The following is a 72,089-nucleotide window of genomic DNA, read 5'->3' as shown; positions in this document are numbered from 1 at the left end:
ATTGGAGGATGTGCCGGTAATAAATGAGTATCTCGATGTTTTTCCTGATGAATTAGTGTCATTGTCTCTCGAGAGAAAAATAGAATTTAAGATTGATTTAGTATCTGAAACTACACATATTTCGAAAACTCCTTATCGGATGGCACCTGCTGAATTTATGAAATTGAAACTGTAACTGTAGGATCTGTTAGAGCGAAAATTTATACAAGAAAGTGAATCACCTTGGGGCACTCCAGTGCTCTTTGTTAAGAAGAAAGACAGGAGTTTGCGATTGTGCATTGATTATTAAGGTTTAAATGCAGTGACCGTTAAGAACAAATATCTTTTACCCCACATTGATGAGTTATTTGACTAATTGCAAGGGGTGTGGTATTCTCTAAATTGAATCTTAGACAAGAATATTATTAATTAAAAATTAAGAAGAAAGATATGCCAAAAACTACTTTTAACACTCGATATGGGCATTATGAGTTTGTAGTGATACCTGTTGGATTAACTAATACTCCGGCAGCATTTATGTATTTAATGCATTAGGTATTTAAACCTTACTTGGACCAATTTATCGTGGTATTCATTGTTGATATCTTGATTTATTCAAAAACTAAAGAGGAATATGAGTGACATTTGAGAATGGTATTGCAAATCCTAAGAGAGTATCAATTGTTCACCAAATTTAGTAAGTATGAGTTTTGGTTGGAAAAAGTATCATTTCTAAATCATATAATTTCAAAAGATGAACTCACTGTGGATCCAACCAAAGTAGAACCTGTTGCCAAGTGAAAACAGTCAGAAAATCCTACTGAGATTCGTAGTTTCTTCGGTCTAGTGGGATATTACCGTCAATTTATAAAGGATTTTTCAAGAATTGCAGGGTCTCTAACAGATTTGACGAAGAAGCAGGGTAAATTTATTTGGGACACTAGGTGTGAAACCAGTTTTCAAGAATTTAAGAAGCGATTAACTATGGGACCAATGTTAGCTCTACCGAATGAGAAGAATAGTTATACAGTATATACAGCTGCTTCGAGAGAAGGTTTGGGGTGTGTTTTAATGCAAAATAGAAACGTAATTGTCTATATCTCTCAGAAGTTAAAACCTCATGAGTAAAATTATTCGACCCATAATTTAGAACTCGCAGCTATTGTGTTTGTTTTGAAAAAATGGCGGCATTACTTGTATGGGATAATTTTTGAGATGTATACGGACCATAAAAGTTTTAAATATCTATTCTCTCAAAAAAAAATTAAACTTGATGCAGTGTCGGTGGATGGAGTTTTTAGAAGATTATGAATATACTATTAATTTTCATCCTGGAAAGGCCAACGTAGTAGTTGATGCCCTAAATCGAAAGGCTCAACTAGCAAGTTTAATGATAAAAGAATGGAACCTATTAGAGGATGTTAGTGAATGGAATCCTCATCTCGAGCAACAGAAATTTATGTTTGAAAATATTATGGTGAAATCGATATTATTGGACAGTATTAAAGAGACTCAAAAGAAATAACCAACAGTCCTAAGATGGCTAGAAAAGGTACAAAAAAAGGAACTACCTGGTTTCAATCTATGTCCTGATGGAATCTTAAGATTTCGAAATCGAATTATGATGTTAAGAGATAAAAAATTGAAAAGGGAGATTTTAGAAGAGACTCATATTCTAGGTATACTGTGCATCCTAGTAGTGGCAAGATGTACTGAAATCTTAAAGGATTATATTGGTGAGATAACATGAAATCAGAGATTGTCCGATTTATTCAAACATATCTTATTCGCCAACAAGTAAAAGTCGAGTTTCAAAAATCGTCAAGATTGCTACAGCTTTTAGAAATACCTGAGTGGAAGTGGGAGCACATTACGATGAATTTTGTGTCAGGTTTGCCGCGAACTCACGGAGTTCATGATGCGATTTGGGTGATAATGGACCGATTCACTAAGTCAGCACATTTCTTGTCAGTTAATATGAAGTATTTTTTGGAGAAACTTGTCAAACTCTATGTGGATGAGATTGTAAGATTGTATGGGGTACCAGTTTTGTATAGTGTCTGGTAGAAATCATCGATTTGTATCTTAATTCTGTCAAAAGTTACAAGAGGCTTTAGGGACTAAACTGAATTTTAGTGCAGCCTATCATCCTCAAACCGATGGACGGTCAGAGAAAATCATTCAAACCATTATTGATATGTTAAGATCATGTATCGTGAATTTTGGAGGAAGTTAGGGCCAATACATAACATTGGTTGAGTTTATTTATAACAATAGTTATCACATTATTATTCAGATGACACCATACGAAGCGCTTTATGAACGAAAATGCCATATACCAATTTACTGGAAAAAATTATGAGAGAGAAAAATTTTGGATCCGGCAGCAATATCATGGATTGAAGAAGCATATGACAAGATAAAGTTAATCCGTCAAAGATTTCAAACAACCCAAAGTCGACAAAAGAATTATACTAACCATCGAAGAAAAGATTTGAAATTTGAATTGAAGACAAGGTATTTCTTAAGATCACTCCTTTAAAAGGAAGTATTAAGGTAGGAAAAGGAAAGAAATTAAAATCGAGATATATAGAGCCTTTCACCATTCTCCAATGGGTAGGAAAAGTGGCATATCGATTGGAGTTACCAGCAAGTTTGTCCTGAATTCACAATATTTTTTATGTGTCCTTACTTAAAAAATGTCACCCAGATCCGACTCATATACTGCAGCCAGAAGATATTGAGTTTGATGAGTCTCTAACCTATGGAGAGCAACTTGTTCGACTTCTAGATCGGAAGGTGAAAGACTTGAGGAATAAGCAAATTTCGTTGGTTAAGATTCTGTGGAAATATCATGAAATAGAAGAAGCAATCTGGGAGTTAGAAATGGACATGCAAGAGAAATACGCCGAGTTATTTACGAGTAAAGATATGAATTTCGAAATCGAAATTCTTTTAAAGAGAAGAGAGTGTGAGGACTCGAAAATTATTTTATATTTTTCTTATTTTTTTATCTTATTTTTGAATAAGCTAATTTATATTTTCTTTTGGTTTAATTCACTTGCTTTGATTTCTTAGATACTTTAATGATTGAGTCAAGATTTTATTTTATTTCCTTCTATAATTTGGTGTATGTTAAGTTTCGTAGTGTATTATGGTAGTGTGACCAACTAGTGGGGTGTATGCAATAAATTTGATATACAAGGATGAGTGTTAGGCAAGAGGGATTATATGTGATTAGAAGTGTTAAAAGTGTATTAGAGAAAGCAAGATAGATTAGTGATTAGAAACACAAGAGAGACAAAAAGATAGAAATGAAATTATATGCCGCCAAGTGTCACACCTCTATGCATTCTTGACCAAGACTTTTCTTTGTGTTTATCTTTCATTTTTCACCCAAAAAAACCTTTCATTTTCTTGCTCATTTGGCCGACTAAGAGAGAGAAAAAAGAGAGGAAAACCACTTCAAATGTCATCTTGATCTTTACTTGATTTAGTAAGGAAATCAACAAAAAATTCAAATCTAATCTATGAAATGTTGCAACAAGGGAGGAAGTAACTTGTGGTGAAGTGATTTGAGAAGAAAAGCTCTTGTTTGCTAGGGTTTGAGATATTATATTAAGAATTTCTCTTCTTCCTCTTATCTTGCAATTTAATCCATGTATGAGGCGATTTTGTGGAAGATTTCATGGCTTTACTACGGTAGCTTGTAATTTCCAGATTTAGTAGTAAATTTCCACCTTTGCTATGTTATTTCCAACCTTGGGATGCCATTTCCAACTTTGTTATGTCCTTTTTAGCTTTGACAAGAGAATTTTCAGCTTTGATATGAACTTTTAGCTTCAATATAGGATTTTCCAGCTTTCATTTGTAATTTTCAGTTTTAGGGTTCAAATTTCCAGTTTTGATGTAGTGGTGTGTAAGCTATGTATATGCCAAATTTTGATATCTTTTGTGGCCCAACATGTTGCCTTGATTGATGTCGAATTGCCGTGAAACTAGGATTGGAATTTGGAGGGTTAACTTGAAGAAACTAGGGGATATGCTGCTGAATTTTCTCTCTAGTTGGTCATGTAAGCAAGAGTGAGGATTGATATGTGAATTTGGGATGGTTTGCACTTACTTTATTTGAAGTTGCTTGAATCCACTTTGGTTGTGACATACAAGCTGTATTTTTGCGAAAAACATGCGTTTTACAAGGAGGGAAGTAATGGTTACTTCAAACATGTTTTCTAGTTGCTTGTGTCTGATTTTAAACTTGAAGGTTTTGATCGTTGTTCTTCCAAAAGTCGTGCATATACCTCACATAAGTTTTTGCTGAGTTTCATGAGTTCCATTTGCATGATTTTTCCTTTGACATTTACAAGCAAAGGTTGTGTATGTTGAAACCCTGTTTGATTACATTTTGCTATACGATATTTAATCACAGATTTCGAGAGTGACCAAGGAGTTAGGTCTGAGCTTGACATTGATAAATAGTGAACCATTGGTAAGTGTTTCACCTGTATATTGCGACTTGTTCCTTGATTGTAGTGTATACTTACTTGCTTATGCTCTTTTGTCTTGAATGAGTGGTTGTATGATCTTGACTTACTATTAGCAGGGTAAGTGTGTGCTTTATCAACTTGCCCCAAACTTGACACTGTTTACATGTGAAATGATATACGTGTGCTTGACTTGAACATCGGTTGGGCATGTTTTCCACCGGTTATATGACGTGCTTGGGACCACAAACCTCATCGGTTAGTTGGTCAAATCGAACCAGTAAGGGTTTGGTCGAGGTGATCGATGAACCATGGGTCCTGTATCTTGCTATTGGCTCTTGTATACTCGAGTATTACCCTACTTATTACTTATTTGGAGTGCGGGCTCGGTAAAAGGGAATGATCGGTGGACGGAGACTGGCATGAAGTGGTGTACTGCTAAATCTTGATATTGTATTTCAAGGTTGATGGAGTGTCAACAGTTGCGAATCAAGCGGCCAATGCGAGAGAAACTGTATCCTTCCACTTGAAAGTGCTACTTGTTCCTTGCTTGCCTGCTATTGATTTGCCTAATTACTGTTTTTTAACTTGCTTTGAGATTGTTACTTTGTTTACATGTTTCTTGGAACCTCACTAAGATTTGGCTCACCCTATTAGTTTGTTTTCCTTACAGGGGGTGCGAGAGTAAGGGCGTGTGATTGGAAGAAGGCAGCGATTTTGTCTAAACCCTTTGATTTTTGTAGTAGTACTAGTGTTCTTCTAGAGTTAGCATCTTAGGTTGAGCTTGAATCCTTTGTTACATTTTGGATCTGTATGGATATTCGCAATAATCAAATGTATATATGTTAAATTTGACTATTGCTGCTCCTCTTGCTCTTGAAATTATGATTCGTATTTCTAAAGATTGTGAGTGAGTTCTGACGAGAGTTAGGCAGATGGTCCGCTAAACCCAAGAGTATGCCTCTACGGAGAGGTGAGGTCGTCACATAGCCACTTAAAGCCAATATAAATGAGTAATCTTCACTTAGCAAACACAGCAATTTGTAGGTTTAACCCCAGTATAACTTTCAAAAGGGCAAAGTTGTTGTGAGGACTCGCAAAATTTACTTATTTAATCTCCTATTTCTAGCTTATTTAATTATTTATTTGGCCTTTTACCCCGAATATTATTTTCTAAGCTCTTGAGACCTAATTACATGGAAATATAGTTTCATTATATTTTTAAAGTGACTTGTTTCAAAAATTAATTTTTGAAAGTTCGTTTAGTGAAAATAGTGAACACGTCTTTGGAAATCTTGACCGATTGAGAGTACAATAAGTTTGGAATATTGGAGACATGTACAATGGACCTAAATTAGGTATTTTAATGTTTAAATACTCAAGTGATAGTTATTAGTACTATCGTTATAAGAATTTCTCGGAAGTTTCGCGTTATTGCGCTTAAATTGGAGATACGCGTTTTCACACGCGCGATTTAAATTGAGGAACGTTAGACCCTTATTTTGGGACAATTGAGAGTGAATAATATTTATATGAATATAAGTGCATTAGAGGTTTAGTGCACTAGTGAAACAAACTCGAGAGGAATCGAGCACGAAACGCGGGAAAAAGAGTTGACCTTTGAATCAATGAGAGCCACACATTTTAGTTTCACATGGGAGCATCACACTAGATTAAAACCCTCCATATACTTACCTCAATTGCTGCCTCTTTTGCTTCCATTCCAGCCGTGCAACATCAAGATAGAAAAGGACCAAGTTTACTTCACCAAATCCTACTCAATCTTCATCCGATTCACACCAAACTTAAACCACCCTTAGCTTAACACTTGAGGAGTATTTTGAGCTGCAAAAGAGAGCTGAAAAGCCATGGTTTTCTGGAGCAAAGAGTGGCCAAAATTTCTGCCTTCATCATCTAATCAAGTAGGTGTTAATCCAACACTTAAATCTTGCTTTATGAAGATCATCTTACATGTATAAGGTAGTATTTGCATTTGGGTAGCTTGTTTATGGTGTAAAATGAAATGGGTGGGCTCTATGAACTCCCACCCTTGTCTCGATGGCTGATGTGATGATTGATGATGAATTTAATGTTGGTTTAGTGCTCAAAATGGTAGATTAATGGTGTATTATTAGTATGAACTTCAAGAGATGCATGGGGTAAAAGTTCCGATTCTGCCCCTACTTTGAACGTACCTATTCCTGCAGAATTTTGGAGATCTAATGGCTTGTATATGATGTTTATATGTTGAATAGATGGTGTACAAAATTTCATTGAAAAATATTGAGGTTTGGTTGGTCAAATGAGTTGATTTCCAAAGTTAGCAAAACTGGAAAATGAATCCCGTATTGCCCAGGCAGTCATTTTGTATCGGCCATAACTCTTTGCTCTGATGTCGAAATTAAGTGCCGTTTGTGGAATTGGAAACTAGACATTTCCAGCTTTCCATTGGTACCAATTTCACGTTCTGGTTCCACTTGAGTGAATCACACCATTCGATTGAAAATCACTGTCCTGTTTCGTTTCTCTCCAGGAGACAGGACAGGACTTGTATCTTGATGCTCAAAAACGAGCTGTTTGTGGACAGAATTTGAAATTGGTTTCTTCTAAGAAAATTCATATTTATGAGAGAGCTTTCCAACGCCATCAACCACACCCAATTCAAAGATGAATTGAGTGAGTTGTGGCCAAAGTTCGAAAACTGCTACAGTGATAGAATTTTCCACTTGGACAGATTTGTAACTAACAATGATTTGGGACTTGTTGTTTTGGAAACTTTGATGTCCAACATCTACCAAACTTTATATTAGATGTTCCTTGGACTTTGTTTCACAAATAAACCAGATTTGGGTTGGTTGCTTTGGACAAAATGTTTAAAAAGGAAAGAAGAGCTAGAAGACAGTTTTACCTTGGGAAATTTCTTGAACTTTGATGGTTTAGTTAACTACCTTCCCGTGTGAATTTTCAAATAAAATTTGATAGAAGAGTAATCCTCATATGGAGGTTTAATTGTGCAAAATTTGGTAATATTCTAAGACCATTTTGATATGCAAATGATGTCACAAAATTCGCTCATCGAATCTGGAAAACTTTTCATTTTCTCTTAGCCAAATGGTCAAATCTGATTTGGAGAGTTTTATTTCGAAAATTTGGATGTCAATGGTCTTTAAATTGCTCAGTGGATGTTATGAACTCTTGGTTTCAATAATGGAGAGATTTGGAACTGATTTCATGGTACAAAAAGTTTGTAAACAAAAGAAAAGTGAGAAGGTAGTTTAGCCTTGCAAATCTTCATAAACTTTGGTTGTTTTAATGACTGCCTTACCGTGAGAGTTTTTGTATGAAACTTGGTAGAAATGTTGTTCACACATGGAAGATTTAGTGTACCAAGTTTGATGTATTTCCAATGCCAACTCGATGACCAAATGATACTTCGAATCTAGTCTTCAAACCTGGAAAATAGCCCAACAGTCTTAACTTTTTCAGCAACTTGGAGCTACTATATCTTGATGCTCAAAACTCCGTTTCTCGTTCCGCTTGTTTTGTTTTAAATGTTGATTGTAACTCTAATTGAGTTACAAATTTCGGAGGCTGATTTACAACGTGTGAATTTTACCGAATTTTCAAAGTTGCCCAAAAACCAATCTTGAAACTGTCTTGGTATTCTAAAGCAATAACTTTGAGCCAACTTTTGAATGTCATCCATTTGGAATCATGGAAAAGTATATTCTAAGAACTTTTAGTACTTTTGAAAAGGTTTCCAATGGTATTAAGTTTTCCAATTTTGGATCTATATAATGCAAGATATGATTTTTCTAAAATCGATACCCAAAGCTGAAATTTGTCAAATTCTTAGAAAATAAGATTTTTGAAACTTGCCTTCTTTTCTCGATATCGATTGAACATTTTGAACTCGATTTCATGATAAATGCTAGTCTTTCTCTTTAGAGTTTAAAACTTCACTCTTGAGCCTCGATTATGAATAATTAAGACCCAATTCATGAATTCTCTTTAGATTGTACAACCTTCTTTGATAAGTAGGGGTTCTAAGTGATAGTGTATAATAGTTGATGGTTAATTGCTCAGGCGCTCAAGAAGACCTTCAAGAGAAACTCGAAGTGGACGCCCAAATGCTTGTTTGAGAACTACTCGCTTGTTTTGACTAGGTGAGTGTTCCATATAGGAATACGTAATTGAATAAGTCTAGGACATGCTTATTTCATGATTATTAAGTGTTAAGTGCTATGTGTTGAGTATCTACCATACTCATGCCTATTTAAGAAATGTATACTTGCATTGTATATCTACATGAATTGGTTAAATGATTAACCATATCAAATGACCATATGAACTCGATACATGCTTAATTTGCTAGATTGCTTGCTTAGCCTACTCGGTTTTAAAAAAAATGGAGTCGAGTGTGTACTTTATCGCACTCGTTCTCTTTTGAGATGAATAACTTATGCTTGGAAATGATCGAATAACATGACTTAGTATGCTAAGGTTGCATACGTCGTTGGAGTGAATCTCCTCGACTCTCACATGCTAAAAATGGGATAACGGCCAATGATGGCCTATTCATATGACAAATGCCTGTCAATTAACCGTCACTACTTAACCATTAACCGTTAACCGTTAACCGTGAACCGTGAACCGTTAACAGTGAACCGTTTACCAACCGACATTACTACCTGATTACTTGACTATTTGCTCACATGATTTCCAATCTACATGACTATTCGATATCCGTGAATTACATGCTCTCATGAAATCAACTTGTATTGCTTACGTGCTTATGTGCTAAGTATCCACTTGATTACTTGATTATCATGAATCACATGTTACATGAAGCTGTCCATTATTGTTAGGCGAGTGTGTACTTTATCTCACTCGACCTACCCAAATGATGAATTTTACCTTTTGTCGAATTACTTGGTTACCTGTGCATGTTGTAAGCTTTAAGCTGAACTGGGCCCTGCTCATGGTTATTAACCTACTCGAGCAAGGACTGGGCTCGGTCGGGTAGGTTGGAACCTTGGGAAACCGTTTCGGTATATTCGAGTATTACCACTGGAGGGATAAGGTGATGGCCAGTCAAACCGAGGGGATCTGGAAGTCATAAGATGCAGATGACCGACAGAATTTCACTGGAACACCGTATCCTTCAATGTGTGTTTATTTTACATAATGATAACCGTTTTATGAAAACGTGCCATACCTGTGATATGCTCAAATTACCTGTACAATGATTATTGTCTCATGATAACACGCCATTATGTAACCTTGAACCATACATATGATATGCTCAACTTACTTGATTTTTTTTTTGAACTGTTAGAGTGTCTTGGAACCTCACTGGGCTGTGTAGCTCATACCACGTTGTGAATTTCTTTTTCAGGGTTAGAGACCAAGGGTGCTCGTGAGTAGTACTAGATTGTTCTCTTTTGAAGACTTTAAGTTATATTATAACGGATGGCTATTGGAACCTTTTCCGTTGGGTTATATTTAAGTTTGAAAGCTACATAATTGTAAGTGTGAGATATTTGAAGTACTTTAGTTATGTATGGAAATTATTTGAAGTATTCCTAGTCTTGAATTGTGGATTGTACCGAGTCCTGGCGAGAGTTGGGCAGGCGTCCCGCGGATACCCTTTGGTTCGCCTTAGGGAGAAGTGGGGGCGTCACAGTTTTCTTATTCAAATCAAAGGGCAAATCACGTGCATGGTAAATCAATGTCTCGCAAAATATGGAGTAAAAGTATGTCGATTATAATCAAAAGTTTGGAAGAAAACTGGTCAAGACTTTCGATGTTCAAAGTTGAAAATTTCTAACTATAAACTGGTTTGGAGAAAACTCATTTCCTTTCGCTTAAACTTTTTTGTTTTGGCTCAAAACCAACACACATGTGAAGATCAAAGTCTTGGCAAGTATCTTGAACAAAAAGATGGCAAAACTAACATACAAATTCTAGCAATAAAGCTGAAATTTCCAACTATCAAACGTTTTGTGTTACATCATTTTTCTCCTCTTAAATCACCTTGTTTTGGTTCAAATCCAACCTATATGTGAAAATCAAGTGTTTCTCAAGTAATTTGAGCAAAGGTAGATCAAAACCGGCCCAAACCTAAAACTCAAAAGCTCCAAATCAACATACATGTAAAGATCAAAATATTAGCAAGTATCTTGAGCAAAATATGTCAAAATCATCCCACTTCCAACTCAAACAAGAATTTCCAGCAACTTGTACTTAAATTCCTTTCCTCTCATTTCAAAGTTTCAACCTTATTTCCATGGAAAAAATACAATAAATCATGACTAGCATAGCATGTGTCATATCGTATATTCTTGGCAAGAAAAACCATAAAAATCACAAATATCTAATTTGAACCTAGGCTATGCACTTCATGTATCAAAGCTGAAAAATTCACAACATAACTTGAAAAACATGCAAGCCTCCATAAAATCCTTCATTTTCATCAAAATTGCACATATATAAAGCTCTAGACTAAGTTAAATAGATTATACACCAAAATTGGAAATTATAACATAACTTGACAAAATCATGAAATCTTCCATAAAGATCCGTCCTTTAGTTTCTATAACATCATATCTTAAATAAACTCAAAGATAAGGGAAGAAAGCTAAGGTTTCTAGTCAAGTTCACCTCTTTACCTCTAAACCCAAGGATGGCAAGCAAATCAAGAAAGATGCAAGACTTTCTTGCTCCAAGAACTCCTCCAATAGCTTCCTTCCAAGCTTAACTCAAGGATTTATGGAGTAGATTAGGGTTTCTTTCTTGTTTTCTCACTAAATAGGCAAGAATCAAGGCTTGAAATTTGGTGTTTTTCTCCTTCTTTGTTCTCCTCAAAATTTCGTCCAGCCATACTCCCAAGGAAGAAGAAAGTTTTGTAATGAAATGAAACTTGGTTATAAGAAAAATTACTCTTGATCTTGGTCAAGATTGAAGGGATGATTGACAAGTGGCCAAAAAACAAGTAATGTCTATCTTAATTTTCCAAATATCTCTCTTTCTCCCAATTATATCTTGACACCTTTTTCCAACAATCCTTTTTTGCACAAAACTCGCTCTAATCCACCAAATTTATTACACATACCTCACTAGTTGATCACATTAACATAATGCACTATGAAATTCAACATGCACTAAATTAAATAAGGTAAAAGAATAAAAATCATGACTTAACTATTAAATCAACCAAAAATTCAAGGTAAATAGATTAAAATACAAAATATAAAAATAATTTTTAGGAATACAAAATATATAAAAATAATTTTCGGGTCCTCACATTATATGAGATAAAGATGTTCCAAAATCCTTTTTTTTATATTATACGAAACTTTTTTACGAATAACACCAAGAATCGATGACTTCAATTGTATAACCATAATGATACTTGGTGAATATACATTTCTTTTTTAGTTACCCGAATAGTGCACGACTAAATTATTATGTTCTATGCATTTTTTTGGGTGGTGAAACACTATGTATTTAACATGATATGGTCCTATAACATCAAAGTGTTTTTCTTCACTGCTTGCATATATAAAATCATTGTATTTTTTTGGCCTTTTGACATCTTTTCTTTCAATTAGATTTTGTATTTCTTTTTTTTTTGGGTACCTCTTAGAATTGAATATCCTTACATTAATTTTTTTTTCTAGAATTTATCCTTACTTAAAGTGCAGAAACTAAAAAAATCTTTGGAGGTTTGGAAGATCTATTTTAATTTTCTCCAAATTTCTGTTACATTTAACTAAAATGTAGCTTAACTTGTTATGAAGAATCTTAGAATTCTTAACGCTAAGATAACACATTAGAGACAAGCTTTCAAGAGCAGGACATATATTGATTAACTTGAGCAGAAATTCATCTCCAATAAGAGCATTTTTCATGGAAAGAATTCTTAAGAAATGGAGGTTCAAAACTTTGTAGGAGTATCCAAAGTTGATGCCTACCAATCTAATGATTTCATAGATGAACCATAAGAAAAGATTGCGTACATACAATGTCTTCCAACAACAGGGATGTTTTCTATTTGAAAACCTTTGGTCAAGAGCTTGCACATGACCCTTGGTTACTTCATCAAGAACTTTGTCTATGAGTTAGTAGATTTCACCATTACTAGGAAATGTCATTAGAAGACTATGTTTTAAAAAATGAACTATTTGGCATTACACCAAGCATAACTGCAAGCCTTCCACAAACTTTTCTCTAGATGGATAATTACTTTCATTAAGATCAATGATAGGAAATGTGATGAAAAGCCTATTTATTCTTTGGATAAAAGTAACATCCTTGAAATGTCTTCTATAGTAAGCAATGACATTGTATGGTGATTTAGGTGATATCGTAGAGAGCTTAATCCATCAAAACTCATCTCATCTTTCTCATCTTTTGTCTCTTAATTCCTATTATCTTGGGTTTAAAATTGCTAAGATTCATCATAACAAGTTAAGTTACTTTTTGATTTAGTGTAATAGACATTTGAAGGCAATTGAAATAGATCTGCCAAACCTCCAACAATTCTTCTAGAGTAAGCCTTTTGTTTTTTCTAATTCTTCTAAAGTTGTTTGTTTTTTTTATCAACTATATTTATCCTTGAAAAAGATAAGGCTAATTTTGATATATAACTTTATTTGAATTAATACTATACAAATTCGTGCATGACTTGTGGATGTAGGTTTCAAATGGATGTAGTTTATAATTATGATTACAAAAACTAGTGAAGATGATGACGAATGTGAAGTGCTTTTAGGAAATTCTTAGAAAAACTGTATTTTATTATTTCTTGTCTTTCATGCCTATTAAAAGTTAATATTCTAGTAGTAAATTTTAAAATATTATATTTAATGTTTATTAGATCGATGAATACATTGAATGTTCAAATAATTTGAGAAAATATGTACTTAAGCCTCTTGGAATTGAATCTCCTTGCATAATGTGGGATAACTGATCATAGCCGCAGTATCTAAATTGAGAGTAACAAGTTTTTTTATTTTCTCCACTCCTTCAAGAGTCCAGATGTTGAAAATCATATACATAAGTGTGATTGCATCTCTTGACATAGATATGTTGTAGAAGTCTTTGTGCAAAGATCAAGTAATTTCGATCCAAACTTTGTTTGCCAAGAAGTTAACTATGTCCCCACCCCCTCCTCCATCACCACCAAGATCTCCAAGGCGATTACATAATTTTGATCCATCTTTAGTCCTCAAATAGACAACTAAAATCAAAGCACTAACAGTTCTACTCGGCTGACCAAATTGCCAAAATCATCATTCTAATTGTCAACAAAAAAAAGTGATGCACCTCAAAAAATAAAGCAAAAACATTAAATATTAGCAAGTTCCATAATCTTAACTCTGAACATGTTTCTATCTTGGTTCTCATTGAAGTTTTGGAACATTCTAAACTAAATATTGAGCATGTAAATTAGGTAATACTCTCATGAATGAAACCAACCTTGAATTAAGAGTGTGAATGATATCAATTATGTCAATATGATGTGAGAATCCATGGCAATAAAGGTACTATTTCACAACCCAGTGCTATATTAGATGAGCACAATATTTTTATGAAGCACAAAATTACAAGTTTGATACTTCCGACCTTAATCGGATCGATATAATTTCAAAGAGTCAAAAGGGCTTTTGAAAGAAGCCTTGAAGCACATAACAAATTCCATTTTTTGAGGTCCTGATTGTTCACGGATTTTGCACAAGTCATAGGAATAAAGATCATTATATATATATATTTGACAAAGGAAAGAAGTCTAATTACAATAATAATAGCAGTTGTTTTATTCAAATTGTAGACGTTGCTATGAAACCTAAGTTAGGGACATTTTTTAAAACAATTTTCTTTATGTGGTTGTTGTAATTAGCAAGAAAACATAATAGGTGAAGAATATTTTCTTCATTATTTGAAATTTCAAGTTCTTTACACTTATGAAATGCTAACCTTGTAGGATAAGCCAAAATTCAATTCAATATAAATATCTGAAAGATGAATATAGAACAAAAGATTGCTTATTGTTCTCGAAAGTCAATGGAATCCGATGGGAGAATTAGAAAAGCCATAGAGGAGAGCTTGAGAAAAGCCTTGAAAATTCTTAATTAGCATGTTATGATTCACATATGAATAATATAGGGGGTTCCATTACGATGTTTATCAACAACATATTAGTGTTATAGATAGAAAAGAGAGATCTAACCTTATGTTACTGTGTTTAAACATACCACTAAGATAACTCTAACCTAAATAATTGACCCTATACCTTACCTTACCTATCAAACCAAATAATTGACTAAAACACACCTAAGCTGAAATTATAGTGGAAATTACTAGTTTTCATTTGATATGGTTTTCACAAGATAGAAATTAATTATTAGCAACTCAAATTAGAAAATATTTCTAACATACCTTTGAAGAATAATCTTCTTCATTTGATATGTTTGGGCAATGCTAAACTTATGAACACTCTATTTACAAGAATACAGGCTCTTGGCAAGGAATTCACTTTTTCTTAGTCATGCAAGAGGTCCATTTACGGGTTGAGTTTTGTAATATGGAATTAAGATCTCTTAATTTGGATCCTAATCTTGAAATTGTATTGAACTATTTAAGATAGCATAACTTCTTTTTGAGAAATATAAATCTTATAGATTTAAGATGGTACATTAATGCAGTTAATGTTCAACATGGAGACCCTGAAGTTCTGGATCTTGATATTAAAAAATTACTAGTGCTCAATGCACACCTAATATGCATAATCAAAAATACATAATATTTATTGTCACATATTTTAAATAAAATTTTTATTACTGACGTAAACTTTAATCTTTTAAATATTTTTCATAAAATGATTTTATATTAATAGTTATAATATTTAGGGGTAGTTATGTTGAAAACATCCTTATACTATATAAGATTGAGTTTTGGTGAAAGAGGGGGTTGCATTTCAACCGCATAGGCAGGGACTTTTTGGGAATGTAAAATATTCTGTAGTGTTTTACAAGCTATAGGTACAAGTGAGGGTAGCTTGTGGTTAGGTATATTAACCGAAATACCCTTATTTATAGACATTTAAAACTTTATGTTGTTTAAACATCTAGGTATTTATGGTATGTGCAATTAATCTGCAACCATTTGTTGCTTTTGGTACAACACACATAAGCCTGTGGGTTTGTGAAATTACTTAAATGGCCTTCACACATCATAAGTGCGGTCATTACGAAAAGAAAGAGTCATGACCATAAATACAGCAATTGAATCACACGGTCATTACTGAAATGGCCTTCACACGTCATAAGTGTGTCGTTTGACTAATGATCATTGAACTTGGAAATCACTTGTATAGGGAGCCCACAAGTGAAAGGGAATAAGAAAGGCCAACCTTGCTCAACCGTCACCATGGTTAGAGCTCAGGTGTGGAAGCACCTCCTTTCAGACCTCCTTCTCTATCATTTATACCTGAATTTAATGGCCAGAAACGTGGGCCTACTAATGGCTCCTGAGTTTCGGGGATTGGGTTTCTCTTGCAACCTTTGTCTGAAACAGAATGCCGCATCGTTTCCCTTCTCACCCAAGCTTATGGCCGAAACACTCCATTTCTTTCTCATTATAGCCTCAATTAAATAGCCAGACGTTGGTAAGTTAATGCCCAACGGCGGCGTCGGTTATGATTGTTTCCATGCCTCCTTTTCACCTTCTTCAGTTTCAACTTTTTCATATTCTGGGATTGGGATATTTTTTTATGCCCTTATACTGCATAAATCCTAGGCATGGAAACAATCACCGCCCACTGAAGCAGGAAGTTGCGGAGGGCCCGACAGACAATCTTTACGAGGGTCATTAACTTATCCTCTGCTTCATTTTGGTCCCATGGTTTCTTCATTCTGCTACAGCTTGTCCTTAATCACCTTTCATTGGTAAGTTAATGACTCACTCACTTGAAGACCGACCGAATGTGGACATTAGTAGCGTGTAGTCCTTCACCACAGTACTCCCTCAGCTTACTTGCTTCCTTAAGCCAAAAGCACCAAGAGTAGCTACTCCGACAAGAAAAGGCATCAACATCCCTGCGTTGCCTCCACTTTCAACTTCAGCAGTCAAAGTAGTTGAAGCAGGAAGTTGCGAAGGCCCCTCGATCATGTATGTTCTACACTCATCATGTAGATGCTGAAGTTGGGACCAAAATAAAGAAACCACCTAGAAGCAACGCATCTGACTGCTGTCTATTACAGCATCTGCATGAGTTTACTACTATTCGTATCACTAAATAAGTAGACATACATGATGTCTTATCTATCTCGTAGTTTTTACCTGAAACAATTTCATAAATATTTGTCCGTACACCTTTGGGAACTTGCTGCATCTAATTATTTGTCTTCGGGAACTTCCTGACTCTAATATTGGAAGACTCTTATGTTGTTTTTCTTATAATCATACCTGCTTCTAATTATTTATCGCAACGTACTATTCTCACAATATATTATTATTTGTCCAACCAAAAAATCTTCTTCAACCATAGGCACCAAACACCCGCGCGATGCGCGGGTACTCCTCCCCTAGTACAACATATAAGATGTTTATATAAGAGGATTCTCGGGTTTGTGGCTCGGAAAAGTATAGTTAATTCGAAAAATGATCATCGCAATTTAGGGTTCAATAAATGTGAGTGTGTGTAGTTACACAGTAATTTATGTGTGATTTTGGTATTTTAACAAGTGCTCAATAGACATTTATTTAAAAAAAATTCTTGATCGAACTGTATGAATCATGAAGTATAATTAATTCGAAAAATCATCGCAATTCAGGGTTCAATAAATGTGAGTGTGTGTAGTTACACAGTAATTTATGTGTGATTTTGATATTTTAACAAGTGCTTAATAGACATTTATTAAAAAAAAATTCTCGATCGAACTGTATAAATCATGAAAGAATGTCAAAATCCAATGGAATCATAGAGAGTTTCTTATTTTTAACGTTTGGTTAAGTTTAACTTCCTAAATTTTGATAATTATTGCCAACAAAAATAAGAATTTTAAAAATATGTTGTCCGTTAATATCCTGTACATAAATTATTCAAGACATAGTTTCACAGATATCCCTTTAGGTTTATGATAATTTCACATAGGTCCATTCAAGTTTTTAAACTTACAATTAAATCCCTTATGTTCAGATTTCCTTGCCATCTATGGTTCATGTCAATTAAATATTAGCTTTCAATAGGCACATGCTAAATTTTGTTTCAAAATTTACTCTCGCCGTGCTATAAAAAATTTGTAAATTCATTTTGTATCTTTTTCATGCCTTTTTTAAATATATAATTAAATTTTATTTTTTTTGCTCAAAGGATGCTAGGAGTTGAATTATGATTATAGCATGATTTCAAGCATTTAGTTCAAAGGCCTTGCATTCTCACTTATGAATCCATTGAGCAGTTAAGTGTATAGTAGTAAAAAGATATATTTTGCTCACAAGTTAGTTCATATGCATCCAAAAATAAATTATAAAAAATTGTGCTCTTTCATGAGTTAGTGATTCAATTGCACCTTTTTAACAAAATATTTCGTAAATAGGGATTCGAGTGCAGGCTTACTTTAGAGATCATCAAGGGTAAATATGGAAATAAAATTCGGGATTTCCCTTGAAAATCAATATCTAATAGACGTGGGTTCAATGTCTAGTAGAAGCGGGCTGAATATGTTGAGAAAACCTAAAATTATACAATGCAAGTCTAATTTTTGAAAGGATTTTTCTAAAAAGTGCCCCAGGGAACCTACTTCAACTTAAGTGTTATTTTGAGCAAGTAAAAGCACTTGTTAAGACGCTTAAATTACACCTAACTTACCTTATGAATACACATGCTCGTATTATTTGTCTCTCCTGCATTTAGGTCATGTTTGATAATCCAATTCAACACTTAAATATAATGAATTCAGATCTTAATATGTTTAGATACATTTGATAATTGGCACTGAATTTTTTAGACAAAACTTACTTCCCAAAATAAGTGATAAACTATTCACTTATCATTGAATGTGATATACACTCAAATGTATTTGATTTAATACTTAATAATTCAATAACTTAATGGATTCAGATTTAGTTTTCAAACTTCAGTTTTATCAATTGCACCCTTAGATACTTTTCTAAATTAGTTTAACTCTTATCAAAAAATTAATACCTGAACATATAGGACACTCGTTAGATAAATCCATTTCAAAAACTTGAGGAGAATTATTGAATTTTTCATAAACCTCAAGAATGGTTTGTGAAAATTTTCCGGTTATAATCTTGTCGCAACTACCTGAAATAGCTAAAAGGTAAAGTTAAAAAAGCATGTCCAATAGATCCCATTCTCATCCATGGCAACATGAAAATATCAATTCTAGTATACTTAAATAGTTAAATATAAAAATAGTCATGGGTAGTTATAGGTAGTCAAAGTTTTTATAAGGTAAAAAGAGGAGGTTCATAAAGTGACCATAAATGTTAACCCTAATGCAATGTTTTAAAACCCAGGCCTGATCGCCTGGTCGAACCGGTTGAACTATTGACCAGCCTTCTTTTCCGGTCTGGGTTTGTTTAAAAAACCAGTTTGTATCAATTTTCATTTAAACTAGTTGAGCTGTTGACCCGGAACGGTTTTGCGAGAACTAGCCGGTTCAATATCCAACCTTAATTAAGTCAACAATTTTGAATTTGGTCAACGAATCTCATTAATGGCATTCCAAATTTAATATTTTACCAATTACCCATGCATAGTTATCTCCAATTAATTAGACAATAACAATTATTGCCTTATTTTACTAATTTCTCTCTCTTCTTTAGAATTACATATTAGCTCTTGTTTAACATTTATAACATATAATTGACTATATTAGTTTTTTTAAATCTTGAAAGCATTTCATTTTTTGGTTAATGCCTTTTAAGTGTTTCAATTTTTATAATATAAATTAGAAAATTAAAATTATATGAAATAATACTATTTAAAATCCTTTTAACTTATAAAAGCTATTTTTGAGTTTTAAACAAATAATACTACTTAGAATAATAGAATGAGAATTGAAGTGAATACATTTAATAATATGGCTTAAGTTTCCACAGATATTTGTTTGTTTTTTTAGATGTTTAATATTTATTAATAATATTTATAACATCATGGGTTAATAACGGTCAGCCCAACAGTTGAACTAGTGACCCTTGAGCTATTCGTTTTTCTAAGTCAATGAACGGTCTGGATTTCAAAACATTGCCCCAATGTTAACCCTAAACCTTTCCTTTGGTTTTATATATAGTATAGAAGCCGTGTTTTGAAACTCGGACTGAGCCAACAGGTTCAACCGGTTGAACTAGGAATAAGGTAGGCATCCGGTCCGAGTTGTCTTAAAAAACCGTGAAACAAAAACTCGGTCAAAAAACCGAAAGAATCGCTTCGACCCGAGTTTTTTTCCATCTTTTCCCTTTTTACCTTTTTTGTTTTCCTTTTTGATTCTTTCTTTTAACAACTTTCAAATCTTTTCACATATCCTACCATAAATCTCTCTCAAACAACTCAAATGGAAGATCTAAGTTAAAAAAGGAATAAAACATAAAAAAAAAAAGAAAGTAAAAATTCACCTAGAAATTTTTTATCAATTTTATGATTTGACCCCTAGAGTACTAGGAAACTATTATTACACCTAGAAACATTTTAGAACATGTAGCTATAGCCCTAAATTCTTGTATTACTTTTCAAATAAGCCCTCCAATTTGGTTCTAAACTTGTTGAATATGCATTAAATTGTAAATTGCTACTTAATTAAACTACCTTATTTGTATTTTCTTGAAAAGTATCTTAGAAATATCAAACATACATTACACCTACATTTCTTAGTATTAATATGTTTTTAGAATTTTACATAATACATTAATTTTTAAAATTAAATATATTTACGACATCATAATGACGTCATCCCGTTCTTGGATGGGTTCGACTCCGGTCGAATCCATTGACCCCTGACCCCAAATCTTGACTGAGTCGATGGCCAGTCTGAGTTTCAAAACATTGTATAGAAGTATAGATATCTAAACCCTAATCCTACTCGTTGAAAAATTCAATTGAATTTGACTAATTTTGTTAAGACCCTCAAATTTGTAAGGGTGATAAATGTAATTCTGAAAACCTAATTGGAGCCACGTGGAATCGGCACAATTCTCAGCGGAAGTTTGTGAAAATACGACTCCCGCCTTCTATTTCAAAACCCCATATCGGCGACCCCTACGGTTCTAGGTTCTAAACCCTACCGCCGGCGAGTTAGAAAAGGAAAAGGAGAATCGAAATGGAAAATTTCAGTGAAATTTCAAAAATTCAGGGGTCAAGGCACCTGAATTTGAAGAAATCGTTCAAGCTCGGATTACGTTCTCTCCTCACAGCTTGCTCCAAAGAGGTCATTTCTAATTTTTTCCAACCAAAACTGCATAAATCAATTTCTTTTTTCTATTTGAGTAATTAATTTCGGTTCTAGTTTTAAATTGGAATACTTCCAGGAATTCTGCAAAGCTTTTCCGAAGTTTACCGACCCCGAGAAAGACCGCCTCCATCGCCTATTCATTGAGGTATTCTCTCACGCCTAAATTGCTTCTTTTTTTATATATGAATTTTCTAATAAAAAGTTCAAAATCGAGGTAAATTTGCTTAGTTTAATTTCTTTTAAGTCGTTTGGTACTTGAAAGTATTTATTTCTTGGATTTATTTTTGAATTGTGTAAATATTTGAAGTAACTCTTATTTCTGCAATTTCTGTAATTTTTGTTTTCAGGTTATTTCTTCTTTACATGGAAATATAGAGGTATGCGATTTTGACAGTTTTATGAGTTTCTTTTTCTTTTATCATTTTTCTACCTCACCAAGGTTAACGGATTGAGCCCAGGAAAAGTTAGAGCAAAATGAATTGCTGTTACACTATCAAAGATTAATAGTTGCTCATAAAAGTATCTGGTCCTATTTCATCTTGGTTCGTACAAAATGTGGTTGATTTTCAATACGATCAGTTTCAAAAGAGTAGATGGAGAATGATAATGTTAGGGAACTGTATAGCTGGTCAATATATTAATGACAATCCAAAAGAAGAAATGGTTGTCAAATGCTTAAGCTTATTGAAGTTGTTTGCTTGCAAAAATTCTCGGTTCGTTCAACTTAAATTCCTAGTACATAGCTAGATATTGAAGTGTATTCTGTGTGAGTGCTTCCAACTTTTAAAGTCCAAGTGTTTGACAAAATGTATTGGTCACGTCAAACGAAGTGTTCTTTGAGGTTGTGCTCCATTATCTGATGTTGTCAAACCAATAAGACATTTGCTGTTGTGTTGGCTGCTTTTATGAAGGGAAGAGTTAGTCATGCTATGTCTTAGTTACAAGTGCTTGAAAGGCGTCAATAAGCTACAATTTGGAAGTAGATGCTGATGATTGCAAGCTTATTTTTCTTTGTATTAATTCCTAAGGCTTTTGCTGCTTCTAATAGTCTCGTTTTAATTTTCTTTTTTGCACCTGAGCTTTGGAGTAGACTGATATGTAGCCTATTCATAGCCACAGTTTGTCTTTTGATCTGCAAAAAGTACATAGCGTTCTGTATGGCAACCTACTGTTAGCATTTCTTTTATTTGTGAAAGCTTTATGAGTTGCATTTCCTCAAGTTTTTCTAGTATGCAAGAAATATTCTTGAGCGCATCTTAGAATTTAATCATCCAGAATTCACCCCATTCTTCACTTTTCTTTAGTTGATCGTGTGACAAGAAGTTCATAAGCTTAATCTTATTTCATGATGCTAATAGTAGGTTTCACTAGGCTGGACTGGGCGCCGAACTAGATTTGCTAGGTCATATGTCTTAGTGAACTAATAATTTTGGTACATAAGGTGCAAAGGAAACTGTCTTAGAACCTGAGTGTATTTCATCTCATGTTCAAAAATGGATCTGCTCTACCAACTCACATTCAAGCTCTCATTCCAATAGTAGTTGGTTGATGATTTAATTAAACACAGTCTGTGACTTTGTTATTTATATATCATTTTAAGGTTGTTGCAGAGTTTTGTAATGGGTAAAATTGGAAGCATTTCTGAATATCTACTAACTAGTTACAGTAAAAAATGTGTTGGAATGGGTAAGTGGTATTATGTTATCATTTCTGGGTATATATCTATACATTAAGAATAGACAACTGGGTGCTATCAACTGAACATGGTTATAAAGTGCATTCAGTTCTACGATGGAAATAGCAAATTAATCAATTATATAGGTCTGAACTTGCAAATAGACATCAGTCTTTAGGACTTTTAATTGTAAAGACAATCAAGTCTTGTGCACATTAAACTTCACTGAATGACTTTGGATGTTCCCCCTTAACTTCATTTTGCTTCTAGCCTTTTGTTTTCTATTATATTGTTATAAAATCTTTAGTCAAGCTAGTTCCCCCTTAAAATAGTTTTATGTGAGTCAATTATGTGAAACATATTTTTTTTCTTTTCAAGATGGTATAGTATGGTAGCATTATAGTTCCTGAAGAAGTTTTGTGCTATATCAGATTTTCTTCAAATGTGGTACATGTCGCACTATGCACATTGGCCACATTTGCACTATGATATGCTAAGGGCGTCTAACAGTTTATCTTTTACCGTATGTAAAGAGACAAGATGATTTTAGAGAATTTCGATTTTCAATCCAAACTAAGCTGTTGGGGATTTTATATTGATGGCAGAAAGTGAAGACTGCAAAATGTTGTACTCCACCCATTTCATTTCTCTTCCTATTCTATTGGCTGTGGCTGATATTGATAATTTATCAAAGAAGGACTTAGCAATCAAATGATAGAATAATTTACAGGAATTTATTTTTCTCCCATACCTATTATGTTGGATAATGAATAGTGTTTTCATTAATAGCATTCAAATAGCTGGGCAACCAGTTGGCTGCACTTAATTTTAGTCTACAATTTGAAGATTTAGAAAATGAATCAGTAAAAAACGTATGACTGGATCAGCTCCAAGAGAAACTGAATTGTGTTGGGCTGATTCTGGACCGATTCTGCAAGATCACCCTATAGAAATTGAAATAAGTAATATAAGAAGACTGCGCGTGTGCATTGTTCTGGACCTGTGGTATAATGACTCCACCGAATCCCTTAAGCCTTAAGCCATTCCCACACAGACCAGGGTGGGTGTTTAGTGACTCCTACCCCTAGTATAAGGAGAACATAAAATGGTTGCACGCTTCGTCAAGTGAGAGAGAGAGGATCTTATGCAGAACAGATCACCGGCTCCGAAGGCTCATTTAGGTGCCTAGGGTCTCTTTGGCTCCATGGGTTTCGAAGGCTGCTAGAAAGCTCTCCCAGAGCTTCCATAACTAGCTATATCCCACCTTCCTTGACTGCTCTAGACTGCTTGGCTTGCTCTTGTGCCATCCTTTTGTGGGTTTTAAGGAACCAGCCCAAACAACAGTAACAGGCTTTGAAAGCGGATTGACTCTGCATATACCTCAAAGAAAGGCTTTCTCTGCAGGGGTCATGGGAAGAAACCTTCTGTGATCCCTTGATTCTTGCCAGTCATATAGATGGGGAAAGAGAATCCTCTGAGACTCCGTGAAACTCTGAGTAGTAATATAGCACACCTTCTGCATTTGCCAAGTGTTTTATTTGTCCTCTCTTTCACTTTCTTTCTTTTAGATGCGTTATGCAAGTCATTTAGAACATTTAAGTTGGCAATTTTGGAGAAAACACATATATAGTTGTTTCATGAGTAGGATATGTATTTGCTCTGTTTGCATTTTTCTAGTACTTAGACTTGCACCATCTTTGGTTGCAATTTTCTGTTATTTCTCGGATTATATCCAAAGGTGCTTCTGTTAGATGTTTCCTCATTACTACATCAAATTTGCCAGAGATGTCTTGATGAGAATGTGGATCACCAAGCACTTCTGCAGCTTTGTATCTGGTTTTGATATCTAAACTCGTATCATTTGAGCTGTCTTCCTGCCATGGTTTCAATATCTTGTTTTTTTCATACATTAGGAAAGAGAAAGGAAAGGATCATGTTCTAACTGTTCTCTGTTTCAATGATGCAGGATCAGGTCGAGTCATTGTGTCTTGAAACACAGGTATTCTTTGATTATGGTTTCATCATATGGACCTGTGCCCTCATAGTAAATGTGCACAAACAGAAGTTTATTTAGTCTTAATCTAACTCAAAAAGGTGGTAAGAAAATAGAATGGTATAATTGTAATAAGAAAATTAAAGCATTAAGATGTTTCGGATGAAAATTACTATGACATATTTGAGCTTCATAGCGTGACTGTCAATTCTAGGAAGAGGCAGGCTGTAACTAGTTTCTAGACACTCAAAATCAGACTACCATTCATCCTAACTTCATTTTGCTATTATTATCCTTAACTACTGGTTCGATTCAATGTGGGAAGACAGCGTCGTCGCTGTATGAGGGTATCTAAAACCATGGACTTACCCTTGTCTCCTGGGAAGAGGAAGCATTTATTATGAGCCATGGCTAGTACATTACTCTGGTGATTAGTTTCTCCAAAACTGTAAATTGTTATGTCATAAACAACTCCTCTCTCTCTCTCTCTCTCTCTCTCTTCCTAATTCCAACTCTATTCCTCCAATATGTATCCTACACATTAAGAGGACAGAATCTGACAACATCTTCAAATTTGGATACATTTTCTTTTCCAGTTTGTAGCTTGATAGTAGGCAATTTGTAAAAATTTTATCTGCTTGTCTCTTATGATTAAGTTCTTTAATTGTGTTCTTGACATCTTTTGTTAGACTTCAACTTGTTTTCGAAGTATCTATGTAGTGATTGTCAATTTCTGGTTCATACCATTTGCTTGCAGGCAGGAACCATACTTGATACTGTTGAGCAGCATGTAGAAGAACAACAATTGGACCTGTTATTTGCTGAGAAGTAAGCTTTCAATAGAATAATAATTCTTGCATCAGCTTTGTTGTTTCTATAACATTATGTTAATAAGTTGGGTGCAGCATGCAAGAGAACTGTAATGGGTAAGAGAGGGTATTTGATATGCAGGCACTGAGAAAACATAGATGCCTAAATGGTAGCCATTGCATGCTTTGAATGCCATAGTCAAATAAAATGTGCATTTGAAAATACAAGCATGCAGTAAGAAAGAGAGTGTGCATGGGACGAGACAGTCAGGGGGGCCTTGCCTGTGTGTATTAGTTACCATTCTTCTTGATGATTTTGGATGCATTCTAGCAAGTGATTCGGTTCCTGACTGTACGTCTTGATTACTTGGATAAAGTATGGAGTAGTTTATGATAAAAAGATACTAGTGGGTTTGTTTGGATAGGAGTTTATTTGGATGATTTATTTGAGATAATTACTGTAGCACTTTTTGTGATGTGATGTATGTGAGATAAAAAGGTGATTGAAATTTGTGAAGCAAATTATTTTATCTGAAATTATCTCAATCCAAACAAAGCCACTTTGTTCTAATGTTAAAGAAGGGAGAATTGAGTGGAATAAGAGAATCAGTGAGGGTGTTCTCCCAGTAAGCAGCCTGATGGATAAGTGGAGCTTTATTCCAGTCTAATATGCTGACTTGAAACACACGTCAGAAATTCAAGACATGAGCAACCTAACAGATAACTTGAGGTTTGGGCCATTCTAACGTATAGTGGTTAGCAATTCAAGAGATGAGCAAGTCAGAAATTCAAGACATAAAAGTACACCCTTGTTCTATATTGTAATGCTCTGTAAACATGACTCTTTTCAGGGAGCATAGCATTCTGCTTTACGGTTGTTTTAACGTAAGAAAATTGTTATTTTTGTCTATTGATGCCAATGTTTCTTGTCTTTAGAGCTCTTGCTGTTTCAAAGTGGATCTCTTGTGGCTACTAAGTTTCTTTTGTGTATACTAATTTCTAGATTCTACATCACTAAATATAGATAAAGGGTGTGTTGGTGACTATGAGCTTGAATAGACTATATGTTTTAAAGATGAAAATTGTAGTTTTTCCTTGAATTAAATTTAAAACTTCTGCATTTGGCTTTCTTGCCTATCTTGCAAAAGATATTCTTATCTTGGCTAAGTAGAATGCATGACAAAATGCAGGAGTAATATTGGAGCAATTAGACCATCTTTGTTAGAGGTAAAGAAGAATGAGATCCACTACTTGACAGGTATTTTGGAGAAGGTGAGTAAAATGTAATGTTTTGGATGTGCAATCATCTTGTTTTTTGTTTGTTCTGAATTTGTTTAAAAAATAGTTACCTGTCAGTTCAGATTTCTAGATAACTTATGATGAAAATGTACACATTGTGATTTGCATCACATATTTCCTAGGTTCTTCAGTTCTAATTAGGATGGATATCTGGTGATAAGTGAATTCATATAGGTTACATGGTGCCCGGAAGGATAGAAGGGACATATACCGGGCAACATAATGAATAGGATACTGGAGATTTGTTTCATATTTCTGTCCCAGTGGGACCAATCCCTTTCATCTTTTTTCTTTTTTAAATTTTTTATTTTGGAGATATAATTAAATTTGTTTTTGATAAATCTAGATTGGTTGGCCAACTAGCTCCCGCCAATGATCTGAAAAGGTGGTTGATCAATGGGCTTGTTGAGTTGGCTGGTTTTTTTAACTAGTCTAAAATCTGGAAGGAGCAAACTTTTAGAACATGTAAGAGGCTTAAAGATTCCATACTAACTTTGTGAGGTTGATTAAGGTTCTTCAAGGTAGAGTTTGGATTTTGTCGGGAGCTATAGGTAGATATTGATGGTGAGGGTGGAAACAATCATAGCACTAATGAATAACGTTTTGCAAAATACCAATGCCTGGTTCCAGAAGACAGGTTTGGGTTGCCTATTTGTTCTAGGCCTGTAGAACTGATTTTTTCACATCCATATATCCTGGAGGAATGTAATGGGCTCCAAGGGTTTATGCTAGACAGAAAATCATAGTGACAAGATAAGTTCCTTTAATACTTCTTATGCAAAATTGTGGCACTCATATTCCTTTGTCGTTTCCTGTTACTCTAATTTTGTTTTACAGAAAGTTTCATTTTGGTTATTATCTTTTGGTCAGACTCCAACTTCCTCTATTTGCGGTGCAAAAATAGTTAAATAATTCCCCATTTTCTGTTTTTATTCATCTCCTTAGCACATTTATTTCAAGTTGGTGTGATTAAGATGTTAGACAATGCTTGTATAGGTTAACGTTGGAAAGACGTAAAAAATGCTAACTAAAGGAACCATATTGTTTTCTAGAAGAATCATAACAGTGGATGTTGGAGTTGAAGTGCAAACTTTAGTATTAGTATGAGATAGCCAGAGTAAAAGAGCTACTGACATTATAATGCTAGCTTAACTAAAATATGGTCATAAATGCAGAAGTAATGTATGTAAATCTCCTTCTGTAGGTTGATATACTCAGATAAAAGGAGAAAAAGAAAGACCATTCTTGAAATAACTGTTGGTACTTACAATCCAAATGAAACAAGCCTTATAACTTCAGATATTAGTCTATAAGAGTGTGGCAAATGTCTATGGCTTAGAAGTCTAGCATGATCTGATGTTGTAATATTTTTGGCAAGGTCAAGTACAGTTAGCTGATTAATGGGTTTCGGATGCCTTAACCACATTAGTAACAACATTTCCTTCATGAAGAATATTGTTTTCCAGGTATAGTAAAGGTCTTCCCCTCTCTTCTGCCACTAAGGTTATCTATTTTCCTACAGCCATAGCAGATGATAATTCTAGATAGTTTTCCTGATCTATTGGAACCCAAAAGCAAATCAAAAGGCATTGAGTCATTGAAAAACTTTTTATGGATTCCACTACTGAAAAATTAATTTTGATTATGAGCAATAAATGATGCTGTCTATCTGGTTGATCAATGACTTGATTCTTCTCTGAGTTTATCTATAAGCTTCTTGATTTTCAACTAAGGAGGCATACATACATCTGTACAAAATAATTGTTCGTTCTGGTGCAGCACCTCGTTTTTTCATAGAAGCCTTTTAATTTTCATGGTTCTCTTTTTTTTCCCAAATGTGAGCACACAGGAAAGTTGTAGTCTAATTATGTAAAGCATGACTTTGGCAGGCAGAAGAGCAAAATCGTCTCATGAGTTCTCATCTTGATCTCCTAAAGAAAAAAAAGCAAGATGTCTCAGGTGTTGCAGATGTTGTTGACAAGGTAATTTATTGTTTCTGTTCTGATTATCTTCTGCTTTTCAAGCCTCTAGTGATTTTCTGACTGATGCATATCATTTATTTCAATGAATAATCATTTCATGGAATTTTGCAGTTGTGGATGGATATTAGGAGCTATGAGATTGGCAACAATACTGGCTCGTGATCCTCACTAACTTCCGGTTTTAGTTTATTGCATATGGCCTTTCAACTTCTGTGCAGTTCTCGACTTTGCTGAGCATTGGAGTTGATCTTTGTTGCATATACATCTTCTTGGCAGGGTATCATAAACAAATAGCTTAGGCTTGTTGATAAGGTCCTGCTTATTCCCTCTTCTGAGCTGCTAATGAGGTTAGCAGATCAGTACTGCAAAATTCCGTCAAGCACCAACTGATGGTTGATTTTCTATTATGACCCTGAATTCTCTTGGCTTTTAAGATAGCAATGGAAAGATTATTTTGCTATTTGTTAATATTTCTCTTTTTTGGCTGTCATAATTTTCTTCTATCTAAAATTCTTGATGCATGCTAATTAACTTAGAAGGCTCTAGTTCAGTTACCCAAAGAATGCAACTAATTAGAAAATCCAACTTTAAAGTGATGGTGGTGAACAAAAAAGGTTTCGCTTGTCATCTGTGGCTAAGCATTAAAAATTTAAAAATCATGATTCTACTTGCTCCCAACCTAGAACTGAATAAAGTTAGTATGTCTTAAAACATAATGGTGACCTACTCCAGTCTTCATTTTAGAGCTAATATCATACCTAACACTTGTGTAACTGCCCTCCCTCATCATACAGTCATGAATGTCAATAAATATGATTGTTCTTAATAATTTTTGAGGGATGAAGAAGGAACATGTATTCCAGAAAAGTTATTTTCAGAGTCTAATAAATAATAAGAGGAAATACTGGACCTATTTAATAATGCTTTGTGCTTTAAGGTTTTCCCAGACTTTGAACTAATCATCTTAATTTGCTCTTTAATTGTGATGCAGTTTTTCTACAGTGTTTTCTTTCTAAAATTCTTAGTTTTCCTCAAGATTGTGATCAGAATTTCTCATGGTTCTGTTTTCAAACTAAACTTCGTACGCCTTTAGAATTTTTTTTTTTTGGTTATGTAAGTTTTGCTCTAGATTGTCATCTTTCTCCTTACACTGATGTTTTCAAAATTATGCTGTATCTTTTGTCAGAACATTTTTCACAACTCAAATCTTGTTTGGATATCACTATCTCAATTATGACGGATACAGCAACATCTAAAGAGATATGCTTTGAATCGAGAGAGAGACCTCATAGCACTGAATTACTGCACATGGTCACAGAGGGAAAGTAAATAGCTACATCCTACATAGAGTAATCAGAACCCTTCAATGCTTGATTTCCATTAGTGGTATCACATGCCTGACGCCCCACCTGGGTAGCTCAGTTGGTCACGATCCCTCCTCAGGGTGCGTTGTCCATCCCCCCACCAGGGTTCGAGTCCCAAGGTTAATGTGTTCAAGGGGAAGGGGCCTCTCCTCTTGAACCGCAGGAGGATTAGTCGGGTCCGGCTTACCCGAAGCCCGGATACCTCCTGCATCCGGTAAAAAAAAAAAAAAAGGTGTCACATGCCTGACTTCCATCTTAATAAAGAAAACAAATGAAAGAGCTGACTATTGTCTCCCTCTCCATCTGTGCCCTAAAGGCTACCCAAATAATTCTTATCAAAGGTATCTGATTAAAACACGTGGTTGAACTCATAATGAGAAGTTGGTAATGGGTTGTACAAAGAAGACTTGCCTCCTTGGCTGTTTACTCAGGCTAAGATATGATGGAGCCCTCGAGAATTTTAAGGGTGTTGACTTTATTTATCCATATATTCGTCCCTTGGACTTGATGAAATTGTCAACTAGTTTAAAGTATACATATCACTTCAAAATACATGCATAGTTTGACTGGTAGAGCATAGGTGCACAGCATTGTATTGTTAGTCAAGTCATTCAAAAGGTCTAATACCCGAATTGCTAGCTTACCTGCTTTACTGCCATAATTTTGCCGCAGAAGAAATTTATGGGACCAACAATAAAAGATATTTGGATTGCATAAGATGTTTAGACATGTGTCCTCTTCGTGTTTATTGCTTAAAATATTGGACAAAACTTCGTTGCCAAGTGCGTATATTTCCCATCCTCCTTTTAGTTTAGAAATTCACGTTTCTTTGACATGAAAACGAAGAATTTCAGGGCAAGTTTCAAAATGAAGAATTGTTCAACTGGATTTCTTCCATTGTATCTGGTGTTTTGGGTCTTTTTCAGTAGGTAAGTGCATTCTGCAGATGGGGTCATCTCTAATGCAGAGAGAATCGAGACAATAATAATTGTTATTATTATTATGGTAAATAAGGTCGATGTATCAATAATTCAACCATCGAGATGACAGCACATAAAAAGTTTCTTGACAATTTATTTTCTGGGCCATGATGACTACATTTTGGACACCTGGATAGTCTGCTTGCAAATTTTGAATAGAAACTTCAACTCTCTCTCTCTTTAGATAATGAGATGAAAGTGCCAGAGGTATTACTACTATCTTCATATGCTCATTCGTGACGAATTCCGGTGAGCCTCGCTGGTACCTAATGAGATCAGACATGACACAAATTGCAAATGCACTTTCTAGCCCTAATTTATTGACAGCCTGCAGGCCGAATAATTAGCCTCCATTTTTGAAATTTGTTCTTCTGGTATACAACAAACAAAAGAAAAACAGCAAATGTAGATACATATTGGAGGAGTTAAGATTGTTCTAGGATAGGTGGGATAATTGTTCCCTTCATGTTGTTGCAACTATTTAGCATCCATCAATATACTATGACTCTCGAAATGAATATATGCTTTTGAAGGAAATTCGAAACCAAACTCGAACTTTTGTATCTCTACCATAGATATTTTATCATCTTGTTTATGAATTCAGGAAGAAACAACTCTGAACTTTTGTGCCTCAACTATAGGCCTTTTCCTAGTCCTTTTTTTTGGGGTTTACTTTCATATTTGGGTAGAGATTTTTTTTTCTTAATGTTAGAAACAATTTTGAAATCCTGCACCCTTTGGATCCATCATTCGTGGACTTGGTAGCTGTGGCTGACTAATATGTAAGATAGACAATTTTTTTCCCTACGTGTCCCTTTGACTCAGATATTGTTTGTTTTTCAGTTGAACTTTCCAACCCCTAACGTCAGATTTGATTTTGGATCCAAACTTTCGAGCTGGAAATTAATATGTCATTGAGAAATCTGATGGAAGAGGGGAGCATTTATAGCTCAAAACCTCATTATAAATACCATGAAGCATGGGACCATTGCTAGATGAAAGACAAGTGGACATTTTAAGATATGTTGAGAGATAAACGCCCAAGTCAGCCACTTTGTTAAGCTATTAAATTCAAGCAAAGTCATATGGATAAAATATTGGATTTGGACCTCTTTGTATGTGTGAGATTGAGACAGATAGTTCCTTATTTTTCTAGCATCTATTTTGACATTTACCAATTCTAGTAGTATATACCAGAAACGTGTGGTACACCCTTATTTTCCATTAATATCAATTATTGTAACTTATGCTAGACTAATATAGTTTGAATTACAACTGAGTCTTAAGATCAAAAAAAAAAAAAAAAACTGAGTCTTCATATTTCATAATTTCATGCAGATTTCAAAATATCAATTCAAAAAAAAAGGTCTTATTTGCTATTGCAGAGCATGTGCTTAAATCACATATTCTATAATTCAGAAGTTTCATGGGAAGAGGCAAAATCAACACTCTTTCATGTTTTAATAAAATGCTGTGGAATTCTCAATGCTTTAAATTAAGATGATGGGAGGTGGATTTAGTCCCTTCGATTATTTTGAAGTGATAGCCGAAATGATGTTAGGGGCCAGGAAGGGCTGCCATCCTCAAGTCTTCTTGAGTTGAACATTTGCCCCTTGAAAATTTAAGGGTCGCCCTTTCAAACTGCTCTGGAAATTTCAGCTGACAATCTTGATTTATACTAACTAGTTGAACCTGGCAACCAAAACCGGTTGCTTAATTCTATGATAATAATGAGTTTTAACCTTGAAGGGGTACGAAGCTGGTCAGCCATGTGAGGCTAAACTGTCAAACTATATTATGTTCATGACTATTGTAGTTTTTGACAAATTGGTTGCCATCAGCTTTTCGCAAAATGCATGAATGTCAAGGCACTCGGTCATCAACTGCTGCAGTCTATTAAGGAAAAGTTAAAAACAACCAAGAAAACAATCAATTGCAGTGTGGCCCCTAACAAAGAAATCAACTATGAACTTGCAAATCTTTTTTCTTGTCCATGGCATTTGAGAGGGAGGATCTCCCAAATGTTGAAATGCTATTGGTCTACTTGTTGATATCAACTACAGTTAAACCAGAAACGAGCCACGAAAAAACGAAGACAGAAGGAAAGGATTCATATTTGATATTAAACGCAACCTTGATATTGAAAAAACGAAGACAGAAGGAGAGGATTCATAGTTGATACGAGGAAACTTCAACGGGGGTAGACAAAGACGCATAATATATGAGCATAGTTATTGTCAAATACTGATCTCTGTGGTCACGCTACTGTTTTTGTCAGAAAAAACTGCCATTCTCTGCGATGTTACAGAGTGTTCCCAATTTGCACGTAGATTTTGCAGATGTTAACCATAGAGGAAGTATGCAGGGTTGGCTTGTTAGTTCTTAGTAACGGTCTTGTGTACGTAATTGAAATTGTCTAACAATTAATGATGATGAAAATTGAAACCTACCAGAGAGAGATACATTTGCTAGGTAACCTTGCTTTTTCAATCAATATCCAAGGAAAATTTTGTGAAATGGACGTTGAAGAAGAACACGTTTAAACTTAAGCAGACTTCGATTTCTTGCCCGTTATCTTTTTCATTTTTTCCATTTTTGGATATTGTAAAATACGAGTTATGTTTTCAAAACTAACAAAAAGAAAAAAAAATTATTACTGAACAACCATTTCTGCCATTGTAAAGAAATTCAGTACACCCCACACCATTTGTAGATGGTAAGTTTGGGATCCAAGCGCGAAATACACTATTATTGAGATATCAAAAATATAACAATTTAATAACAAACAAGTCACAAACATGAAAGATTAATGACACACAAGACTTACATAGTTCAACTCCATCATTAAGGCTACGTCCATGGAAAGAAAATTATTTTTTTATTATGAAAGGAAAATCTTATACAAGAATACAATTTGAACTCAAACTCATCTCATCTCTCATCTTCCAATAACCAGCTCTCACCCCATGTATAAGGTTACATGTTACCCTTGTGTGCCCTCGTTATAGTATACCAACCCATCTATTTATAGAGAATACTATTTGGCCAAGAATCAAATGATAATAGGAAACCAATACTAATTCTTAGACTTATACAGAATAGGAATTAGTCCTTATTCCTAAACTCACACAAATAGAAAATCTCTTAGCTACAACTACAAGTAACTAAAACCAATTAAGAAATTAGTTACTTCCATAAAAACAAAAAATCTGTTTAAAAAAAATTAAATCAATTTCCTAACAAATCTCCACCTTGGCAAATATTTCTTTTAGCAAACACAACAAACCATCTAAAAAATCTCATTTGCCTTTTTACCACCAAATACCTTGGTGATTAACTACACACTCGAATCAATACGGTCTTGTTTTCAATTGATTCAACCAGCAAATGAACGTGTATAATTAACTGAGTCCAACATTTAGTTGACTCGTGAGAAGGTGTCTTAATTCACCATCTCCCTTCGCAGAATTTCTCACCACCACTTATAATTCGGAATTCCCTTTTTGTAAGCTCTATCTCTAACCATTGAGGCAATCGAGTGGTAAAATCATCATACTTCTCCCCATCCTCAGAATTATTTCGCCATGTGTGGTTTTTAATAGGGGTGTAAATGAGTCGAGTCGAGTCAAGTTTTTGCCCAATCGAGTCTCTAGTTAATTTTATGAAACTCGAACTCGACGAGCTCAAAATGTCAAGTTTGAGCTCGAGCTTAAAAACTAAAATAATAATAATTATTATTATTTTTAAAAAATAAAAAATAATTATTTTATTTTTAAAAATGAATAAAATAATATTTTTTTAATAAATAATAAAATATTAGGGATATATATCTAATTTTACTATTAAAATAAAAAAAATTATATATATATATATAATTGAGCTCGCGAGCCAACGATCTTAATGTTTATGAGTTCGAACTCGACTTGATTAGCTCGAGCGATATTGACCGAGCTCGTATTCGAGCCGCTCGTGAACAGCTCTAGTTTTTAATACTCCACCTGCAACATAAAATTCGTAGCCATCAGAATCTTCCGACACTTGAAAATTAGATTCCTTTGTTTCTTTGGAACACATGGCATACCATCCAAAGAATATAATTTGAATATAAAAACTATCGGAATGAAATATCAACCGTTAGAATTGTGAGAAAACCTCTACCGATTCATGCCCAAAATCAATAATAAACTCCACCTTTTTTTTAACTCTTGAATCACCTGCCTAAATTCACCGTCAAGTATTTCTATGCTTTTCGCCTTCTCATCCTTCACTTTCAAGGCTTCTTGCCAAACCGTTAAAACAAGGATATCAATCATTAAATTATTGAATTGGTAATAGCCACCAATCCACTTGATCTCAATAATTAACCAAGATCCAATTACGAACCCCACTCTAATATCAGTTTGTTGGGATCCAAGCACGGAGTACACTACTATTGAGACATCAAGAAGCAATTTAATGACAAACAAGTCACAATCATAATAGATTAACAACACACAAGATTTAATGTGGTTCGACTCTATGATTGAGCCTACATCTATGGAAAGAAAATCAAATCTTTATTATGAGAGGAAACCCCTATACAAAAATACAATTTGAACTCAAATCCCACCCTTATATACCATCTCTCATCTTCCAAGAACTTTCTCTTATCCTATGTATAAGGTTACATATCGCCCTTGTGTGCCAGTTTTGTAGTATGTCAACCCACCTATTTATATAGAGCAACCAAATAACAATAGAAAACCAATACTAATTCCTAGACTAATATAGAATAAGAAATAAGTTCTAATTTCTAAACTCATACAAATAAGAAATTTCTTAGCTACTATTTCAAGCAACTAAAACCAATTAGGAAATTAATTACTTTCATACAAAACAAGAAACCTGTCTAAAAGAAATTAAACCAATTTTCTAATAGTAAGCACCAAACAAATCAAGGATACCGAGAACAAACATATGTTGATAAGAATCGTTTTGATTTATTTGTTCCTGAAAATAGTTTATCGACCAGGTGCAGTACAGAGTTGAGAATCCTAATTTGTTTCACTTCAAAAAATAGGAATAGTGTTGATAAAAATTCAGTATTTTGTACCAAGAACAACTCTAGTCAACTTCCATCTGTAGTATAGTTCTGTATTTAAATTCACCTAAAGCCACCACATCAGGACACAATGGCTACTTGTATTCATAAAAAGTTAAATTCTTGAAAATTGACTGCAATCTTCGGACAGAGGGAATATGTAAAGCTAACACATGCTGAAAGAGATATGCTTTAATTGTTTGTGAAAATTTTACATTCCAATAGCTATTTGTTTCCCGTACGTGTTAGCTATCTGAAGTTTGATGGGTATTTTCATGTTTCTAGCAGAGACGTGTAGTAAAACTTTAGTTAATCGTCTTGAAATTAGTTTTTGCATCCCTAGCCAGTCTATGCTTTTGAGATGTGATTTGAAACAGCATGCAAGAGGCTTTTACCAGAGCGATACAAAAACAAAAGCCACCATATGTTATTTTGCCAACCAGCTTAATTTTGAGCCTTCCATTACTGATCCAATTTACTAATGTAAGAAAGGAAATTGAAGACCAAATTGCTGAATAGAGGATTTGGCTCAGAATATTTAGATAGATTAGCTGAGTTTCTGATACAAGTTTGTCAAGGTTGCTGTTCCCAAATCCAACACTCATCTGCATGTTACCATTTTTAACAAATTTGCACATGCACGTATAGGCCTACTCCTAAAACCATCCTCCATCCTGGCATGCCATGATTGCCAGTCCCTTCTATTGAATTCTACACCTGGAAACTAATATATATGCAGGAATTCTATACTGGTAATGCTACTTTTTAAGTTTGTTACTTCAGTTGAATTCATTCCAATTGACATGTCATGATGGCTCTTTTGAAAAGGCCTGCTGCGATGTGTAAGATATTAATGCTGACTTCTGCATTACGGCAATATTGCATCCCTTTTGTCCATGTTTAGTTTACTATTCAACAGCAAAACTGAGCAGAAGAAACATGTGTTTTTCAAAACATATCAACTCAAAAGTGAAAACTTTCATTAACAAATTTCAAATTATTTTGCCTTGCGGACTCTTTACACGTTAGAATAGTAGAAACCAAAACAAAGTGTAATTGGAACTAAACTAACTATTTTACAATAATTTCTCTATGCTGTCTGGTTTTCCTATATTTGTCTTGAAAATGAATAGGACTTGCATCTTTCAGGTCCTCTCTGGATTTCCTCTAGTGTGTTAAAAACCTCTTTATGTACAATTTGCTTTCCCTGGTAGAATTTTGACATCCCAGTATTTTACTTCTTGTGGGATATCTCTTATTTCTGACTAGCTTGGGAGCAGGTTGATGAGGATTTTGTTCCTTCCTTGTGTTCATGCCATATTAGAGTAGAGATCTTTTATTAGAGTAGAGATCTCTCCCACAAAAATCTGGTTTTCTCAGCATAAACAATTATGCAAATTGGAGTTTGGGAAATTTTTTGGATAGACAGCCCTCTTTCTATGACTTGAGAGACAGCTTGATGGGCAAACCATTTTGGGGAAGAGCAAAAGGGCCATACTGAATTCCATTTTGTGGGCCCATCATAGACCACCTGCAATATGGAGACAAATAAACTTAGTTATACTATAATTGGAAACTAAATTTCACCAAGTTGGAAATGTAATTCAGACGGTATTTGGTAAACAAAATTTAAGTGGAATTTTGACAGACACACACACAAACACACACCTGTACTTTGTGGTCAGGTGATGTACTAGGACCAAGATCTCCAGCTTGGCCAACTCATTCCCTGGACATGAGTGGGTTCCATTGCCAAATGGCATAAATGTATTGGGTTTTGGAGCAGCCTGTCACATCAAAGGAAAAGATTTGAGTGAGCCTCATATTCTGTTCTGGGGCGATTCAAAGGTTTACTTAGTAAAACGTAACAGTAACAGAATTGACCATCTGTTGCAGAAGCCAATCATTTCTACTGATATTTACCTCAAATCTTGAAGGGTTGAACTTCTCAGGATCTGGAAAATTATCTGGGCTGTGGTGAATGTTTCTGAAAAGTGGCATTACTTTCCATCCTTTTGGTATCAGATAACCTTCGAATTCAACATCTTCAACAGCCTCTCTGAAGGTGAAAGATAAGATTGAAGCAACTCTGAGCGTTTCTTGAATCACTCTGGTGGTGATTGGCATTTTCTTGGTGTCAGCCCAACTCAGAGCCTTCTCTTCACGTTCTTCCTTGGTCCTCATTATGGCCTCTTGTTCCTTCTGTACAGTCCAAAACAAGCACGAACTTTTCAGTGATTTGAACCACCAATTATTGCTTAATATATAGTAAATTTGATTGCTAGGGTAAGAGAAATCTTACAGTGACAGCGTCTAGAACACTGGGATTCTCTCCAAGATACTTGAGGATCCATGTTAAAACACTGGCTGTGGTGTCACGGGCAGCAAAGATAACACCAATAATGTTATCTGCAATTTGTTCATCAGTTAGGCCTTCTTTGTCTCCCATGAATGATCCGAGCAAATCGCAGTAATCCTGCTTCATTTCCCTCCTGAGCGAAAGGATTTTAGCCAAGATCTGAGCCAATTCCTTCCTAGCTTTCATGGATTTGTGGAAGAGCGTTCCAGGAAGATTAATAGGCATTGAATTGTATCCCTTCTCAAGAATGTAGTAGCACCTCTTGAGATCTTCTCTATAGTGAACTTCATCTTTTCCAAATATGGAAAGTAATGCAACGTTGAAAGTATACTGCACAATCAAAGAATTTAAACCAATTTTCATTAGCCAATTCAATCACACATATATGTAAAAAGAACAAACAGTTTACTGAAAACAGAGCAAAAGCAGGGGAAGAAAAACAGAGCAGCTCTGTTTTCCTCTGTTTTGCTCTGTTTTCCGGTGGAAGAGTGGATTGACAAAGAACTTACTGTCTTCATTTCTTGAAAAGTATTGACCATTCTTCCTTCCCAGGATTCAAGAGACTGAACAGCAATTGATTCGATGTCCGGCACGATGTTCTTGATTGCTTCCGGGGTGAATGCTCGGAGTACTAATCTTCTCAACTTAGCATGATAGTCTCCCTGGTGAAAGAAGATGGCTTGTTTGCCCAACATCCTTTCCTTGCTAGCAGGAAATGTAGGCTTGAAGAGATGAGCTTTTGTCACAAGCACAAGCTTCGCCGCTTCAGGACTTGATATCATCACACAAGGACATCCCAAAATATGTGTCTTGAATATAGAACCAAACCTACAGGAAAACAAAACACAACAAAACAGCGCCCAATTCTCATTAGCATCACAGCCTAAAACAGCCTTTCGAGATAAAAAAATAAAAAAACAAAGCAAACATGAAGTCAAGAATTTTCGCTAAAGAATTTTCACTAACTTTTTCACTTTTGAAGCAAAGAACACATTGGGATTTTGTGAATATAGTTGAAAGGTCTCGCCGATATAAGGCCAGCCCAAAGTCCCCGGTGGGAGAGGCAATTTTCCGCGGCCAAACGCGGCGAATTTACGCGTGGAACTGATGAGAAAGCAGAAGAAACCAACAACAGCAAATGATAAGCAAATCATGGATAAGAACTCCATGCTAGGTCTGTACTTGCACAAGTCCTACTTCTCAGTAGTAGGAGCAATAAGCAGTTGTTGTTATGGGGAGTGCTTGTACTTGTGACAAGCGATGAATATATTTTCTTGATTGATTGTTGTGTGGAAAAGAAATAAATTGAGGGGTATATATAGGTAGAGGAAGCAAAAGAAGGGGGCCTTTCAGCTCCAGCTTGAATCCCACACACGGAATCTCCCTACAGCTCACAATTTTGCAACTGAAGAGAGAGACTGGAAAACGGGTTACGCCTTATAAGGTGCAGCAGTCGTATAAGGTGTAGCATATTTTACTGTATCATTGCTGCATGACATGACCCTTTTCTTGGTTGGGCTGAGGAGGGTTATTTATTTTAGTGTGTGTAGTGTGTGTGAGAGAAAGAAAGGAAGGAAAAAAAAAAGGGGGGGCCCTTCTCTTTTCTTGGGTTTTTGAGGGGTTAATCAGTGTGTGTAGTGTGTGAGAGAGAAAGGAAGAAGAGAAAAGAAAAAAAAAAAAGGGCCCTTCTCTTTTCTTCGGGTTTTGAGGGGTTAATCAGTGCGTGTAGTGTGTGTGTGAGAGAAAGGAAGAAAAGAATAAAAAAAAAAGGCCCTTCTTTTCTTGGGTTTTTGAGGGGTTAATCAGTGTGTGTAGTGTGTGTGAGAGAAAGGAAGAAAAGGAGAAAAAAAGGGGCCCTTCTTTTCTTGGGTTTTTGAGGGGTTAATCAGAGTGTGTGTGAGAAAAAGGAAGAAAAGAAGAAAAAAAAAAGAAAAAGGGGGCCCTTCTTTTCTTGGGGTTTCAGTGTGTGTAGTGTGTGAGAGAGAAAGAGAGGAAAATGGCTCTCTAGATTGGGGAATTAGGGGGTAGAGGGGAAAGGGCACGTGTCAGTTTGGATTATGCAAAAAATGAGCGTGTGGGGGAGGGGGGTTTAGTTGACTATGACTTGGTGTAGTTATTATCATGAATGGAAGGAAAGAGGTGCCGGGAAACAGCTCCGAGCAGAGGATAGACAGAATATTAAAGAATTGATGGGAACAGAGGGGATGAATTTGCTGCTACTTGCTTATCCGTACCAATACAAACAGCAAATATTATAGGCAGTTTTTTGTTTTTCAACCTCTGGTTTCCAGTTTTTTTGTGGGGTATTCATATTTCATTATTATTAGTATACCACACAACTTTATGCATTCATTGAAGCCTTATTGTGCATGTATATGAGCATATAAACATAAAGGTATGTTTAGGAGCTATTGATATAAACAAACAACAAGTGGGATTTTCTTTTTTGCCTAGTGTTTGCAAGTTGACATAGGGGGATCAATTGAAATTTGGCATTTTTTTTTTATGTGTGATTTGAAAGCTTGACCTCAGAGGAAATATCCCATGACCAACTTGACATCAACTACTGTTTCAAACCTATTTCTGCTTAGTGATTTTAATAATAAGGAAAAGATGTTTTAATTCCCTAACACGAGCAAAACAAAAAAATTTATTTGAAACTTCATCTTTTTTTTTTTTTTTTTTTTTTTGCATCTAATGCTTAAGTTTAACTGAAGAAAATAAGCATATCATGTGAATATAAGCATTTAATTTCCAGCAACCTCTCAGAAAGACAGAAATTTATTCATTTATTTAGGCATCCTTATACTCAGTTTTCTCTTAAATTGTATTGGAAGACAATAGAAATGTTGAAGATGTGTATATACATACATACACTCGGATGTGGACTAAATAAAGCTAAAAATGTTGAAAATTTTGCATTAGAAATAATGGGTTCAAAATTTTATACACACACATCCTGAATATCCCTTTAAAAGGCCATAATGTTCCAAATTATTATTTTTTCTTCTTTCTTTTGGAAGGAATAAGTAGATAGGCATCTGGTACACACAATAATGTTTGTTGGGGAAATATTTTGAACTGGGAAATGCTGGAAGTGTTTGATGTTAATGTTGCTTATTTCATTGCCAACTAAATGTAGTTTGATCATGCAGATTACTACTTCAAGCTAAATTATATTAACTAACAGAGTTACACTCTTTCCCTTGGCCAACCTCTTGATTCTTTACATGAGACCTTACAAGGAAATGTGACTCACACCTATTTGACTACAAAATTTTCCTATGTCACTAATAGGAAATTAATAGCCACAATCAGATGGAACTCATTAATTCTTGAGAAGAGACAGTCATATTATTCAAGAAACATTAAGTAATGTGTGTGACTAAGAGATATGATTTGTTTCTCATCTTTTTAATTGGCATATCAAGTTATCAAATGATATTGTCAACTATAAAACACTATAGAATCCATCTTTATTTTGTGCCCCTTTTTATTTTGAGTAAATTTTATATACACTGACAGTGTATACAGTATCATCGTTTGATTCATAGCATGTCTGTAAAACTTGAATTTCAAATTCAAATTTTGCATAGTTGTCATTCATCCAACACTGACATACTAAGAAAGATTAATCCTTTATTTTTTTTATACCTTATCACTAATTGATTATAGCTTATTGTTATGAAACTGATTGATGTCTCATGGACTTGTCATTTCTTAACTACTCAATTTCATTTTCATACCTTGTTTGTGGTTTTCATTTTGAAACCTTAATGTGATTAGCATGAGCTAACTATATATGCTTAAGTCATTGATTTATGCATATGCTTCTTAAGGCCTGTGTGTGTGTGGGTCTGTCTCTGTTGATGAGTTGCCTTGTACGTAGCACAACCATAACTTCAATATGTAGCATTATTATGAATATTACAAAACCATCTTTATAACAATTTCAAATGTAGACATTCAAAATTTGACAAAAATTTGCTTTGATATTTTCAACACATGAATCATTTGTATAAGATCACTTTCAATCATCTAGATGTTTTAAAATTTTGCACATTTTAAAGTTACTTTACTAACTTAAAATTTTCTAAGAAGCCAAAAGAAAAATTAGAAGGGCTAAGGAAGAACACCAATATACCTTGTTGACTTTGTAACAAAAAAAAGATAGAAGGGAAATTGTTTTGCTGTGTTTTGCCTAGTCAAAAAAAGATAGAAATTGTTTATAAAATAGCACGACTACATTTAGACATGGCCATCAGGAACTAGACCAACGATTTGCCAAACAAGAATCAAAACTAGCTTATTAGAGAACCTAGAACGGGGACTAGAACCGTGATTAACTTAAAAATTAGAACCGTTTTAGGTCGATTTGAACCCTCCAGTTTAAAAAAAAAAATTGATACATTTTTCCTTTTCAGATTAAATTTCAATGAGATGATTATGTATTTCTTCTTTTATTATGGTGTATTTTCATAAAATTTGTATGAATTTCCTTGTCACAGTTAATAATACAACAATTTTTTTCTTTTACATTCATTTTCTTTAGTTTCTCCTTACTTTAAGTTCATTGTCATATTTTCTTATAATTGAGTTTGTAATCATGACTGATCAAGTGTAACAAGAAGGAACTATGCCGTAATTGAAGGAAATTGGAATCAAAGATTTCAAAACCGAAACCGTAGCCGAAACCAAAAAAAAAAAATTTGACTGTCTGTTCAAACCACATATAGCAATTCTAGAACTGTGACCACCCAAACTACAATTACATATCAATAAGACAATGGGTTTCACCAATTTTTTTTTTTGTTTTTAGCCCAGTGTATGTTGTTTCTTGATCATTCAAGATCCCATCATAAATATTTCTGTTTTCCTTGTCAAACCTTTCATGCACGGAAGCAGAAACTCATCTGTTGAAACAGCAAGAAATGGCCTAATGATACTTCAAGCTCAATCAACGGAAGGACAAATAATCTTGAGAAATTTTATCCTCGTTTGGATCAACAACTTAACAAGCCCAGTAATTAGTTTGTCCCTTGAGTTGACCGAAATGGTAGAGTTGGTAATTTTGCATAATTAGATCTCTGATACGTTGAGATGAGAAAGGCATTCAAATATCTGAGCAATTGAAAAATAATAATTTTTACTACAATAAATCTATACAAGTTAAGAAGTTTTTTGAGTAAGAAAAAAGAGTACTTCAAAAAGAGTTCTCAAGGACGTGAACATGGACCAAATGTATGCCCAAATAATTTGTGTTTCGAAATTATTCTAATTACTCATCTATGCCCTCACTTTGTATTTAAATTTGATACCTATTATGCAAAGATAACAAGAAAGTACAATATCTGTAGTTAAGTGCTGCGTTAGCAGATGACGAGGTTCCTCCTCTAAACTTAGCAAATCTAGAGTTGATGATAAGCACAAGAGGGATGAGTTTGGGCCTTTTGTCATTGCAAAAAGTTTTTTTTTTTTTTTTTGTCATTGGAAAAAGGTTGACAAACATGTATATATATATATTTGACAAAGCTCCACTTTTTAATATGGGTACAGATTAGCTAGGTCAGGACACAAGGCACATTTATGATAAATGCCAAGTTACAACCACCTAGGAGACGTATGACATTGCTTCATTGTAGTTTCAGTTAAAAGGCATGGGATGTATTAATTGAAAAGTAGAGAAAATAGACAAAATGCTCAACATCTAAACTCTAAACAATGTCAAATTTGGTGATGCATGAAAGCTTTACACATTAAGGAACCACAACAAGAAAGTAGTAGAAGAAGAAGATGAGAACAAATTGTTGGGTTGCTGACTGAGGGGTATCATCCTAGCTAGGAGCACGCACACATTAGCCGTCGACGCATCAAAAGCTAAGGGAGTTAATGGGTTGAGTTAATGGACTAACGCCCTCCCCATATCACAAACGCCCTATTTAAAAAAAAAAAAAAAAAACTGAACTAGGGTAGAACTAAGGTAGTAAGGTTTCATTATTTTATTTAGGGTTCTTTTACTCTAAATTAAGGGATAATTTCAGAAAGCCTCCGAGGTTTCTAACTATTTCACTGGCCTATCTCCAGATTTTAAAAATTACGCTAACCTTCCTTAAGATTTATTATCTTGTAATATCTAGGTCCAACCAACAATTAAAAAGTGATATTAGGAGAGAGAAGATAATATGATTTCAATATTGCCCCTCACCTACTAAATTGTTTAATTAATTTAATACCAATTCAAACATTAAAAAAAACACTAAAATTTACTATTTATCATCAGGGATTAAATCACATATGGCATCAAAATTAATATATCATTCTATACATTTCACTTAATGTAAAATTCAAATTGCTCTTTTCAGTTACAAATTCATTGTCAAATATGGTCAATAACAAATAATTAAAAAAATCTGTACCCAAAATATTATAAAGAGCGAATTTTAATACCATAAAAATCTCAGCAACTAACCTTAATATGTTGACAAGAATATTTATAATGTTAAAGTTTGTTCTTTGCAATATTTTGGTTGCAAATTTTTTTATTATTTGTTATTGACCATATTTGACAATGGGCATGTAATTGAAAAAGAGTAATTTGGATCTTATATTAAGTAAACAAATATAAAATGATACACTATTTTTTGATACTATGTGATTTGATCCCTAATGATAAACAACAAATTTTAGTATTTTTCTTTAATGTATGGGTTAGTATTAAATTAATTAAATGATGTAGTAGATCAGGAGCTATGACGGAATCATATTATCTTCTTTCTGCTAATATCAATTTATAATTATTGATTGTACCTAAATGTTTCAGGATAATTAACCTTAAGGAAGGTTAGTGTAATTTTGCAAACTTGGAGAGAGGCTGTGAAATAACTAAAAATCTCCGGGGAGGTTTTTGAAATTATCCCCTAAATTAAAGACACATGATAAGATGTGGGTTCAGTATTTAGTTGTTTGTAAAGGTTTAATGGTTCTTTGTTAAAATTTTCTCAATTTCAATCAAAGTCCACCTATAAAATGCAACTTAAAATCATAACATTCCCAAGCGAACATAAACATGGAATCCCTAATGTAAAGGAGTTGCACCATATTTTAGTTTATAACTGTAATTTAAATCGTATTATCACTTAGTATAGAATTTTCCTTTCAAGTTATGGTGATAATTTTTAAAATTTATTATGGACCATCCTTCATATTTTATGTGCTTATCCTGTAAAAAAAACCTTTTTTATCTAAGTTAAGTTTAAAATTACATCGTGATATTAGTAGTCATTCCTTTAAGCAAGCATTTCGAATAGGCATAAATATTGCATCTATAGTACAACTTACAATCTTGAAAGTTCTGTGGTGTTTTTATAAGATATACTCAATTTCTCTCGATTTCTAATCCAATGCACAAATTGGTTAGTTCCATCAATCTATCTATATTATCAAAGATTTTTACACAAGTACGTAAGATGATATCTTGAACAGTTGCCCCCATGTGAATGGGCTGGTGGTTGGCGCCTCTTCCTTGGGACCGTCAGGTCCTGGGGTCGAACCTCCGCAGCAACATCGGTACCTCCGTGCATCTATCGTGCTTGGTTCTGGTTGGGATGCTGGACCGGGCCGGAGTGGGATTAGTCGGGCCGCCTTTACGGTCTTGACCCGGACACCCACTCCGTCAGCAAAAAAAAAAAAAAAAAAAAGATATCTTGAACGGTTACACATTCATGACCCCTAACACAAATAGACGCCCCCACAAGCTCCATATACATTACTCTTGGATATAATTTCTTTCAAATTCATTAAGATTTCATGTAGTACAAGCTCTTGCAAGGACTTGTGGCCTACTTTGATTTTGGAGCTTGTATTTTCCGACACGAAAGTTAATTCCGCTGACATCTGGATGAAAACCAGTCAATGAGGGTGACAAAAGGCCACATCGCAGTCCGTCGTTTCAATAAAAAGGACTCAATAACTACTTACGGAAATATTCAAGTTGCGTGGAATGAATGCAATAAATAGAATATAATGGTAAAAATTCAAAGAAAAATTAATCACTATTATAACATTCGATAATTCACACGGAATGCAAAGCGTGATCACAATCGTGATTTAAAATATAGGCCTCACGTGAGTTTATGTCAAATAAAATCTGCATACAAGTTTCTGAAAAAATTTATCTCTGAGCAGATCAACTACATGACAGGTTCAATAGTTGGCTTTTGACCAATTGCATATCATCAATTAGAAAAGTAAAGATTCAATAATTTTATTTGAATTATATTTAACGTGAAATGAGTGAGTTACGCAATCTTATTTGGAACATTATGGTTGGTCCAAACCGACATAAAATTCTTCAAGTTTGTGGGACAATTCTTGATTTTGGTAAAATTTGATGCATCTTTTGACAGGGTGTATTGACTTTAAAGCGTTAATTAGCTCTACAAATGCACATAAATTTATTCCATGACGTTTGATTTTCAAGTAAACAACACGTGTCTTGACCTTGCAGAATTTGATTTTGAAGTTGATGTTTCATCTGATTTATGATAATGGCCTCCCCATGAGAACATTATCTGTTTTTGATTCCTACAGGCTTGATGGCAGTCAATTAAGACATGCATGGTACTACGTGGACTTGGGGCTTAATTAGCTTTCTTTTTTCTTTCTTTTTTCCCCTCATTTCAATCAATTTTTTTTCCTGTCGGCCGAGGGCAAGTCATTATCCACATACTACTACAGTTTTTGGTGACTTTTGAGCGCAAATATTTTCTATAAAAGGACTATACCACCCATGGTATTACAATTGTATTTTATCATTTACACTTCGAATTTCTTTTTTTTTTTGGCGAAAGCGTACACTTGTATTTTCCATTTTACTATTCCTATTTATCACTTTGTCTAACTTGGTAGTTAATAATTGATTACCAACAGGGACATATTCTAAGTTTAACTTGTTATTTTAATCTTATGATTTATTCTCAGATAAATTTGATGGAAGTGATACTAAACATTTGCTAATTTTCTGAAATGTCCAGCCTTATTTATAAACAGGATAAAATTTAAGGCTATCTGTACAAGGGAAAGGTCTTTTGGTTGAACAAAATTTACCACTAACTTTAAGTAGCAATGGAGATTTAAACACAAGAGTCTTTACAAACACTTTCTACAGTAAATAGCCTAAAATTGTGCGCAGTTTGACGAATTACGCTTCCAACTATGCACTTTGCACAAGATTTGACATATCATATATGTATATCATCTCAATACACACACATACATACATACATACATAAATGATATGAAGTCTAATTACTGTAGGTGCAATGTAGTATTTACTGACTAAGTTGAATCGTTTATGGGGGATTTGTTGATTTTGTTGAAGAATTACAGCTTGTGCAACTCCCCTTCAAATAATCATTTTAGCATAAATTTTGAATGAATCCGTTATATATTGACAGTATATATACTTTTAAATGTATATTCATAATAACTAGTTTTAATTTGAAATTGAAATCTAATTTTTATACATGTAACATGCATTCAGACTCAATAGTGTATATGATTTCTGTGTACATGTTACTTTCTTCTTATTATAACGTGTGTCTCTTTTTCTTTTTTCTTTTTGGAAATATAATACCCAATAAAATTTAGGGATAATTTCAGAAACCTCGAGGTTTTCAATATTACACATACCTCTCTTGACCCTACAAAATGACCATAATAGTCTTAACATATTAATATTTTTTCATGCAATTAAACAATTCACTCCTAATCTTGTTCATATGAGTGCATCACAGAATTAGACATTTAATGGAAACAAAAATAAAATTAGAATAATCGACCATATCTTAAACACAATAATAATATATTAATTAATTTTAGCTTTGTTTGGAGAATCTGAAGATGAATAGAAGAATATGTAAATTGGGTTTAAAAAGGATAGAGTTGGTATTGATACTCCAACTGTTGAGGGATAGGATGTTATATTGATGCAGTTATTAAAATTTTTTAAGTTTAACAATACAACTTTTTTTAATCTCAATTGAGATTTTAGAATTTAAGAATTGATGGTGGTAATGGTCATGGTGATAATAGTACTAATTTGAGATGTGGTAATATAAAAAGAGTTAAAATAGTAGAGATAAGGATTGAAAATGAGTTTGAAATTTTGTGCATATTCCATAGTTTTTGAATAATTTTATAAGAAAGTAAAATAAACTTCACAATTTCATGAGGCATTTTGGGTTATTCATTCAAAATTTTGACCATTAAATAGTTTTTGTTACAGAAATGGTAAACTTGGGGGAGGTATATGCAATTTTTCAAACCTCAAGAGAACTAGGTGAAACTGTTAAAAATCTCAATGGTGGTTTCTGAAATTATCCCTAAAATCTATTACTCAAAAGTAATTTAGGAATCAAGCTTTTAAGCTCCTCGTGAGGTTCTCTTTCTTTGGGATGCAAATATATATAAAAGATATTTGCTTTTAACAACACTATTTTGCTCTTATCCATTCTCATCTCATAAAAGATGAAATGCGGTAGCATGTAGACAAACATAACGTGTTACAAACTATGCCCTACAGCTTCCGCGTTTGCATCAATTATGTACATCGACTTTCAGATTTGTCAATTCAACTGACAGCAAGAATACATGAATTGTCATTTTTTGTTATTCATTTTTTCCTCCCTTAGCTTTCAAGAAAAACAAGCAAGTAGACAAATCGTCACTCAATTTCTAATAGTAGAAAATTCTTGTTTTTTCCACGTCTTTCTATAATAGAAGATTGAGAATTTGGGATAATAAGCTTTGATTCGTGAATCATTTTAGACACCAAAACGGTCCCTTTAGTTTTGGCAATATTACTTGGGAGATTGTCAATTAGTCATCAGAAATGATGGAATTTTATATTCACAACACCTAATCTTGAATCCAAATTCAATTCTTCTACTTACTTTTCACGTTTTCTTACTAGGAACTGATATAATCATAGAATTTCTTGTCTCAAAATATTTGATCCAAGAAATTGTTTTGACGTGATGCATTATGTGTTTGGTACAATTTCTATTTCTAGTCAGGGCCTACGTTAAATCAATAACATAGATAGATGTACTAATTAAGTGGTTGGCTCATTAATAATTGGTCTCCATAGTTTTTAGCTTTTTTGGATAATACAATTTATGATAATTATCGAATACAAATAAGAAAACAGTAGAAAATTAGTCGACAATATAATGCATAGACAACATATATTAATTTCCCTTAATAAGTTTAGTTCTTTCATTAAATTTTTTTTTCTTTTTTGCTTTTTACTATGAGAGAGGTGAAATTTAAGAAGAAAAAGGGGAATTTAAACTCACGACCTCTAATTAATCCCATTAATAAGGTTCTTTCTTTCATAGTCTTGGGGGATTATTTGGACTTGAATATAAAAGCATTTTTGTCTTCCTTCAAACTTTATCGAGTTGAGTTCCAGTTTTTCTGCTCTCCCATCGAGTCAATATCGATTTCTACTAAAGCTATTTTTTTGAACTTGAGCTTGAACCTGAGTATGAGATCCATGCATCGACTTGAACTCGGCTGGATTTGATATCACCCATAGTCTTCCTTTTGTGCCTTCTACATTCAGAAATCATATGCAAAAGCTGCACCTTTCTACACCTTCAAATCGGTACGTAGTGTTGCATCACATAGAGATACAAATGCATGCAAAAGGTTTAAGATGACACATATGTGTGCCACAATCACTCTTCCCACCAAAGTTTGTAATTTTGTGGCAGTCATGAAACTAATCGGCCGAAACTTTTCAAGCTATCTTAAGCTATACGTATATATTGATGAAGAAAAGTTTTCTGATATAAAATATGCTTACATATACATGTTTATATATATAGCCTAAAGGATTACTCCACAATCCACATCAGACAATATTTCACTTTCGAACATATATACAACTGCTTGATGCTGAACTCTTCGCCACTAAAGCTTCCAATCGTCCAAATACTTTTTCAATGAGTTTATTTTCTATTACGTCTGACATAGAAATTTGATACTGATTCTTTTTATCTGATACAAATTGCCTAAAGGAGCACCAATAGTTTTTATGAGCGTGAATTGATAAAATGTTGAAATATGGTTCTCAAAATATCCCTGTAATTGAGGACTATATAGCAAATATTTTTGCCCATGTAAGTTGTTGGCTGAAAATTACCGACTTTTTTTGCTATGATATTTTCAAGGTTAACATATCATAGTGAAGTAGCTAATAAAATTCGACAGAATAGGTAAAATGCAACATAGTGAAAATTGGAGGATCGACTTGCAATTTAAAAAACAAAAACGTTCTATTGATTAAAATAAGACTATTTTGAAAGTTTAGTAACTGTTGGTGCACTTTTGCTACTATTTTACCTTTTTTTATTTTTATAATGTAAGTGGAAGATACCAAATCGGAACCTTTATCTTTTTGTCTAAAGGCGTTATTGGGCATTTTCAATTTTTCTCCAACACTATTATGGCATATTTACAAATTCCAACAAACGGTGGAAACTTGGAGAGAACAAAAATGCCAAATTAAGATTAGAGAAATCAGCCTAACATGAAAAAATTTTCAGTTTTCTAATAGGAGGATAAAACTGTGGAGAGGACAACAGACGGTGGAACCCTGGAGAGGACAATAAGAGGATAAAACTTCAAAGAAGGAATAAATGCTTAGTTGAAATGTGCTCATCTGCAACCACGAAAAATTCCAACATCTTTGGAGTATGCAAAGTTTAATTATCAAGTAATTTTTAGGCTTTTCGTTGAAGTTGTAAAAAGAATAAAAATGTAAAGGTACCTTGCCAACCAAAAAAAATATTGTTGGGAAAAACTTTTCATAATTTTTTTTTTCATTTTTTTAATGTCAGTTAAAGATTTTTCAATAGATTAAGGCCCTTATTACCACCGTGGCATAACTTAAATTTAAGCAATAGAAAGACAAACCTAAATAGCTAAAGAAATACCGAAACTTAGATTCCTTTGGCTACTAATAAACTGAAATTCTTTCGAACGGAAGCACAATTGTTATATTTTCTCTCTAGAAATAGCATTGCATTGGAATTTTGAAATAGCAATTACACTGATCTGTTTGAAAAAAATTATCTATAACTTAATAGTTGTGTCCAATTAAGTAGTAGATTACAATTTCTTGATGGGATTTTTATCTATTTTAAATTTTTAGTTTGCTAATCCAAAGCATTTCGCTAATCACTGCTTGCTTGTGCAGGTTCACTAATGGACCATTAGTTAAAAAGAATAAATTAATACTATAGGAATCATCGTGATAAAAGAACTGATTAATATTTTAATAATCTTAAAAATGATAAATCCTTTTAATAATCTCTACGAAGTAATTCTTTTAGTGATGAAAGAAATGATAAAGCTTCTTCTCTATGTGCAAAAACCAACTGCAGAATCTCCATTCAAAATAAGCTATACAAATATAAAAATTATTCTAGCCTTTAACAAAAAACATAATTATTTTTGGTCATATTTCCTTCTCTTTATATTTTGAGAATATTGAAAAATTCTTATGTATTTTAAGCAATTTTCTTCCCTTCTTCCAAAAAAATTTTAAGAATTTTATGTTTGAATTCAAAATATATATGTTCATGTTTTTCGCCTCTTCAAATTAAAATTTTTTAGTTCCGTCACTGTCATAACATAAGGATCCCTAAATTATTTACTACGTGTCTAAGACCTTTTATGAGCAAGTATAAAAAATCAACACCTGTGCGAATAAACACAATCCTATATTCACGTACATGATCTCTTTATTATTACTAAAAGTCTGAGCTTGCAAGATATTTGTAGGTGCATGCATGTACAGTTGGTGTTGGTCGTCATCTATTGTTGTCATCTTATACACAAAGGACACAAAAGAATTCATGAGGAAGGGGACAATTAGTTTGTAATAGTTAGTGAAAAAGAACGTGCAATTTAGTAGTTAGTGAACATGGACCGAATGTATGCCTAAGTAATTTATCATGATTCAAATTCATTTTTTTGATTTACATAAAGCTTAAGGTTTGTTTAGTTAATTGCGATTCTTTTGGTAATTTGGTAATTGAGAGAATATGGAGTTTTGTGCAAGTAAACAAGATTTAGATTGTATCTTGTGCTGCAGAAACATGGTGATATAGGAAGGAATTGTACAAAACTTTGAGTATTATGGGGACACAAACGAAGACACTAGAAATAGAAGAATAAGTAGTGTACGTGTTTGGATAGGAGATTATTTGAAATATTATTTAGAATAATTATTATAGTACTTTTTGTGATGTGATGTATATGAGATAAAAAAAAGTGATTGAAAAAATAAAAAGGCATGTTGAAAATTGTGTTTGTCATGCAAACAAATAATTTTTGGCCAAATAATGGCTAAAGCAGTGTTTACTCTAATCTCTATTCTTGCATTGTGGATTGTTTAGGTTATTTTAAAAGATTTTTTCCGGTAGGAGAAAGGTGGGATTTAATCTAGGACATCAACTTATGGATTGCTTAGGTTATTAGGTGATTATGACAAATTATCTTGTGTCGTAATAGATTGAATTTTGACAAATCTAGGGCACTGTTGATGAGTGCTCATTAGTCTTTAGTTAGTCTAACCTCTTAATCTAATTCATGATTTAAATCTATTTTGGTTGACGAACATATGACATAGTTCCTATTTTCCTTGCTAGTTTGTGATGTCGTAGCTTTCTGTTTTATTGGAAACAAAGGCAATTAGGCCAACTTCCTCGATTTAACTGATATAAGAGCTTTCAAGTTTTAAGCAGGTGTAAAATAACTTGAAATTTGTCATATGATATACGAACATGTTTCGGTAAGAAAATATTTTATGGTTCCATTAAAAATGTTGTACTTTACTTTTTTGATATGTCCCAAAATTCATATCATATTCTATTTATGGTAAACTAATTATCCTATTTTTTTCACTTCTAACCTTTGTTGCAGACCCACGAGCTCGAATATAATATGTAAGTGTATCCCACAAGTGGTAACTTGCAACATGCGAAGTTCATTGGCCCCAGAACTGAGCTTTCTGTAGTTTTTCCTTTTTATAAATTTAAAATACTAATAGCCTTGCCCCACACACTTGTTCCCCGTTTGGCAAGTGAGTTTTTTGGATGTTTGTCTAAAACTTTACTGTAACTTACTGTAGAAGTTTTTAAAAAATTTTTTGAAGTGTGTAAATTTTTGAATATTTTGAAGTATATAGTTTAAAAACTTTAAGAAGTTTTTTGAGGTTACTGTAGCTAAAATTTTTAAAAAACTTGTAGCAAACAAACTTGGCAAAACACGTAAAGGTAATGAAGGAAATTAAGAAGAGATAAAGTTTTTCACTGTTGATTAAAAAAAAAAAACCCTCTCCCTAAAAGTGACAAAATTTTTGGACTGTGGAAACATAGTTTTCATAAGGTTTGCCCAATTTTGTATTATTGGTTATTCCGCTATTAGTAAATGGGTTAATTTTTATACGCTGAGAATGTATATACTAGAACAACTGAATATATATCATAGAAGTAAAATTTTGAATTTTAAATTCAAATTATGACTAGTTGTAATCAATCCAAGTATGACGAAGTTCTAATCTTGTATATATGAAAAGGGTTTACTTAGCCTCAATAATCAATGGATTATGCTTAGACTTCATTATGTAGGCATACATTTTTTCTCCGGTTTTGATTTTCTTTTATGTTGTTGGCATCCGATTTTAATATTATATATTGTACTGCCAAAAGGGGAAGGAAATAGTGCTCTGGTAATTAAAAGGACAAAGTGCATCTTAAATCACCAAACTTTTGTAAAATTTCATCTAGCCTACTATACAATTTTTCATGTCAATAAACCTACAAATTTTTTTAAAAATTTTATTTGGCTCACTATTCAATTTTTTGTGTCAATTAGCCCACACAAAAATGATTAATTGGGCTATTCCATCTATTTGCATAGTCAAATTAGATGAAATTCATGATATGTGAACCGCGCACTATATTTGTGCGTGCATCTTTGTCATTTTATAGATGAGAAATAGTACAGCGAGATGAATGAGAATTTAGAAAATTTTAGTGACACTTTTTTAGGAAACTTTTTTGAAACTAAAGAATAATAGCTAGAAAAGAGAAATTTTTAGAAAAGGGTAACACAAATGATCATTACGTTCCCAAAATGGCTTTACGAAATAATGGAATTATTGTAGCTAGAAAACAACTGGATTTACAATTTGAATAAAAAAACAAAGAGAAAAAAAATTTTAAAATAGTAGTCATGACAAAAACTTTAAGGAAATATTAGGTTGGTGAATGCTAAAGAAACAAAAAAAAAAGATAAATTCTTAAAACAATATGATATTTCTTATTACAGAAATTTACTATTTCCTTTCAAAAAAAGAAATATTTTTTTATTCTTCTTTACCCGTATACTAAACAACATTTGTAGTCAGAAGAGGGCTCTTAGAATTCTTCCCACAATCAGGTTACCTAACAGTTGGAAGTGGAAAGGGTATGAGTAGGGTTGGGAGGGGGGAAAAAAAACTAAACAGCATTTCCTTAAAGGTATTGATATTGCTCATTATTCGTAATTTTTTTTTTCTTTTTTTAACATAAATTGAATTATTTTCCTGCTAAAGTATTTCTATTATTTTAAAAGATTTGAGAGTGCAAGGATCATTCATGTTATAACTTTATATTAAGAATTTCCTTTTTAAATTTTTTAGTTTCCGAAATAGTTTTCCAACAAAGTGTATGGATGGTCTCTTGATCTGGAATCTTATTTAACCTACTCTATTACTTTTTATATATGAATCACGATGCTGCGCTTGCAAATGTAGCAGGAGGGTCACGTACCAGGAATTTCGTTCTTTTAACCTAGAACAAGTAATTAGAAACACCTTTCTAAAACTCATTCACTTGGTACACAAATTTCTTTAACTATATTTCTACAAGTGGCCATATGAGACAATTCTTCTTTCATAAGAAGCGGTAAATTCTTAAAAATTGTTCACTATCTTTCCGTAATTCAACTATCTATCCATATGCTAATGATGTAAGCATTCCATTTACGGGAGCAATGATATAACAAATAGAGTACAGCTATCCATACTCAAGGTACCGTGATAACCTTAAATCTAAAGATCACTTACATTAAACATAATTTAGAGATTAATTCTTTTAGTACAAAAGAAATCTCTATGTGGATCAATCTAGCGAATCTGATCATATTATCAAGCACCCATATACGAGCTTATATGTCTCACACACCATATATAGTAAATAAGTTCTACTACTTCCCTAATGGAAGTGGGTTAGTATATACTAATCTAATCGTATTAATAATGTCTCATGCTTGTTAATACTTTGACTAGAAATATTTAAGAATAAACTTTATATTTAATCAAATGAACCTCACTATCATAACACTTATAAGTTTATTGGTTAAGTTTATTCTAAGGATTTTATCATACAAATATAAATATACAAACAATTAATATGATAAAAATGTCATTTATTAATGCATAAATAGTTCAAGTATGTATAAATTCCCTAAAAATGATTGTCTTTGACGCATATATACTTTCAATCTCCTATTTGCACTAAAGCCAATTACTCACATATCTAAGGTCATATGAGTTCACATGACTATCATGTTATTTTTGTGACAATTGCTTAGTTAACAGATCTGCTATGTTTCTATCCGTAAAGACTCATTCTATCTTTACATCTCATCTACCAATGATTTGTCTAATCAGGTGAAAATGCTTTAATACATGCTTTGACCGCTAATAAGATCTTGGTTCCTTTACTTGAGCACTAGCATCATTATTATCACAATACAAAGGTATTGGATCTTTAATAGATTGATCCACTCCAAATTCAGTGATGAATTTCTTGATCTAGCTAGATGGCCTCTTTAGCTACCTCAGTTGCTACGATGTATTCGACTTTAGTTGTAGAATCTGCTGTGGTCTCATATTTGAAACTTTTATAACTTATAGCACCACTATTTAGAGTAAATACGTATTCAAACTCACACTTGCTATCATCCTTATTAGATTGAAAGTTGGCATCAGTGTATCCCTCCAATTGCAAATTGTCTCTTCCATATATATCAAGATTATAACCTTAGTCCTTCTCAAATACTTGAAGATATTTTTGACGGCCACTGAATGTCCATCATCCGAATTTGCTTGGTATCTGCTTGTAACATTTAAAGTATATGAGGCATCAGGCCTAGAACACAACAGAAAATATATCATAGAATCTATTGCCGAAACATAGGGCATTCTATTCCTGCATGCCTTTTCATCTTCCGTTTTAGAGCACATATCCTTAGAAAAATTGAAATCATGAAATATTGGCAATAATCCCTTTTTAGAAATTTTCATACTAAACTTCTTTAGCATCTTAGCTATATATGTGGATTGTGAAAGGTCTAGCAGTCTTTTGATCTATCTCTATAAATCCTCATTCCAAAATGAAGACTGTATCTCCAAAATCCTTCATGAAGAAATTCTTGGACAGTCATACCTTTACTGTTTTTGAGCATGTGCATGTCATTGCCCATGATTAATATTTCATCCACATATAATACAAGGAAACGTACTGAACTTTCACTAACTTTCTTATATGTACAAGATTCGTCTTGATTTTGTAAAAAATTAAACTCTTTGATTATTTTATCAAAATGAATGTTCTAACTCCTAAAAACTCGTTTAAAACCATAAATAGATCTTTGCAAATTGAATACTTTATTAGCATCATTAAATTTAAAATCTTTAGGTTGTGTCATGTATACTTTCTCTTGAAAACTTTCATTCAGAACAATGATTTTAACATTTATTTGCCATATCACATAATTAAAGTATGCAATTTTAGCAAGCAAAATTTGAATGAATTTAAGTATGGTTACTGGCGAAAAAGTTTGCTCAAAATCAATACCTTGACTTTAATTGTAACCTTTAGCCTCCAACCTAATTTTATAGATAATCACTTTACGATCCATGTTAATCTTTTTCTTAAAGACTCACTTATATCTTATGGGTTCTATCCTTTCAGGCGGATCAACTAAAATCCACACCTTATTGTCATACATGGAATCTATTTCTGATTTTATGGATTCAAGCTATTTCATAGAATCTTTACTCTTTAGAACATCTGTGCAAGTCATTGGAGTATCATCTTCCTCCAGAATGAACATGTTGTCATATCTCTCAGGTGCACGACTCACTCTAGTAAGCCTCCGAAAATCTTGTGTATTTGGACCTTCCACCTACGTCTCATCATCATGAGTAGCTTGCTCCACTTCTATCAATTGTTTATTAACTATTTGTCCATTTTGAACTTCTTCAAGATTTATCTTACTTTCACTACCTAACTCTTTTTCTAGAAATGTGGCGTGCCTTAAAATAAACACTTTTAACTCAAGTGGATGATATAAATAATATCTAATTGTCTCTTTTGGATACCCCAAAAATAGATATTTATCAGATTTTGAATCAAATTTGTCCGATATGTCATGCTTCACATAAATTTGACTCCGAAACCTTCATATGTGACAGATTTGGCTTCCTACCTTTCCACATCTCATATGGTGTACAAGAAACAGTCTTAAATAGAACCCGATTTAAAGTGTAGGAGATAATATTCAAACTCTTCATCTAAGTATTTTCCACCTCTATCAGATCTCAAGATTTTAATACTTTTACCAAATTATTTCTTTATTTCATTCTTAAACTCCTTAAACATCTCAAAAGACTCAGATTTGTGCTTTATAAAGAAAACAAATCCATACCTTGAATAGTCGTTAGTAAATGTTATGAAGTACGAAAAACCTCCGCTAGCTTGTATTGTCATAAGACCACATACATTACTATGTATTAGTCTTAATAATTCACTTACTATTTCACCCTTACCAATGAAGGGAGATTTGGTCATCTTTTCTTGTAAATAAGATTCATAAATTTCAAATGATTCATAATCGAATGAGTCCAAATATCCACTTTGGTATAATTTGGATATGCATTTCTCATTTACATGACCTAATCGACAATGCCAACGGTATGATTGTTTGACACTCTCTAATTTTTATATTGAGAATTGGATTTATCATGTTTAAAATATATATAATGTTTTCCATAGGAGCATTCCTATAGAAAATTCCATTATGTGAAAAAGAATAACTATTATTCTTACTACTAATGGAAAAATTTTTCAAGTTCAAACATGAAATTGAAATAATGTTTGCAGTCAAAACAAGAACATAATAACAATTATTTAATTTTAGAACAAATCTATTAGGTAAAGATAAATGATATGTTTCAACAATTAAGGCCACTGCTCTTGCTCCATTGTCAATGCATAGTATCACTTCATTCTTCTTTAACATCCTACTTTCCTTTAATTCCTGCACATTTAAACAAATATGAGAACTATTTCTGGTATCTAATACCTAGGAATTATTAAAAGTAGATAAATTACATTCAATCATTTACACACCTTAAATAGAAGTTTCACCAAACTTCTTCTCCATAAGGCTGTCGTTAGTAATCTTTGCAATTGCACTTCCCATGTCCCTCTTTGCCACAATGGAAGCATTTGCTCTTTGTCTTGTCCTTCTTTTATCTCACTGTGACAGCCCCACTTTCCCCTAAGGCGAACCAAAGAGGTTAGCGGACTGCCTATCTAGCTCTCGCCAGGACTAACGGTGCAGGCAAACACGATCTAAGACGTTTCGGGAAAATAATACACGCTCACACAAGCCGAAATCGCAAAATAGCCAAACGCAACTAAACCGTCGGTGAATAGTGGGTGCCATGTCATATAACTCGGAAAAAAACATTCCCAACTGAATAGGACACATAAACGGGGTTAAAACCGTGTTATACACATACGTTTGTAAATTTACAAAACAAAAGGGAGATAATTGGATCAAAATACATTTAGGGTTTTGCCCAAAAGGAGTTATTCAAATTACATTCACATAAGCTCAACTTGGCAACCAACATGGATAGCCTTTCCAAAAGTATTCAAATTCCTGTAAGGAAAACAAAAGGAATAGAGTGAGCTTACGCCCAGTGAGACACTACCACTCAAGCAACGAAGATCATATAAGCAGATAACATTTCATTCCAATTCATCTAATAAAAGTAAGCCAAGAGTACACATCAATAAAGTTGGTAAAAGGATACAGACGGCTCTCAAGAGCCCCTTTCCTTACTTGTATACTCGATCGGACTTCATTGACCCTCCGTCAATGTTTACGAGTAACCAACCGTAGGCTCTACTTTACTTCTATTCCTTCCACCCAACATACCCCTACCGGGCCCGAACTCCAAACAGTAGAAATTTGGTAATACTCGAGTATACCGGAATCAAGAGTCTCACTACTACAAGATTCCATATAACAGTCCCCATGGCTCGTCAACTTTCACGACCAAGCCCTCGCTGGCTCGATTCAATCGACTACCAATGGGGTTGAGCTCAGTAGTAACAGTAAAAGCCGTTGGATCCTCGTCCAAACGACACCAAATCCAGTTTTTCATGTACATTTCAAGTACCACAGTGAAACAGTAGACAGTCGTGTATAATACAAAAGGGGGTGAGGGCGATCAAGTACACCCTCACTTTAATCAGTTTCAACAGTGCAAATAAGCATTCAAGGCATCCAGTTCAAATAAACAAAACCACACAGTAACAAGCAAGTGAGTAGTACACTCACCAAGCAAGCAAGTGGAATTTCGTAAACTTCCGCCCAAAGAGCGTCTCTACTCACCGTCACACCCTAAAATATTCAAATAAGCACAATAAGACTCGATTACAAGTCATAAACCAATTCCACATACTACCAAAATAGGACTCCATAAGAATGTATAAGCACTAGAGTAAACCAGGGAAATCCGGAAATGGAATTAAGCTCTAAACCATAAAAACAGTTTTTGACATTATTTTGCGGTTTTGGCACCATTGGCACTACAATTATCGGATGGAGGTGCAATATACACCGTTTCGAAGCTAAGAGGTAGGGCTACAATGTTGAAGAAGGCCATTCAGTCCAGTTTGTAGTGCAACTAGGTCAAAAGATCAATATACCAAACCAGCACTGTCAAAACAGGTTTACAAACCGCATTCTGGCTCAAACATCATAAGTCAGGCTACCTAAGTCCAAATCAAGTGATTCCAAAGCCATCCGAAAGCTAAGATACAAGGATACAATTCTTAAGAAGACATCAACAACCAAATCAGAAGCATTCCCAATCAAATTAACCAATTACCAAAGCTGATTACCAAGTTCGGACAGAAACAGGGTAGCAGGGGTATTTCAGTCTTTTCATAGGCTACGTTGCTCCGATTGGCCTGAAATTTTGCAGGCATCTATAAAATGTCATTCCCTACAACTTTCATGTTTTAACCCAAGGCTAATTCGGCCTCTAACTATGAGGAACAGTACCGGACAGAATGGTTGAATTGAAACCCTAACTTCTGAAATTTTCCGGCAAATGCGGAAATTTTCCGCAACAACCACAATTTACGCATTCTAGCTCTATTCTAGATCATTTCCAACCATCATACAAAGCCACACAATAGTAATCATATGAAAACAGAAAAATTCATGATTAAATAGAAAATGCATCAAATTCTACCAAAAGTCATGAATCAACACCTAAAATCATCAATTCACCTCACACATGACAATAAATAAGCATTATTGAGTTGCAAGAAGGGCCCCTTAGTTACTCACCTTAACAACCCAAGAACAAGAGCAACTTAGCACCTTAAGCTTCCAAACCACTTCCCTAATCACCTCACAACCACTCACTTAAGGGTTTTTATGGAGTAAATCAAGATTCTAACGGTTAATTTGTGAGATTGAGCAAGAAATAGAAGGAAGAAATTGAAGAGTTTTCCTTTCTTTTGCCTTGGAGAGGGCCGGCCAAAGCTTGCAATTTTTGGATGATTTTTGGGTCAATTTTTGATTTATTTGGTAAAGTATGAATAGTGGTCAAAAGTAAGACTAGCTCTCCAAGTGACACTTGTCACTATAATTAATACATGGTTATCCTTTTGTCTCTCCACTCTCATCCATATAATAACCTCTAATTATCTCTTCGCACCTAGTAAATTAAACTATGTATCCCAAACTTAACTTAATTGACCGAATTTGACCGAACTTTCCGCACTAGCGGGTCCCACGTCCGATATACATTCTTACTTTCTCAAAATCTAACTGATACTAGAAAAATCTTCTAAAAACTATATTTACTCATAAACATTATTTAGAAAATTTTCTAATAAAGAAAATGCATAAAAGGCGTGCAAATAATTAAAATAAGGTCTAAAAATAAGGAAATTTACGGGTTCTCACACTCACATTCCTAGAAGGCTTTGTAACTTACTTGTTCTTTTTGGAGTTAGATTTAGACCATCTAGTTTTAGGCCTAGAGGAACTTGAAGAAACTATTAATATTTGGCCCTTATCATTCTTAAGGTTAGTCTCAGCATCCTCGAGTATATTCAATAGTTCGGATAACGTGCTTTTCAGTTTGGTCAAGTGATATGCTAACATGACATATGAATATGCATTAAGTGGTGACTGCAAGATCATGTCAACATTTAATCCATGATCCATGACAAAGTCTAATTGGATTAATTTTTCAATATAGCCAATCATCTTTAACATATGTGTAGTCACTGACGTGCCTTCAACCATCTTACACCCGAACAGTTCTTTAGAAATTTCATATCTTTTGATCCTAAATCGTGTACCAAACAACTCTTGTAAGTGCATCATCATGTCATAAGCATTCATATGTTCGTGTTAGTTTTGCAATTCAAAAGACATGGATGTTAGTATGATACAAGCAACAGTATCGTTGTCCCATGGTATTTGTTGAATTGTTCAACTTCATCAATTGGGGCATCAAGTGGTGGTGGATCCAAAGGGGGACGAAGCGCATCAAGAACATAGGCAATTTGCTCATGTTTGAGAACAATTCTCAAATTGTGTTGCTAATCTAAGAAATTGGGATTAGTTAATTTGTAATTATCAAGAATAGTGCGTAAATTCAAAATAGTAGTCATTCAACGACAAAGTAAAGATAAAATAAGAATCGCTATTTATGCAACACAAAACCAAATAAAATGACATAAAATAATTTTTAGTTTTACTCACACTATTTTAATACAAATTCACAACCTTCAAATATGGATTCGAAAATTCAAAATTTCTAGTGGGCTAGAATTCTATTTAGTTATTTTGATCTTGAATGTACTCAACAAACCAAAATAATTTTAAATAGGTAGATACTTATTACCAATTATAACTCCTATAACTTCTAGATAGTTGAGTTATGAAGATAAAGTCACATCATAAATGTTACTCAACCTTTACCTCTAGAATTTTATGACCTTGAGTGTACTTAACAAGTTGCAAATTTTAGTTAAATTATACTCATTATTCTGAAATCACATCTCATAGTAAAAACTCCTCATGGTAGAGCAACCTTGAGTGTACTCAACAAATTAATTCTAACATAACTTCATTTTTACTATAATATGGAAAGCAACTTTAGTCTTGACTTAATATTTGATTTGAGAGATTTTAGACTCGTTTTAGTTTGTTTGCATAAAGTCTCATCATATTAAGTATCGCATGCATATTCATTCATCAATATAAATAAATAAACATACTATAAAACATGGATGATTATGGACCTTTTCTAAACTAGTTTTCTTGAGCCAAAAGAAACTAGATGGTCAAACAAAGGGACAAAACATCTCCATACCCTATACGCCTTTGTATATCCGCCATAATGGTTTGGTGCTATCTCCATCTTTATTGTAAATTATAATTGTAAATTCTAATCTATACAATTATATCCTCACCCTCTCCCTATTTATAAATAAAGTACCTGACTTGAATTACATTCAAGGATAGTGAGATGAGAAAAGAAATTGCATAGAGAATTTCAAGAGAAAGGCAGGATATAAAGGCCCTATTTCAAAGATACCAATAATCCAAATCATCTATACATTCAACTATAGACAATTACATTGGTTTTAGTTCACAATCATCCATCATTCATTCATGCAATACTTTATTAAATGAAAGTATAAAATTTATTTAATTCTAATCACATATCATCAAATGCACAAGTCTTTAATTTCAAAAGACTTCAATTCAAGAGATTTAAAAATTAGTGGAATCAATTTTCAAGTGATAATTTTTTTATTAAATCTGCAAAAAATTCTTTAGCGGCAGACTATCTGTCACAGAGGCTTAGCCACAGATAATGACATTTAGCGATAGTTTGCCCTAACAATTAATGACAGACTGTCCAACATCCCCCTCCCCCCTTTTTTGAAATTCTAGATTAAAGCATCAGAACCTTTGGTAACTCTAAAATCTGGAAATCTATATTTTATTCATAATAAAATGTAGCTATAGTTTCCAAATATCTCAGAAGAACCAAACTTACTAAAATAAAATTAGAAACCTTTAGTCCTTAGGAAATTCTACTTCTTAGGAAATCCTTCCTGGTTTCTAATTTTACTTTAATTTCTTTTGTAATCAAATTTTCAAAAGCTATTTATTTTTTAAATAACATTTTTCATCATCTAATGAAAAAAATTTTGCATCAAAATCATGGCCAAATTTTTGACAAGAGTTATGCAAAAAAATTTTGTTAATTGGAGAACACATATTCTTCTTAAAAAAATTTCCAACAATATCAATCCGTAAAAATCAGCCATAATCATTATTTAGAAAAACAAAATTTCAGCTCGATTAATTATCTCATAATTAACCATAATTGTCGAAGTGACAATTTCATGAAACCGAAAATTTGATCCAATGAAAAATCTAATTTTTTCATCAGATTTTCAGCCATGAAAGTTGTTCAATTTTTTTTTTTAGAAATTTAGAAAACATAAAAATCTTTTTTTTATGATAAAACCAATGAAAAACTTACTTTTTTACAAAATTATCCAATGAAAAATTTTAAAAAATTTGAAACCTTTTCAAAGTTTTAATTTTTCATCAAAGTAGTAATTTTTAAACAACTCTTAAATCACATATAATTAAATCTAATTTAACATATATGACGACAAAATAAATAAGTGACATGTTTTTATCAAGATTGGCTCTGATACCACTACAAGGAATCGTAGAGATAAAAGTAGCAGAAAATTAAATTTTTTAATTTCTCAGAGGACCTTTAACCTTGATAAAATACATGCAAAAAAAAGGGTGTTCAAGTGTATTACCTCAATCAAAGAAGAAACATACAAACAATAAGAGTGTTTGATGTAGAGGGAGGCGAGAGATCTATGTAGCCGCCCAAACGTCTAGACTCTAACAGTGATTCACATGAACCCTTTAGCCAAAACCTCCAAGGCCGAATTAGCTTTTGCTAGATGTAGTGTTAGCTAATTCTTAGATGATCACACACAAAAGATGGCGGAGAAAAACTTGCTCTAATTCACAGTTAGGTTTCAGCAATAAAAAGAGAGAAAAGGACCATTTTTTTTCTTTTCTTTCTTAGCCGAAATTTATGACATATTTTCTCTCAAATTTTTCATTAAAAATCTCACCAAATATTGTGTGTCAATTATCTTTTAGCAAAAGTTTAAGAAGCTATATATGTAGACAAATAGGTTGACCCAATCTTAATGGAAACCTAAAACTATTTTCCTAAAGAATTGATTTCCTTACCCCAATACAGCTCCTATATTCGAAGAATCAACCATAATTGCAACATTAGTCCCTCAAGTTTAATTTACCACACAAATTAAATTAGAAGTTATAAAACTTATCTTTCAAGTCCCTGCTTGAAATTCATTTAATTTAGCTAAAGGAATTTTTAATGTGAATGATCCATTAGGTTCTCAAATACGTTGGCAATAAGAATGAATTATAGTTCTTAATTAATACGAAATAGATAAATTAAAACTTTTTAGTTTATCATTAATTCTACTAATCAATCAACTCATTCTTATAAATTAAGATGGGCATCTAGCAATGCATCATGACCACTCAAATAATGAGAAAAATCAAGTGGATGACTTCACATTTCAATGAACATTTACTATGTAATTAATATCCTTTTATCGCACTTATCTCACATTAATCATCAAAAGAGTGATGCCAATTCCATTATGTGATTAATGTTCTTTTATTGTACCAAAATATAACTCCAAAGAATAAGTATTTAGAAGCACCTTTTTAAAACTCATTCATTTAGTACTAAGATTTTTGAGCTCTATTTCTACAAGCAGCCATTAATGCGATAACTCCTTTTTCATAAGAGGCGGTAAATCTTTAAAAATTATTCACTACCTCTCCGTACTTTAGGTATATACCTATATGTTAATATTGTGAGCATTTTATTTTACGGGAGCAATTATATAACAAATAAAGTACAACTATCCATACTCAAGGCAACATTGTAATCTTAAATCCAAGGAGTACTTACATTAAATGTCATTTAGAGATTAATTCTTTTGGCATGAAAAAATCTCTATGCAGATCAATCTAGTGAGCATGATCATACTATCAAGGACCCATATACTACTTTAGGTGTCTCACACATCATAGCAAATGAGATCTACTATTTTCCTAATAGAAGCGGCATAGTATATGCTAGTCTAACCATATTAACAATGTCTCAATCTTGTTAATACTTTGACTAGAGATATTTAAGAATAAACTTTATATTTAATCAAATGAATCTCACAATCATAACGCTTATGATTTCATTGATTAAATTTATTCTAGGAAATTTATCATACAAGCATAAATATACAAGCAATTAATATGATAAAGATCTCATTTATTAATACATAAATAGTTCAAGTACATAAAAAATCCCTAAAAATGATTGCTTTTAGAGCATACATCCTTCGAAATTTATGAAACATGAGAGCCAACGAATAACTGCTTATTTATGTGGCTATCAAATCTTTATGGTTTGTTTTTTCGTTTTGGTAAATCTTTTCCCTATTCCCATTAAGCCTAAAGATGTTTGACAAAACTGTTACTAGGTGTAATCCACAAAATTATCAATAGCCACTAGGCAGGATCTAGTGTTAATGGTTGGCAATCTATCATTATGTCTTAATATTTTTCTAACTTTTACGAAAAGGTCCAGGTGTAAGTGATTGTGTGTAATTATGTGTTCTTGTAACATGTGTAAAATTTTCTAACTATTATGAAAAGCTTGTAACAGGTGTAAAGCTTTTATACTTTAATAGGTTTAGAAAAATAGCATAATGTACAAAAAAGAGAATCTCAAATTCTAATTGAGATTAGGCATCATGTATCAGCTTGCTAGTACAAAAGTACAAAATCATAATGATGATGTAGGAATGATTAATTTGAAACTAAAACATGTTAGATCATTTTAAAGAAGTGTTTAAGGAAAGAAAATTTATCAAAAATTTAATTGTCCTTTGGTTCGTTATTTACATACTTGCAAAGAAAGTTCTGTTGTGTGGTCATGAATAAGAAAGTCTTAGGCAACCATTTACCTCCAAGAATGTGGGCAAGAAATTAACGTATCAGAAGATGATACACCTATAGAGAAAACATTACTTACATGCCAATGCAACTATTGAACAAAAGATATTTTTCTTTTGTTTCTTCTTTGTCGAGAAAAAACAAGAAAATCTTTTGGTTAGCTTCCCAATGTGCAAAGCCTATGGAGACTTACTTCTTGAAAAGAATTTAACCCTTACATTATGTAAAAATACTACCAGTAACCCTATAACCCATGACACTCATACATCGTTTAAAAAATAATAATAACTAATTTGCACAATCTCATAAGTTAGTTGCACAAAGTTTTCTAACCCTCCAATATCAGAACCCTTTTTTTTAACAACTAATTTGTTATTCCATATTTATTTATTTATTTTCAAAATATGCACACACATAGAGTGTGCATAACCCGCTAGTAAATAGAATGCTTACCCTAATATTATTTGGAGACAATATTGGAAAAATCTAACACACTTGCATAAAAGGATAATTATTCATACATATCGCATGCAATGTAAGAGCACTAAGTACCTGAGGAAAAATAGTTTGTTCATTGTAGTTCAGCAAAATGCTTGGATTGTTATCATGTAAAGAACCATATAAAAAGTGTAATTTTGTGATGTCTTGGATCTTTAATATTTCAAGTTCATCTCAAAAGAGAAAAAAAAAAAGTTATTCTCAAGAGAGAATAGAATTAATTATAATCTATCATATTTACTTCAAGGCAACACTGTGATGAAAGTTAAATAAAGCAGAATGACATGACTTATATGCCTACTTTGGTCAATAAATAGCCCAAAGACTTGTATCTTCAAAATTTCTAATTATAGGTTTTCATGCCCACAGCTCATCATGTCCAGATGACAGGACCCCCTTCCCCATCCCAAAGAAAGGAAACAAGGAAAAGGAAAAGCAGATTGGCTCCAGATAATGAGATATAGATTACTCTCTGAAAAGCATGTGGTTCATAATTCAATCTTAAATCTTGTTAATTACTTTTTTCTAGGGGCTTTGTCCTTGACGCAAATATTAGGCTTTTGAAGACTAATCTTTTATTTGCCCTATAAAGGTCACATCCTCTAAGAGTATCCTGCAATGGATGCAAACTAATCTTTATGCACAGAAGGAACTATGACGTGATCAGATACAACTAATATCAAATAGGAAACAGACACTTGTGTGATTAATTAATGGCAGTGGTACTATGATTATGACTCATTATTAACCAAATCTAATTCAACTAATTGACATTATCATTTTCATATCCTTAGTTATTGGGGTTAGTAGTTGTTGGACACCATGCATGTCAAGAGGACATAAGTTTGACGGACTTAATTTAATTATATTTGTGCACTAAACCAAGATTTGCATCTTCAAAAATTCTAAAAATTGGCTGCTGTAGAGATATGGAATTTTATACACCCAACTCGTGACGTGTAGTATGTTGAAGTGGTGGAGTCGACCATAAATCTTTTGAAGGGTTTAGTATATCAGTACTTTTTTATCTTTTATCGAGAATACTTGCTTACAGCTATATGATAAGTTGGAGGAGATCGATCTGATCTCCCACCACAGCGCTGGTGACATTTGAAGTTGACATTTGGTTTGGACGTACCCATTTCCATATTAGATGTAAACTCTAGCTGGTACAAATCTTTGCACGAACATAAGGAAAGCAATGGAAAAAAAAATGTAAATGGACCTCAAACTTTTATACTTTATACTTTTAGCCCTTTAATTTTTACACGTAGCTTATGTCTCCTAAACTGTTGACTGTGTGTATTGACAGCCCTAACCTTTCTGTCAATTTGAGGTATTAAGGATAACACAAACGCGTCATGCGTGATTCACGAGCGAAAATGGAAGGCTTTTATGTAAGAATTGTCAAAGAAAGCAGCCCCAGTTTGGAGTTTTTGATCCATCACAAATTAATTAGGACAAATAAGGATATATATATATATATATATTTACAATTCCCATGACATGAGGAGGAGTTCATGGCTATACTATGTTGAAGACTTTGAAATATATAGGGCCTTGAATGAAGCAGCTAGAAACAATAGAAATAGAAAAGTAGTACCATGAAAAATTGGAGGATTTCATACTAATTTCTTGCCGATTTGAACTTTCCTCACTCCAAAGAATATTTTCGTTTAAAGTTGAAAAGATTGGGTGCAGAATTTGTAACATGTTGATAGAGTTACTTTTGACTTTGGATTTGATCTAATCTAGTCTAGCGAGATTCACAAAAAATCAAGCCTAGACGTGAAATGTATGCCAAAAAAAAAAAAATGGAGTTTTAGGCTGTCCAAATTTATCAATAACGAAATGATAGTTAACGCTCTATCAATAACAGCCAACGATCGTTGGCTGGCAGCTGACAATTGCAGTGGTCACCAAACTTAATTGAAGGAAGAAAAAGATCAAAACTACATAGTTTGAGCAAAGTTCCGTTAGGGTTAACATCTCAAATGAACAAAAGGGTTATAACCATATGTTTTTTAAGAGCTCAGGGGGTCAAAAGGATATATTCATAGTCAAAAGGGCTAAAGGTACAAGTAATAAAAGTTTGAGAACCATCATCAAAGATTTTTGCCCCATAATAAACGAATGGTCTAAAAGTTGATTATTCGCTTTCATATGGTCTTGTAGTTTGGAAAAAAAAAATAGCATACAACAAGGTGCAAGTTGATAAGTTTCTTTCAACTCAGTATTGTTAACTTGTGTGTCATTAACTAAAAGATACTACTGCATCTAAAACCTCTTTACTTGCTTGATTTAACGGGTGATTTCTTGTAGTCAAATTAACACAGACAGCACCGCACTGCACACAGACAAATAGAAAAAGTAAAAGATGATAATCAAGGGACAGGATTCTTTTTCCTTCCCTTTCATTATAGTTGTAGATCCACAAACATAAAAAAGAGTCCCCAACCTTTTTCAAAATTGACATTATCACTTGGGTGCTTTTGTCTTATTTAGACTCTCGTGTATAGTGCAACTTTCAAGTATGTCCATGGTGCCTAGGACCAGACTCACTCACGAATGTGTCCATCTTCTATTTGGCTCCCGAAATTCTGCTACTGTGTATGCATATAGTTCCAAACTGACTATTTTGACTTTATGCCACTAATGACTAGACTGACCACATAGTTTGAACAGAATCATATCATTTCATTTGCATAAACAAAAAAGAAACAAACAAAAAAAAAAAGGGTTTGTGGCAATGTTCAGCAGGAGAGAGAAGGGGGAAGGGGGTCGCAAGGAGGGGGAAGGAAGCTGAGTGGGGAATGGGGAAAGAGACCCCGCTGTTTTTGCCAATTTTCACCACTTTTCATTCATTTTTTTGTGAAAACTAATATCAGAAATGAAATATATGTCAAAAATCAAATAGGGAATGTAATATTGATGAATGGAGGAGGTAGCGGCTGGTGGTTGGTTGATGGCGGCTGATGGTGGCACCACCATCGGAATCTCTAAAGTTACAATAAAACTTTAGATAAACTTCCAAAAACACACGCCATCTAAACAAATCCTTAATTATTTTAGTGTACACATGTATTGTATGAGCATCTACATTTGTCGTGTGAATATATTTGTCATTTGACAATTGCAATTTTAGGTATATACTGTGCTTCAAGGCATGTACCAAAATAATCTAATGTTTATTAAAAAATAGAGATTAGCCCTAACTTTTGAGTTTTTGATTTTGCAATTTAAAAGAGTAAATTTAAAGTCACCATTTAAAATAGTAACTTTAAAATTGTCATTTGAGAAGGTGACTTTAAACGAGACAAATTAATGACCAATGATGGCTAAAAACAAATAACATAAAGTATGTCTTCTCCAATAATGACAACTTTAAAGTCGCCATTTAAAATAGTTACTTTGAAGTTCCTATTTAGAAGGATGAAATTTCTGGTTTGAGAAGACTTCAAAATTTTCAACTACTTTGGAAGTTTTCATAAAAACGGATTATTTAGATAAATTACCACCGTGCTTCTGTAGTCTTTTTTTTTATTATTCAGGTAGCGCTGTACTATTAACATGTACGAACTATAAATTGGAAAAGAACAATTCTATGTGCTAGAAGAAAACCAGGTTCCTGACGCTGATTGTGGAAACCACTAGTTAAAGTCTTCCAAGAATGCAAGTTGATCCATTTATTAAGGAAACAATAAATTTTGTTGTATCCAGAAGACTTGGTGGTTATATATTGAAGACATGGCCAGTCCATTATTATTTCTTGACCTTACCCCAAAATTGATTCTGCTGACAGAAACCAGATTTTTTTTTTCTGAACAACTATGTACTCACTCCGTCTCAGTTATTTGGTACTGTCTTCGGAATCCAATTTTTTAAAAATAGTGATTTGATTGTCATGTTTGTACTTCTATTTTTAATTTTACTTCTATAAATTTAAATTTTAAATTTGAATGGTAACGTGCATATGATTGAAGAAATGAGATATATTGAAAAGAGAAACTAAAATGTATTTTGACTTTTTCAACATCACAAATATTTTGGGACGTCTCAAAATAGAAAGTAAAACACTTTCAATGAAAAGGAGGGAGTATATATTATAGGAAAATACTATAATAGTACTGTATACGATTCTAAGCCAATTAGATTTTGTCACGTCATGTAATAATTTAAACTTTTAAAATATCTAAAAATTAAAAAATCTTGTTTTACATCTAACAATAAATTTAATCTCATTGATAAAGTACTTAGAAGGATTTGTAGGACTCTTATTCTATATTATCACCTTTCATGTGAAATTGTGACCTCAATGAGTTTGCTTATAGTTCAAATTAAATTATACATGGCTAAAAAAACCATGTACTAAAAGCACCTACAATTGACAAAATAAAAAAAATGAAATTAAAATTTGAGAATGTTTTACTTCCCATCATTACTACATTACCCATGGGGACAATTTGAATTAATTTGAATTGACTTTTTTTTTCTCTGCCAATATCTGTAAGGATGAATTATTGAGTTGTGCCACCAAAAAAAAAAAAAAGTTGGG

At 33.3% G+C, this 72,089-nt stretch overlaps 2 protein-coding genes across 3 annotated transcripts; one reads left to right on the top strand and one right to left on the bottom strand.

Annotated features, from left to right (window-relative positions):
* The first annotated feature begins 20,746 nt into the window (after window positions 1-20,746).
* Window positions 20,747-29,172, top strand: LOC113781088. 2 transcript variants are annotated; one of them, XM_027326934.1, is made up of 9 exons: window positions 20,747-20,920; window positions 21,021-21,089; window positions 21,292-21,321; window positions 24,586-24,618; window positions 25,370-25,440; window positions 26,612-26,693; window positions 28,610-28,702; window positions 28,814-28,880; window positions 28,979-29,172. In XM_027326934.1, the coding sequence occupies exons 1-8, from the start codon at window positions 20,813-20,815 to the stop codon at window positions 28,862-28,864; spliced, it is 537 nt and encodes a 178-aa protein (XP_027182735.1). In that variant the 5' UTR covers window positions 20,747-20,812; the 3' UTR covers window positions 28,865-28,880; window positions 28,979-29,172. The 2 variants fall into 2 exon arrangements, with proteins under 2 accessions (XP_027182735.1, XP_027182734.1); XM_027326933.1 differs by having other exon boundaries at window positions 28,814-29,172.
* A 7,944-nt stretch (window positions 29,173-37,116) lies between these two features.
* Window positions 37,117-39,754, bottom strand: LOC113781230 (abscisic acid 8'-hydroxylase CYP707A2-like). The gene is made up of 6 exons (XM_027327129.1): window positions 39,452-39,754; window positions 38,995-39,313; window positions 38,429-38,815; window positions 38,050-38,328; window positions 37,795-37,913; window positions 37,117-37,657 (listed from the first exon to the last, which is right to left on the bottom strand). Exons 1-6 carry the CDS (start codon window positions 39,652-39,654, stop codon window positions 37,564-37,566), a joined length of 1,401 nt encoding a protein of 466 aa, XP_027182930.1. The 5' UTR covers window positions 39,655-39,754; the 3' UTR covers window positions 37,117-37,563.
* Window positions 39,755-72,089: the final 32,335 nt, after the last annotated feature.

This window comes from Coffea eugenioides, chromosome 8 (genome assembly GCF_003713205.1).
Source record: "Coffea eugenioides isolate CCC68of chromosome 8, Ceug_1.0, whole genome shotgun sequence".
NCBI lineage: Eukaryota > Viridiplantae > Streptophyta > Magnoliopsida > Gentianales > Rubiaceae > Coffea > Coffea eugenioides.
The sequence above is the reverse complement of the archived record's forward strand: the minus strand, read 5'-3'. Positions and strand labels throughout refer to the sequence as shown.

Bases quoted from the DNA above. Each gene is read 5' to 3' on its own strand.
- LOC113781088 (XM_027326934.1), top strand. From the start codon at position 20,813: ATGGAAAATTTCAGTGAAATTTCAAAAATTCAGGGGTCAAGGCACCTG. The intron at 20,921-21,020 runs GTCATTTCTAAT...GAATACTTCCAG, and splicing joins TCACAGCTTGCTCCAAAGAG to GAATTCTGCAAAGCTTTTCC. The intron at 25,441-26,611 runs GTAAGCTTTCAA...GACAAAATGCAG, and splicing joins GACCTGTTATTTGCTGAGAA to GAGTAATATTGGAGCAATTA.
- LOC113781230 (XM_027327129.1), bottom strand. From the start codon at position 39,654: ATGGAGTTCTTATCCATGATTTGCTTATCATTTGCTGTTGTTGGTTTC. The intron at 39,314-39,451 runs GTTAGTGAAAAT...GTTTTCCTGTAG, and splicing joins TTTGCTTCAAAAGTGAAAAA to GTTTGGTTCTATATTCAAGA. The intron at 38,329-38,428 runs GTAAGATTTCTC...TGGACTGTACAG, and splicing joins GTGTTCTAGACGCTGTCACT to AAGGAACAAGAGGCCATAAT.